At 41.1% G+C, this 72089-nt stretch overlaps 1 protein-coding gene across 4 annotated transcripts; it reads left to right on the forward strand.

The window, feature by feature from the left end:
- Positions 1–6123: 6123 nt before the first annotated feature.
- Positions 6124–44898, forward strand: LOC124227751 (uncharacterized). Of its 4 annotated transcripts, none has more exons than XR_006885536.1 (3): positions 6124–6681; positions 7892–10791; positions 44838–44898. XR_006885536.1 is itself a non-coding variant. In XM_046641642.1 (3 exons), the coding sequence occupies exons 1-3, from the start codon at positions 6267–6269 to the stop codon at positions 10717–10719; spliced, it is 807 nt and encodes a 268-aa protein (XP_046497598.1). In that variant the 5' UTR covers positions 6124–6266; the 3' UTR covers positions 10720–12751. The 4 variants fall into 4 exon arrangements, 2 of the variants coding, with proteins under 2 accessions (XP_046497598.1, XP_046497597.1); XR_006885535.1 differs by lacking the exon at positions 44838–44898 and adding an exon at positions 10900–12751; XM_046641642.1 differs by lacking the exon at positions 44838–44898 and having other exon boundaries at positions 7892–8206; positions 10643–12751.
- The last annotated feature ends 27191 nt before the right edge of the window (positions 44899–72089 follow it).

The following is a 72089-nucleotide window of genomic DNA, read 5'->3' on the forward strand; positions in this document are numbered from 1 at the left end:
GGTTACTTTTAATTTTGCAAGGAAAGAAACTTAAACCAATGAAAAGACATAAATATATCAGTGGAGCAGAAACTAGTTTTCTTTCATCAGTCTTCTTCAACAGGAATTTCTAGGCATGCACAGAAGTTTCGTAAAATTTAGTTCACTGGCTGTCAAGAAGTGAGATGTGTACATACTAATTTCAGTTCAGTGAAGATTTCAAAACATTGGAGAAAAAAGTTACGTGGTAATTTGATAAAGAATTTGGCTCTTTAGTAATGGTATTATTACACTGAATTATCTAAAAATAATACACAGTCAGGGATCATCTGCTAAAACCTGTGCTGGTGTCTGAGAGAAATGACGGATGGATCGATATGCTCGCTGAATTTCAGCCCAAGCCACAGTGGAATTTTACATAAATCAGAGAGCAATAGTCCAAGTGGATCTAAGGAGATCATTTTTAAAAACAAATGAAAATGGCCAGACTGGATCAGGTGAACAGAGAAAACCGCCGCTAAGTTCCTGCCCCTTCGCAGCGCCTCTGCCTTCCCAAGGAGTTAATTAAATTAAGATGCCTTCCGCATAATCTGGGTTCTGTTTCTTTCTGCTCCCTCGCTCCCCCAGCGTGAGTAATTTTTTTGTTCTGCTCGGGACTGCAGTTTGTTTAGCAGAGAAAGTAGCTGTCTGCGCCGTTAAGCTCCGGGAAAGGCCAGCCCTCTTTTGTTCTCTGCTAACAGGTAGGGAAACAGATCCAGCGCTCCCTCCACAAACACCTTCTTCTCCCTCCTTGTTCCTACAACCGCAATTCCTTTCTCTGTCGCTATTTCTCGGGAGTCCAAGGGTTTAAACCCTGTGGGAATTTGCCTTTTGCCCTCTTCTCCAGGACTGGAGGGTGGGAGGAAAATCAAAAGGCCTGCACAAAGTTGGAGAGTTACCTAGGATTGAACTATTATTTCCCTCTTGAAACGCGCTGGCTTGGCAAGCACTGTGCGTCCCGGCCCGTCCGCACTGCGCTGCCGCGGCTGCCCCCGGACTGGGGGACCAGGAATTCTATGGCAGGGTCCGAAACACAATGGGGTTTGTGGAGTTTTATTTCAGCGTCCGTCGATCAGCTGAATGCTTAGATTAAATGTTGCGAAACAAAACTAAAAACAGTACATAAAAGCGTGTGTCGTTGGGCGGTTAGCTGAGACTTGCGTGCCTGGGATCCGATACAGTGAGAAACACAATGCCTCGGGATTGCATCCCTACGATTTCTTTTCACTATTTCTGAACTTGTGGCACGCTGGATCGAGAATCTGAGCGCCCCCTGAAACCCCTGCACCCCTCCTTCCTTAGGGCGGCTGCAGCCCCTTCCCAGAGCGGACACTCACCTCCTGCGGAAAGGTCCGCCTGGGCAGCGCCTCTCAGACCCGGTCCAGGCAGTGAGGCGCACAGCTTGGAAAGGTCATTGGATCCACGCCGGGCAAACTTCTTTTTCCGCGCGGAGTCCCGGGAGCTGCGGACATGATCTGGAGGACGACGAGGAGCAAAACCAGAGCCTTCGTCCGAGTCTGTGGACGTGGATTGTGTAACGACCCGCAGTGCTTGCAGCCTGCGCTCAGCGATCGCCCGGGACCCCACGCCTCCGCAAGACTCTGGCCGCCGACTCCGGGTGAGGTCGGAGCCTGCAGCTTCGCAGGGCCATCACCCTCCAGCAGCGAGCGCGCCGAGCTCTGTCCCCGCCCGCGTCCCTCCCCAGGCTGCTCGCGGCCGGGAGTCCAGGGCTTTAGTAGCGGCCCCGCCTCCCCTTCGGGCGGGCGTCCTGCGGCGGAGCCTGGCCTTCTGCGCCTTGGCTCCGCCTCCGCGCCCGGCGCCCGCTAATGGTCCGCTCTGTTTACTCGTGTTTAGATAGCAACTGAGTCTTAAAGGCACAGGTTTGCTCGAGGTTTCCCTGCTACAGAGACAGAGCCAAAGTTGACTCAGTTCAAAACTCACACACAAACACAACGTCACCCCCTTCCTTCTTGGTGCCACTTTTCCTTATAGTGTTAGGACAACTGGTTCTCTGCCTCCCGAAGACTCCGCAGAGAAACCCAAAGGGCATTTTGTAGTTTCACTTGGCGCACTCGCTGGGTTAATTTCCACAGCTTAACACATTTAACGTAACCATCTTTTTCTTAGGGTAAAATCAATCAGTTCTAGATTGTATCCTCCAGCATATATTTTAAAAGACCCCTTTAGGGCCGGCCGGTGGCGCAGCGGTTAGATTCGCACATTCCGCTTCTTGGTAGCCCGGGGTTCTCGGGTTAGGATCCTGGGTGCAGACATGGCACCGCTTGGCACGCCATGCTGTGGTAGGCGTCCCACATATAAAGTAGAGGAAGATGGACACGGATATTAGCTCAGGGCCAGGCTTCCTCAGCAAAAAAGAGGACTGGCAGTAGTTAGCTGAGGGCTAATCTTCCTCCAAAAAAAAAAAAAAAGACACCTTTAAAAGACAGTTTTGTACATACTTTTGGTCCAATTATGACTATATGTGTCGTCTGCTTTCGCCTGCTGTTGTCAAGCCGGTTTGTTTATAGAGGTGACAATTGACTAGTTTCGTAATTACTGCAAAGACATCTGTGGACTGTCCCAGCAGAAATTTGTTCCAATATTTAAGCTTTAATGAGCCAATGTAGATTTCATAAGCAGTTAACCAACTTGGTTGAAGAGGTGGTTATCTGCAACCCATTGGCAAGCAATAAAGCATCCATCTGGAATGGGTGAAGAATAATCATTTTAAAAATTCAGGAAAATACGATTCTAGCTTCTCAAAACATGAACATCTTCATTCCTAGCAAAAGTAGAGTTCATTGTTCCGTTGCCAGGAAACTTAATTGAATCTGAAGTGTAGTGATACATTTTTCAGGTTCTTCTAAAAGTTTGGTCCTGTGTGAGCGTACTTGCAGAACGCACTTCAGCTACTCTGGAAGTAGGGTGACCGAATGACAGAAAGGAATAACACACGCTCATTTTAAACAGCCTTTTCCTAGAAGACATATTCGTGAGCAACCCTGAGCAAAACGCCCTTCGTCCCAGACGAGACGCCAGAGGGGATTTGGCTTGGCCCTCCGCCCCCCCAGCAAGTCCTCCCTTTGAGGGGCGCAGATCTTGCAGCCAAGAGGCTGTATAATTCAAAAGTATTCCGCCAAAAGGTGGCTTTGGATGTGCCGCCCCGAAGGACAATTAAAATAATCTCCATCGTGAACAAATATAAGTGGACAAATATAAGCAGAAGGCTAAAAACTGTCAAAAGGTTATTAACCAGTGATTGGGGAGCCAGGTAGAAGCTACGAGATATTATTTTATTAAGATAAAATTCCTTCTATTTTATTTATGCTGAAGTGTATAGAATTTTTCGTTCCTTTGGTAAAACATAATTCAGGGATAGCAGATCTTCTTTTCCTTTCCTTCTAATTTCAAATTCGCAAAGATTAAAGAGTGAGTTTGGAACGGAGACCAGAGTGTTTAATATCCTTCATTATTTAACTGCTTCAAAGTAGATTTGACAAGCATGGAAGTAGCAGAATGCCTAAGAGTTCAAGGGTTTTAAAAAGACATTTTCCCTAGTGGGATCTACAGGGGTGGTTTCATTTTAGCGCTCAGTCCTGAGCCCCAGCTACGGGGATGCTTGCGGTCCCCTCTCTCTAACCGCCTCATTCCTTCCGCAGCTTTTCTCAATTTGGAAGATTTGGAGGGAACTTTCTCTTCTTTCAGACCTCCAGGACACACAGTCCCGGGGTGGTGACCTGAAGAGTTGTTCCTACGCTTCGTATTTCCTTTTCATCAAAGTGGGGGCAACTCCCGAGCAGCGGGCTTCACACCTTCCCACCCTGTGTGTGCGCGTGTGTATATATGTTGTGTGCGGAACCGCCTGCTTTTCTCGCAGGGTGGACGGAATTTCCAACCACCTACGAGCTGAGCCCTCTTTCCGCAAACCTCCTGAGCCCAGGTTTTTCCATAAACGTGTTTACTTCGCCCACCCCAGCCTCCGAAGTTCCACAGTGGAGTCTGGGCCACGCTGGCCCGAGCGCTGCGGTCTTTGAAAGGTAGTGAAGAGTCGGCGAGCTCCAGGCTTTGGGGGAAGCCGCGTGGCCGGGCAGCCCCTCGGCAGAGAGTCCAAGCCTGGCTGCTGCAGAGGGCAGGTGCGTGCCCCACGGCCAAAGGGAGACCCAGGCTGAGCGCGGCGCGGTGTTGCATGCAGTGCTCTCACGGCGCCTCAGCGCCCGCCCGGGAGGGACCGTTGAGTTTCTCCACTCTCAGCCCAGGAAACTTCCCTTGCCTACGCTGGCGTCTAGAGCGCACGCATTGTGGGGGCCCACCTAGGAGCAGCACAGTCGGTCGGACACCCCGGGCGCCAACGGCCGGCATGGAAGACAGGCCACTGGGCCCACGGCGAGTTGCGGGGTCTGGGTGTGAGGAGAGGGAAGTCCCAGAGCCTACAGGACCCAGCTGCGCTCAGGGCAGTGAGTCTGTGCTCAGCTGTCCCACTCCCAGTGCGCCATCCGAGAGCTGCGCTGCTGGTTCACTCGGACATTTCCGCCGACTCGGTCATCTGCTTCCTCGCTGCTCTGGGCTTTCGACACCAAGGACGCTTCCAGGGAAATGGCTAACACACTGACGAGGGCGCGCGAGCAGTTGCTACCCAAACTCGAACCGCCGAAAGTTTATTACCCTGGAGGACCGGATGAAGATCTGGGAGAAGAAACGCGGAGGAGCTGGAGGAGGAGGGGGCCCGCAGCGTAGGCCCTTTCCCCGCCGGCCCACCCAGAGGGCTCTGCCAGTTAAGCAGCGAGCAGGTGTCAGACAGACTTTCCCTGGAGTTGAACCCGAGCCTCTCCCACTCTGTGCTGCGGATATCCTAAAATCTTTTACCCTGTAGGATACAAATGATGGAAATGCCATCTTTTCTCAGGAATCCCAGCTGCCGTTACCTCTGAGGACTCGAGTCCCTTCTCCCCAGCTTTCCCCTGCTTCTGCAGGACGGGGACATTTTGCATTTGAACTTCCCGCACTGTTTGCGGCTTCGCTGGAGCCCGGAGGAGTCGGGAGCCCAGCTATTCTCTGGGCGCGTGCACTCCAGCCCAGGAGTAGCGAGGAAGCCCACGAAAACCTAGGGGAGGATCGCGGGCACTGGGCTCAGAACTGACAGTGCTGAGGCAGGGGCCAAAAGACTAAGAATTTTGTCTTTTGAAAAAGTATGTTGGAGTCGACGCTCTACACAGGGATGGGCTAGGAAGAGAAAGCGCAGCCGCGGGCGGGAGCTCAGCGGCCCGCGGGAAGAGCCGCAGCGCCCCCTGGAGGCACCGACCGAGCACTGCGTGCGCGGGCGCGGGGGGCGGTCACTCCGGAGGCTGCTCCCAGGTGTGAGTGCACAGCCGCGAGCGACCCTGCCGGCCGCTGGGTTCCTTTCGCTTTAACCCCGGCCCCTTTGCTGCGGAGAAGAATCGTGTGTGTGGCAGGGGTGCTGGGGAGAGGGTCTGGGCCTGTTGTCAGGGCCAATAAGCAGCACCACCCCCACCGCTGAGGCCTTTGTACGCACCCCACGCTGTGGTCCCCCAGCGGCTCCTCTCCTGGAGGGTTTTTCTAAGACGCATTTTCCGACTCACGACGCGGCTCAGGGCGGCTCTGACTTCCGCAGGGTAGGGCAAAGACGCTAGTTCTGACCCCAGCGCAGGGAGTTCGCGGGCAGTCCGGTGCTGCTCCACTCAGATTCCAAGGCCTTGGACTTTGTCCCTGCGGGAGAAACGAGAGGTTTCTCAGGGGACCGCATTCGGAAGGGCTGTCCCACTCCCCACGACTTACCTCTCACCCCACCCCAGCATTTGACGCCCTGTCAGGAATGGATCCCTGCCCCGGCTGTGCTCTCCTTAAGCCTGAGAGCGGCAAGAGGCGCGTCGCGAGGCGCGCGGGTGGCGCGGGAGCCTCCCCGGGGCTGGGGAGCCTGAGGTCCACCCCTTGCCTCCAGCCGGCCAATCCCCCGGCCGAGCCACCTCCAGAGTTGGGCCCAGCCGGACAGCCTCAGGCGCCCGAGGCCGGCCTAGCCTGGTCGGCTCTTCCTTGAGGTCAGGGAGCGGGTGAGAAGGGCGTGTGGGGCCCAATGGCGCTCTCCCTGTGTCTGCGCCCCTCGCTCTGCTTCATTCCGCTGGAGGCCGCAGCGGGCGCCCCTCCAGCCACCAGCGTGCCGGGCACCGAGTCGCCGGGAAAGGGCAGATGCCAGTGGAGGCCGAACACCGGGTCGGAGGGTTAGCTACGTGGCTATGGCCAGGTTGGGCAAGCCCAGGGGCAGACCCTCTCGTGAGCCCGGGTCCGTCTGGGTTTGGCTTTCCCAAGAGAGGCCTTGGGCCGCTGCAGCAGCGAGGCCCAGAGCTGACTCGAGGCCGCCCGGCGATCCGTCAGCCCCTCGCGAGTCGCGGGATGCCGCGGCGGCGCTGGAGCGGGAGCGCTGCCCGTTCCTTCACGCCGCCCCGCGTCTCGAGGGGTCTCAGGATGGCGCCAGCAGCGACGGCGAGCTGGCTCTGGCAGGTGCCGGGCGCGGGCTCCCAGGGTGCGCCGGGACCCGCGCGCTTTCGCCTTCGGTGCCTCTGGAGAAGCAGATGTCCTGCGGTTTGCCTCGCCAGAGAGAGCCGGGTCAATTCCTGTGCTCCCCCATCAAAGGACAGCTTGGAATTCAAGGTGCGTTTCTAACGGAGCCCTTTCGTGTCGGTGACTAGGAAGACGGGGCTTTACAGAAGACATCAGCGGCGGGCTACGAGACCCAGGCGCCTCCCAGGAGGGAGGGTCCTGCGGATGGTGCCCCTCTGGCGCAGCTCCACCTGCCCAGCGTGGGACTGCCTCAGTGCCCGCGCTCCGAAAAGATCATCCTCAGAAAAGACTAGGGCAGAGTCTGCAAACCTATTTTTATTGGGCTTTCACTTTTAAAAAAATTACTTGCCAACGCTTAAACATCGGGAAAATTCAAACGAAAATCTTGATTTCCAATGAGCTCCTGTTCCTTCGCGGCAGTGAGCTAGCCGTAGCTGAGCAACTTTGCTCTCCCTCCTCTGCGGTCTGTTGTAAAAATGCCGGGCCTTGGATTGCCTTGGAGTTTCCAGTTCTCTTTGCGGAGGTCGTTTCTCTGGGAAGCTGAGATCGGTCCGGAGTTCCCTCTAAAGCAGAAGTTCTTAAAATGTATTCCAATGGCATTAGCAACGTCTGGAACTTGTTAGAAATGCAGATTCTCTGGCCCCACCTCCTGAGTCGGGAACTCTGGGAGAAGGGACCGGCGATCTGCGTTTGAACAAGCCCTCCAGGTGATTCTGATGCACGCTTAAGTTTGAGAACCATTGATCCAGATCAAATTGACTTTTGGGGCAATCGCGGGCGGGCGAGATTTATCTTTCCGGCTCTCTTCCTCCCTTCCTCCCTCCCTTCTTCTCTCCCTCTCCCTTCCCACCAGAGAATGCAGGCATAAACTTCTGGCCTAGGACAGCTAATTCATTCATTCACTCATTCATTCATTCACTCGCTCTCTCATTCATCTGACCTTCCAGAGGCACCTCCCAAGTCCTCGGAGAAGTGCTGAGGATCCCTAGGTGAGCCAGGCGCGACTCCCTTCAAGGAGTCAGGTCAGGATGTATCGGGAAGAGCTGGGGAGGGGAGGGGGTAGAGAAAACAGTACAGGTGCCTTCCCGTTTCATGGCCAGTTTTGTTCTTTGTTTTGTTTTGCTTTTGGTTATTAATATAATCCAATAATAGATCTGATCTGATTTCAGGAAATGTCCCTGTTAGGGACCAAACTGGAGTATCGCACCAGAAACTTCACAGTTTCTGACCTTTGGGAACCCTGGACTCTCTTCCTTGCCCAGGCTGATGTTCTTCTCTTCCTATTTTCACCACATTCTAGGGATTCTGTGTGGCTGCTGCATACACTTCCATGCAAACCTCGACACGTACTGCCCACACCCTCCCACTCCTCCCCGCACTGGGTCAGAGTGCGTGGCACCAGCGGTGAGGGAGTGTCACAATCATGTCACATTCGGCACCATCGTGTTTGGACTGAGGCTGGAAGCCTCTGTGCCCTTGGATTTCCCTGAGGCTGCACAGGATGCTCTTAGGACGGCGGAAAGTCACACGCTTGTTCCGCTCACCGACTGCGCTCGCTGGCTCTCACCGTCTCCCATCTTGCATCCCGCTGCCGCAGCCAACCGAGCTCCCCGAGGTCAGCTGTACCCGGGCATTGACGTCGTGATTCTCCACCTGCGGATTTATCACCTTGAGATTGAGTCAAATCTCCTTATCTTTCACTTGGGAGTACAAGAACAGTCTATTTTTCCCCCTCACAGTGTATCTAAAAATCCCAGTGAAACGCGCACTTTCTAGTTTTCTTATGCCAAATCAACCTCTCTTAATCTTTCACTTTGTACTTTCTCTCCAAAATCTTGACTTGAACATCTATCTGTCCTCGGCCAGTCAAAGAGCCGCCTCCACTGGACCATTTGCTTCTGCAAGATTTTCTGGTCGTGGGCAGTGAGAAGGGTAGAAGGCACTTTGCCGCACAGGCAGAGTGGCAGGTTCCTCAAAAGTTGGACTCAACTAGAAATCTCTTGTTGGTATCTATTTTCAGATTCAGAAAAAAGGTTTCATTTTAGTGAACAAGTGCAGGGAAGACACAAAGAAAAGCAAATTTTCATATTGACCATGGTCATAAATTGTATAAAAGCACTCAGCTCCACTTGAAAAAAGAGTTGCTATTTTAATATAAACTTTTCTTACGGGGATTTTCAAAATATAAAACATATAATGGTCAGGAACATGATAATCTCTTTACAACCTGTGATCATATTTTTTAACAGGATTTTGCTTTCCAGTGCAGATGGTTTGACGTAGTAACATTCAAAGCAGCCAGCACTCAGTTAGGAAATGCCAAGGCCAATACTTGAATGCAGATACACGTTTTAACAAAAGAAAATGTATATTCCTGTAGCTGTTTGCCTGTGAATATTCCCCAGAGGATTAATACACTATTCTTGAATCTAATCCAAGTTGGCAAACTCTCTAAAAAGTCTGTGAGGTGTCAACCCTAAGGCACATAGAATTCCTTGTCACCAAATATTTTTGAGTATCTACCATGTACCAGGTATTAGACTATTGTGTTAGTGTTTGAGACCTTAAACTTTCATCTTGACTTGAGTGTGGGGGCAAGGACAAGGAAGGTGGGATTTTAAGGTTGGTTTCCTCCGGTTTTGTTAAATTGTTAAAGTATTTGTACTTAATAGCAATCTTTAAATCTTTAAAATATTTATTGAACTCGCTCTTACATTTTTAGGTATTTTTACAAGTAAAGGAGAGAAAGTCAGTGTTTAAGCCAACTCATTTATTGGAAAATGAATGCCAGCACAGGCTTAACTTTTGGCTTTCCAACTGGAAGACCTTAATATCATGACAACATTTTATAATAGTGTTATTTCCATCATGCCAGGTGATAATTTCACCGTAGATTCCTTATGATTGGTGACCATAGCCCACTCAAGCCTGTTTTTACCTCCTGATTCCATAAGGAGCCATAACAAGAAAAAAAACCTTCTTTCTCTGGCACCCTTGCTGAAGGGAGGGGTAAAGGAAGTGCCAAGCAGCTAGGCTGATCCTCTTCTCATTGTTCCTTGGGAGAACTTGGAACAGGACCAGCTCAGATCCAGTTCACTTCAGAGAATCCATGTCTTACAAGGAGTGATGAGCTCTATTGTCTTTGCCTCTAATCCCAAAACACAGACAACTTCAATGGATCTGGAGACACACAGATATAAGGAGCCGAGAGGCCCCATTCTACTCTTAACTCATGCACTGTGTCACAGTGCCTAGGCACACTGCATATCTTAGCTACATACTCCATTTTTACAGGGTCTAACCCCTCTTCCCATGTCCTCTCCCTCTATACCTTCCCCAGCCCATGCCTGGCAAGTGGGCCTGCCTCCAGGAACCAGACTGGGCGGATGCTATGATGTCAGGACACCCGGCAGCAGTGTTTCTAACGTGTGTTAGACCATGGTTGCCTTTTCCTTTCCCTGGAAAAGTACACAAAGTGCAAGTTGTCTTCCAGGCTGTGAGGCACACATCCAAATGCCCTATGTGGTGGGCCCTCCCAGGCCCAGGAGAGTGTGGAGGAGAACACAAGTGTGTCATATGGGTGTGTTCACCAGTCCTGCCCCCCTCTGCCTCATCCTTGACCACATTCTCTTGACAGGCCATATGGCCTGGAACTGACCTGGAATGTATTAAGAGCATTGTCTTGTAAAACCCTTGCAAAGCAAGGGAGCAATGGCAGAGTGGGATTTAAGACTTATTAATTCATTTAACATGTATTTATTGAGGATCTTTAGTATGGTAGGCCATGTGGTAGGTACTAAGGATACACCAATGAATAAAGAGCTATGGTCTAGTGAGAAGACAGACAAGTAAATAGGCAATTATGATACAGTATGAATCAGAAAACCTGGATCCAAGATCTCTAGTTAATAATCTATTATCTTGGGCAAGTCATGCCGCTTGTTGGAGTCTTGGTTTCTGAATTTGCAAATTAAGGATATTCTGAGGGTTAAATGACATGGATGCATATTGATGCTTTAAGTAATTATGATTCTTTCTTACCTATTTACAGGAACTGACCTCCCACACCTCCAAGAACTTGGAGAGGAAACCAAGGGGAAGAAATTTGACTCCGTGCCTAGTATCTAGTGGTCTAGAGTACATACATTAAGTCACTGCAACAAATATTTCAAGAGAAAAAGTCTGTCATCTGCCTTGATGGTAAGACTTTTATCAAGAGAAAATATCTACATTTTCACTGTTTACTGAAAAGTAGGAATACTCTATTGTGCATTATATTCTGTTGTACTCTGTTGTTTTATTTTACAGCAATTAGAGAAGACATGGAGTAGATCTATGATGAATAGATTTTTTAAGTTTCAAAGCCATTATTTTGGATGTTATTCTCCAGTGAAACAACGATGGAATTAATTTTGGGATGTCATTGACATATGAGGTCTTAAGGGAAGGAAATCGTATCAGTTAGAATACAATTGAGCTGTATCAGAAAATCCAAAATAACAGTTTAAACAACAGAGAAGTTGATTTCTCTCACACATAAACATAGGCAAGCCAGAGTTAATATGGCGAATAGCTCCTTGATTATCAGGCACTTGGGCTTCTTCTAGTTGTTTGACCAACATCAAGAAATGACTTTCACCTTGTAGTCCAAGGTGGCAGCATTCTAACCAGCAGCAAGCCCCCTCCGTTCCAGCCCCCTCTCTTTAAGGAGACTCCACAGAAACCAGAACCTAGTGTCATAGCCATATGCAGCTGCAAGGAGGACTGGGTAATGTAGTCTTTACTCTGGATGGCCTTAGGCCCATCTAAATTCAGGCTTCTAAAGAAGAGAATGGGTATTAAGGGGTGACCAACAGTCTCTCTCATAGGAACTTGAATTGGTGAACACTATCCAGAACCAATGAATCTTTTATGTGTTGGCACCATAATCATTGTCATTGGTTCTGGATAGTGTTCACTGTTCCCTTTGCTGCTTTTATGGGTTTTAAGCACTATATGCAGTGGCAGGACTCTGTTTTGGAACCCCTCAGCATATTGCTACTACTTGCCTACTCTTAGTTGTGGCTGCTGGTATGTGACTTTCTGCTTAGATTGGGGAGGTGTGAGCAAAGAAGGTGGGTGAATCTGAGAGACAAGAGATGTCAGGAGCCTGCCTGGGGAAGATCTTCTTCTGGACTGTGGGGAATACCACTTGTACCATGTGGCAGCAATCCCTTCGTGAGATTGGTCCTAGGGTGTCAAGCAGGCCTCATGAGTGGGTCTTCTGGAGGAGTACTTCATTGTTTTCCTTGAAAGATGGGATGAGAAATACGACAGAACATATTAGAGGAATAGTGGAAGCCCTGGGTTCTTCCTGGGTCTTTCACCATGTAAAGCAGGCTTGGAGGGCAACTGCAGAAGCTGGAATCTACCTTGCTACAGCCTTGGCAGGCAAAGGCTGCAGCAAAAATGTGCAGCCCAGGTTGCCCTGAGGGGCAGAATCAAAACTATAAGCAGACTCCCTACATACAGCAGAGAAAGCCCTGCTCAGCTAGAGCCCAAGGACAATCTCCAAAGATAAGTGTGGAGAGACTTAATTACCATTTAAAGTTGTCCTGGCCTGACCTTTCTGTGCGGTAAACTTTGCTTCTGAACCTTATCTTGTGTTAGTACTTATAGGCTCGATTCTCCCCTCCAAGCCTATGAGGATACTCAGCTACAAACATGGCCTTTGAGGTGTAGAAGGAGGGGGGTGGGAAGGACCTGTGGATCCCCAGTCTCCCCTGGGATCCCCCTTCAGGATGCTGCTTGGCTTGGGACAAGTCTGAGCATGGAGGTTACATGCAGAGCATTAATGCCAATGTGTGGGGAGAAGGATTCTTTCTCTGCCGGAACATCTGGAGTGACACTGAGGACATACTTATACACATTTACACGAGCCCCGGGGGATTCCCATGCCTGAGAGAACTGGCTAGATAGTTCCTATTACACATTTATTTCCTTAAAGGAAGTATTTTATATTCTACCCTGTAATTCAATTCCTTTGGCTCTCCACCATGCTAAAAAGCAAAAGAACATATAGTCCAAACAATTTTTAAAATCAAGTTTTTTTCCCTCCAGATAGTAAATGTTCACAATTCGTGCAGCTTTTACACACATCTGTAAGCTATGACTTGTTTATACCAGCTCTTACAATATTTTAAAAATAAAGTATAATGTTTTTCAGTCTGTATACAATAGCATTTTCTTTTACCAACCCCCCACATACAAACGTATTTCTCTCTTTTAGGATGTAATTACATGTCTAAATAATAATGTATACAATTGATGTTTAGGAAGGGCATGTATGTTTTACAGCAAACATACCAAAAGGATGTAAGATGCTCATGTTGATTCTTTAAAATATAGTAACTAATAATCTGCAGAGTTAGGAAAGGCCACCAAAGTTGATTTGACCCTATTCTATGTGCTGGGGTTAGAGGATTGAGGATCATGGAATGAGAAAGCATTTTAGACACAACATAATCCATTCCTGTCATTTTACCTATGTGGTCACAGAAGCTCAGGAGGAAAGTAATTTTCTCAAGCTAGCTGACTTCTCCACAACCCTGATTGTGGAACTCCTGATTTCAAGAGAGGGCTCTTTCTGTTATACCTTGAAATCTCATCTAGACTGAAGTTGGAATTTCCCTCCAGGAAAAGATGTTGACTTGATCCCAGCCACTTGCTGTGCCATACCAAGAGCCTCTGATACCAGAACTCCAGCCTCAGCTACTCTTCAGGGCTTAGCTTTTCAAAGTGTGGTCAGAGGACCAGCAGCATTGGCCTCACCTGGGGGCTGGTTAGAAATGAAGCCAGACCTACTGAAAGAGAATCTTCCATTTTAACACGACTCCTAGGTGATTGACCTATAGATTAAATCTGGAAGAACTGCTCCAGGTCACAGTGCCTCTACTGCTAGATTGTTTTCTTAAAGACCCATGTAATGATTTTCCTCTGATGCATTAAGAACCTATAATGGCTTCCTACTGCTTACCTGTTCCTACATAAATGTTTTTAAAGTCCAATCTCAATCTATCTACTAAACCTAAAAGTACAGTTTGCCTTGGTCATACACTAGACTTTCTCTATAGGTGGATCTGGGAATCAAGATATTTAAAGATCTCCCCAGGTGATTAGCCTTCATGGGTCCTTAAATTTGCTGTTTGAGAAGGATTGATCCAAAATATTGCTTTGGAATAACTTAGAATAGGTAAATCTTGGAAACCAGCAAGCACTTCTCCATGCTACCTTGTTTTTCTCAGATGCCAAATCACAAAAGCTTTTTTTCTACTGACTGTATTTTCTCTCCTATTTCTTTCCCTTTCATTGGCTTCTCACTTGCTCCCAATTTGAGAAAATAAACTTGGCTTGATTTCCAAATTTTCTCTTCCACTTCTCTCTGTTAATCGTTATTATTAACAGAAGCCAACTATCCTAGAAATCCATTTGAACCATTCTGAGATCCAGTCACTGGGTTGATCCAGCTGCCATATCTGATATTCCAATGATTTCCAGGATTGATTTGGCTAATCTGGCTTGCTAAGTGCAAGTGTCCACTGATCTCATCATTCTATTACAGTCCTTCCTGAAGTTGTGCTGCTTTGGTCAAAGGGAACAACATTTCCAGAGTGAGTCAAGGCTAAATCAATTAATGAGTTCCACTTTTGGAGTAAAAGAAAGCACTTAACCACAGTTCCCAGCTCTGAACTTGCACTAACAGATTCCAGGAAAGGGGATTGTCGTGTACACTAGAGTGTAATCTAGTTCAGTGTCACTATTTTGTTCTGACAGGCTCCTTTCTTACAAGGCAATGAGTTAAGGTAGGGCCAGTCAACAAAGTTTTTCGAACTTATAAAAGGCTGTTACCAAAACCCAGGGCCTCTGCTGGCTGTTCACGGTTACCTCATCACAACAGTGATGTTATCTGCTGAGTATCTGGGCTTACCACTGACCACAGCAGAGGCATGGGCATTATTTGCTCAAATGATTTTCTTCTCCTTCCTTCTCCTGTTTTTTTTTTAAGTTAAATATGTGACAGATGGATCAGGTTCGGGCAGGGTCGGCGTGAAGGTGATTATTCCGCTGAGTACAATGTGTACTTTTTCAGCATTGTACTACTTCCATAAAGTCGACTTTATGATCTGTATGCTTGCGTTTTTGTTTTCTGACTTATGGTTCTCTATTCTACATTTGTTCTATTAATTTGATAGTATATGGTTTCAGCCAAACATTTGTTCCAAATTCTGCCAGAGTAAGGGGAAATTTCCAGACAAAACTCTGTCCAGGAACCTTCCTAAGCAATCAGAACTTCTTCAACCCATCCCCCAGCCAGCACTATCTTCTCAGGGGCCTTCAGGAGCTGAATGGGTCAATAGTTGGAACCCAGCTCAGCTCACTTCAAGATACCTAGTCTCTCTGTGAAAAGGCACATACACAGGCAATTCTGCAACCAGCTCAGAAGCAGAAACATGGGTCAGACAGAAGCAGTAGCTTAGGACCCAGATCTGAGCGTTGAGAAATGAAGCACAAAAACTTGTCGGGTCAGCTCCTTCTTTCTTGGGCTGAGCATTTTCCTTCAGGCGCTGTGCAGGTCCATTCACCCCAGAATGACATTCACATTCCACTCAAGTAGTCTGCTTTTGTAATTCCCTGGGGTTTTCTTGAGTATAGAGGTCACTGTCTCTGACAATTAAGCTTTAAAGTTAATTCCCAAGATAAATAGAGCAAATTGACACCACTTTGATTGTAATTTTTCTTGCTTCAAACTCTAAAGGACAACCGCGACCCAGCTGCCAGATTTGGTTCCTGGAAATTCAAGCAACACAGGCATTTTATTTTCTACCTTTCTAAATGAGGCAATTTACGGCTGTCAGCAACAACAAAATCCATGTAAACATCTTAATTCTGCATTTTTTGCTTGCATTTCTGGGAGAACAGAGAATCATTGTTTCCATTTTTTTTTAAAGCTATGTAAGTAGTGGTTTCTTTTTAAACTAGAACGATAGAGAACTGTAATCTTTTTAATTCAGACCTTGCAGCAGAAAAGCTAGCTTACTTGTAAGCTGTGTTATTCAGTAACACACTCTGCATGGAACAGGGAAAGTAAATAACTGAACGCATACTTTATAATTACACGCAGGGGGAATTCAAAGCTGCAGTGCTGGGCTGGAGTCTGGGGGCCTGGAGCAGCAGCTGCAGTTTCTGGCTTCTCCCTCACATGCTGAGGGCATGGCAGAGAACAGGAACCTAGAGGTCCCAGCAGGAACCCCAGGAAGGAGGGGAGTTGAGATGCACTGGGCAGAAAGTAAAGGATCTCTCACTCTGAGCCTCAGCTAGCAGGAAAATAATTAGGATTTTGTAGAAAAAAATGTGAGCCTACATAAGGACTCCAGAGATTTACTCTATCAGTTCCTAGACAGTGTTCAGGGCACCTGAAGAGTTTAATAATTTTGCTGAGGAAAAAAGATTCCATTGTCAAATAAGTTTGAGAAAGGTTGTATACTCCCCTATTGGAGAATCAAAACTCACATTAGCATAACCAAAGCTCTGAGATGTCAGTCTTACAGCAAAGACTTCTGTTTAATCTGGTCTTCCCCACTCCCATTTGGTTTCTAAAGTTCTTTCTGGCTCAAAGTTCTACAGCTTCTTGCTGAGCAATCACTTTCTGCTTCTCAAGTTAGTTCATGCAAGGACAGAGAAAATTGTGATAATTAATTTGATTTTAAAAATTGGATTAGAGCGCATGAAAAAATTATAGGAATTTAAATATTCTTGTTGTCAATGCAAACTAAGAGCCTGGCACAGTTTAATTATACCAAACTGATCTTATTGCCATGCAGGTACTCATGAGCTATGTGACACTGGGCATTCACATACCCTTGGTTTCTCCAGTTTCAATGTTTGAATTAAAAATCTTTTCCTGCCCTAACGCTTGTGTATGTGTGGGAATATTGATTAGAGATTCTTCTTCCAATAGTTCGTCCAGTGGTTAAACCCTTCCCTACTCGTTCCACCACAGAATCTGTTAATTAGAAAAGTAATACCAGTTATTGCAGAATCTCTGGAAAACCAAGAAGAGAAGAGAAGAGTGGTGTCTGGTTCATGAGCACTTACTACGGATCAGACACTGTTGTGAGAGCTTCACCTGTATTAGCAGCCCAAGGCCAAAGCATACCAAGGCACACGGCTCAGCAAGCCCAGGACCCTAGGAAGGCCACTTTAGTCAAAGGTGGAACATATATTAAATCTATCTAGCTATTCTTTTTTTTCCTTTTTCTCCCCAAAGCCCCCCTGGTACATAGTTGTATATTCTTTGTTGTGGACCCTTCTAGTTGTGGCATGTGGGACGCTGCCCCAGCGTGGTTTGAGGAGCAGTGCCATGTCTGCGGCCAGGATTCGAACCAACGAAACACTGGGTCGCCTGCAGCGGAGTGCGCGAACTTAACCACTCGGCCACGGGGCCAGCCCCTCTAGCTTTTCTTGAGGGACCAACCAACCAACCAATCGCCCAATGCCCCAACCGTTTGTTTTTTTTTTAAGGAAGATTAGCCCTGAGCTAACATCTGCTGCCAATCCTCCTCTTTTTACTGAGGAAGATTGGCCCTGAGCTAACATCTGTGCCCATCTTCCTCTATTTTATACGTGGGATGCCTGCCACAGCATGGCTTGACAAGCGGTGCGTAGGTCTGCACCCAGGATCTGAACCTGTGAACCCTGGGCCGCTGAAGCAGAACGTGTGAACTTAACCGCTGTGCCACTGGGCTGGCCCCTGCCCCCCAACCTTTTAAAGGGGGCGTGTAGGTGTATTTCAAAGCACAAGTATTGCAATTATCTTGCTTTTCAGAGTTCACAAATGTGGCATTTATGAGTTCAACCAGTATTCTACAGGTTATTCGCAGTGTGCTATAAACCCAGGCATTGATAACGCAGATCAAACATTTCTCCTGGTGAGATGATAGTCTTGTATTGCTTAACTTTAGACATCTTTCCAAGGCCCACTGGACTGTGTCTGGGGAGGGACAGTCAATATGTTTACAGACCATCACTGCGGCAGGGCACACGGATAATGTGAGGACAACTGGAGCCATGGGATGTCACAACAATTGTATACATGTTGTAGGATGCCAAACTGTTTTTAATATCCTCACTCATTTCTTCCACTCTATTCTTTCCAGCGCATACTGAAGTACTCTACAGGTAAGCCGTTATTAGTCAGGATTCTTATTTGCAAATGAGAAAAACCTTAAGTTTAAGTAATAAAGGGAGTTTATTAGTCCATGTGACTGAAAAGTCCATGGGTTGAACAGCTTCAGGCACACCTAGATTCAGGAACTCAAGCAATGTTATGAGGACCTCTTTCTCACTCCTTTTCATAATATATGGCCTCATTCTCCTCCTCTGTAGACAATTCCTAACATGAAGCCTGGGAAGATGGTCATTTGTTACATAATCCTTACAGTTACAACTCCAGAGAAAGCAAGTATGTCTTTCCTTGCATATCAATAGCCCAAACTCTGGGACAAAACTGCCTAGTTATGTAGTCTGTCTCTACCACCTAGCTTTGTGATCTTAGACAAATTACTCTATCTTTGTCTCCGTTCCTTTATCTGTAAAGGGGAGATAGCAACATTACCGTAGTGAATTGATATGAAGATTAAACAAGATGATACATCTGAAGCATTTAGAGCAGTCCCTGGCACATGGTAAGCATGCAATAATTTCTAGCAGTAGGAGAAGACCTTCAATAGAAGATTTGGCTCAGCTTGTGCCATATGCCTGTCTCTGGATAAATCTCTGTGGGAGGGGGAATGAAGTAATCTGATTGGCTAGACCTGAGTCACATTCCCACTCTTGTGCATGAGGGGGCAATACCACAATCTCATTGAATCATAGAGAAGTCAACTGTTGGGCAGACAAATAACGCATGTCCACTACAGGTTCAACACCTGGTCTAATCCTGATCAGGACAGGAAAGAAACAAGTAGCCTTAGCCCTGCCCTCCAGTGTGATTTGGAATGAAGTTGAATTGTCAGCATGATCTCACATTCAAAGGCTGAGCCCTGGGCCTAATGTACCCCTAAAGTGGAAGCATCATCTTTTACTCCCTCAGAACTGGGCCCATCTAGATGTTCTGATTCCAGCTTGATAGCTCCTCGGTTACCCAGCCTAAAGCTCCTAGCTCTGTATATAACTAGGACACACTGTGAACTTCATTTTGCTTGGCTGTGGCCCTTAGACAGCATGGTCTGGATTCTGGTCCTGTGACTCCTGTAGTTCTAACTGACACCCACACTACTACCCACTGCAACCTCTCAGCACCTTGCCTTACCTACTAGTTTGGACCAGCTGGTACTGACTACACCTAAGCTTGCTGTATCCTATTAGATACCCTGGGGTCCATTTCCTTGTGGTTTCACCTCTGCCCTCCACTCCTTCCGTGTTGCCCTAAATCCCAAAATGTGTTGGCCCCATTTTAACAAGATCAGGCTATGCCTTATTTCTCAATGGCCTTGCTTTTACAACTATATTTGTGTGCTGTCTCTTCTCTGCTGGTCATTCTTTCAGGGCTCTGGCTCCTATTCAAAAACCTCTTCCCATGTTCTCAGCGATATTACTGGGTAAGATAATTTTTAAAGTTTTCCCGAGTCTCCATAAATGGCATCTTGGGTAGAGTGGAAAGTTCCAGATTCTTTATATATGCATTAACAGACAACTAGTTCTGTAGCTGGCTAATAACTTACATTTCCGTGTCAGTGAATAGGTATTTATTTTACAATTAATGATTCTCCAAATATAAGAACTTCTAAAGAGCAGATAAAAGCAGCTGCAAATGTGATCTTGGAATAAATATCAAGAAAGGAAACAAGCAGCCCGCAGAGTTCCAGCTGCTCTCCCCACAGTGCTTATCAGCGTTCTTATGGTCAGGCACATTTTGAAGTTGGAAGGCACATTTCCAACAGCTCTTGCCCTTATACATGGTTCTTGAAATATTACAGACATTCTGGTTCCTGTCAAAATTGTAGTCACTGTCACCAAAATTATTCGTTTCCTCCTCACTCTCTGTTCTCCCTCTGGCCCCTCTTGGGCATCTGTGTCTTCCATCCTGATGCTCAAGATGACAAATCCTAATTGTGGGGAGGCTGTGACACTACATACTTTAATACGAGCTGAGTGGAGCCAAGGTTAGCCTGTGATTTATGCGCTCATTCTACTCACTGGGACAAGCAAGGCTTCCTTAATTCCATACCTTTAATCCTTGCCTCCTCCAAACCAATCACATTTTCGTCTTATTGTTGCAGCTGCACTGAGTTCCTTGAAACTAAACTGCAGTTTTCCAGGGATGGTAATTCCATCTTCCCGAGCTGATTCAAAGATTAAACAGAGTGTTTTAGAGATTGCGTTCTCAGGAAGCAGCGAGGGCAATCAAAAAGTGGTGTTTGAGCCAACAACAATACAAATTTCAGATGGAAAGAGGGACCAAAAAAATCTTTAAAATTAGATGCATTTGAATGAGTTTAGACTTTTGACATTGAAGGCTATGAGACTGCCTTCAATACCAAAAAATGCAAAGGATTTTGTATCACTATTGCCTCAAAACCTGAGTCCCTCAGATAAACGAGTGAGTGAAGCATACAGTACAGGAAACAGTTTTCTCTGCAGTTCTGCTGCCAATCTGCTCTATGATCTTGAGAGAGTTAGTGAATTTTTTGCAGAATATTCATGTTTCTCTCTTTAAATTTTTGATGTGTCTTTTCATGTCTTGTAATACCACAAATCTGGCTGCCTTAATTTAGCAGTTTTTAATTGAAAGACAAATGACTACTATCACTAAGACTGCCAGAAGAATTAGGATTATTGAACCAAAAGATTGATGAAAATTTTGTCTTAAGGATTGGCAGGCTGACGCACAGAGAAAATTGGCGATCGGAATCTCATGGATGACTTTGGAGAGCATGCACTCTGTCCAGCCAATCTGACTTTCTTGTGGCTACCCTGGAAAATGTTTGAACTTTAGCAATATCATTCTCATTGCAGGACAACCTTCCAGAAGGAATCTATCTAGCTTTGAATAATTAGTATGCGCAGTTTCTCTCCAGGTCTCCTCCTTTGTTCCTTCCCATCACATCAAAATCAGAGGATTTTGTCCTTTTCCTTCTGATTGGAATCATATTGTGTCCCATACCAGCAACAGTCTTGAGGCATTTTATGGGCACAGGGCCCATCCTTTGGGAAAAACTGTCCCAGATTCCACACCCCTAAGGGAAGAGAAAGTTGGGTTTATCCCCATTCCTCTGAACTCTCACAGTCTCTCATTGTCCCTACTATTTTCTGCAGACCTGACTTTTAATCCTGACTTTCCCTCTTTTTAGTTGTTTGACCTTGAGCAAATCAATCAAACTCTTCATTCCTCAGTTCTGGCTTTTGTAAGGACTGTTGCCTACATGGTATGACTTGAGGTTCTCATTCCCAAGTATAAACCCTACCTCTGTGGCCAAAATTCGGTTTACAGTGATTTATTCTTTTTTCTGTGCCCTTTTCTCATGGTCTTTTTTTTTTTTTTTTTTAATTTAAAGAATCCTGGCAAGAAACCCATTGATCCCTTAATAGACTGGTGCAAGGATGAAAATGGTGGCTTTCTGAGACATCTAGGCCTTTGAAAGAGGGAAAGTATGCATAAAAGAGAGCAAAGATCCCCCAAAACTAAATTGTACTGACTTCACAATTCTACCCAGGGCTGCCTGCTTACACAAACTTGTCATTTCTTTTTTGTGTGTATATAAAGTCTTTATATAACCAGTTAGGGTAAGAAGAAATTCAATTTAGCAGAGAAACAGAAGCAGATAATGTTTGTTTATTAACAAGGGAAGCAATCAGCCTTTGTTCACAAACTTATTAAACAGACAGGGCTTCTCCCTGCTGTCCAAATGGCAGTCTGAAGAAACAAGAGGTGGGAGGACTGCCAAGGGCGGGGAGCACTCTCCTTGAAGTTTTCAGGGGCAACAGCAGCATCCTTGTCTTCATGTTTCCCCGCTTTCTTAACATGAACTCTTTGGGCCCTCAAGCCTCCATGAACCTCTGAAGAAGCCCTTACAACTCTTTCAGAGTACCATGGACAGTTTTAGTGCTAGAGTTTTCCTTTTTTCTTATAATATGAATCTAAACAACTTCCAAAGGAAAAAAGATAAAAAGAACTGCTGGCTCAACATAAAACCATTGACATGCCTCCAGATTCTCTCCCATCATTGTCAATGTATACACATGTGTTTTTGCAAAGCTGTAATCTATGTGTACGGTTTTATGTTCTACTTTTTCATTTAATTTTATTCCTCATGTTCTGGTACTCCAGACTTAAAAATTTTAATGGCTATAAAGTATTCCATCTTGTTCGTAGACCTCAGGTTGCACGATCATTCATCCTCCTACTATGGGACTCTAGATAGTTTCAGCCCAGGGAGAATCTATCTTTGAGGAAATGTCCCTGGAGTTTCTTGGGCTGTTTTTGCAAGTAATGCTAGGTTTTAGGCTTGTTTGTTTGTTTTTATGATTTCTTCTGTCACAGTTCTCATTTTGTGTTTGTATGAGGATGTTATTTCTGGATGTGGTTGCTTTAAAAAATATATCATATTCATCGTCACCAGCTATCAGTGTATTTGTTCTGAAATGCAATCAATGCCTTCTCTAGAAAACAAACAATACAAGCATTTCCACCTGCTGATGGAAAATTTATTACACTTGTTCCACTTGGGCCTTGCTGAAGAATAGCATGAAAGGAAGAGAAATTGTATTGTAATTCCCACAAACTTAATCCCCAGACTTATTAACATAATATTTGCTTTTTTTCTGTTCTTTTTGTTATTTTAGACCTTCTTCTAACAGGGGTCATTGGTTGTAAGCTCATATAAATTTTGCTTCATTACAATTTGCGTTAGACATATTTAAGACCTTTCCATTTGATCACGGCTCCACATTTTTTTTTAATTTAAAAGTTCCAAACATCAAACATTTTGAAAACCCATGGATAGTACATATCCTAGTGCTCTAAATGAAATGACGTCAGCAAGCAGCCAGAGTTTGTCAATCCTCAGTGGAACCAATTTTAGCTAATTTCAAAGAAGAAAAATAGTTTCCATATTTCATAGAAAGGGCTCCACTAATAAACATAGTAGAGGAACAGTTACTTTTCTTCAAGCTTCAAGGACGGATGAGTATGTGTACATGAAGAAAAGAAGCAAACAGCATGCACTTGATAAGCCATAGTTTATAGAGATCAAAGAGTAAGGACCAAGAATCACAATAGTTTGTAACTGATACCTTATAAATACTATAACTCTAAAATTTCAACTAAGTAATATATTCTAACAACAGCCCTCACTCAGCAACCAGCAATGCCTTATACATAGCAGAAGCTCAATAAATGAATTCCTGAATCACTTTTTATTCATTTCCTGATTCGTTAGTTCACTCATTCATTCATTCATTCATATTGAGCTCTTACTATGTACTAGGTTCTGAGCTATGTGCTTGGGAATAACAAGTTGAACAAAACCTAGTCTCTGTCCTATCTATCTAATGTGGGAGTTAGAAAAGTACCAGTGATGAAGTATTTGAATGTAGGTATTAGAAAATAGAATATGACTAATTGCGGCTCAAACGTTACAAACGTTTACATTATCTGGCTTAACAAGAAGGTTGGAGGAAGGTGGTTCCAGGGATGTTTCCATGAACCCAGGGACCCAGGTTATTTTTATGTTTCCATTCTACAATCCTTAGACATTGCATTTTCCTCCCCATAATTATCATTATTGGTTGCAAGATGCCTGTCACAGTGTCTGGCTTTACAGTCTACATTCAGAGCAAAAAGAAAGGAGAAAGGGCAGCACCAGCAAGTTCTCTTCTTTTGTCTGACTTGTTCTTTTTTTTTTTAAATCAGGAAGCAAAATCCATCCCAGAATTACCCTGGCAAACTCCCCCTTATGCCTGGTTGGCCAGACCACTAGTTGCTAGGGAGACTTTCCAACCTCTAGGGTGGGAGAGAGAAAGGGAGAAAAGGTCTGGGAAGGGCTTCTGGATACCCAGCTAACAATGTTTGCCACAAGGAACCCAGTGCAGTATGAAATGCCTCTAGGCCCTCATAGCCTGTAGCAACTTGAAGATTCAGGATTCAACATATTCCTTCATTATATAAAGATTTATTTGAGGGTTTTCTCTGGGCCAGATCCTGAACACACAGCAGTGGATAGGACAGACACACTCCTGCCCTTGAAGAACTTAAAGTCTAGAAGGAAAAATAAATGGTAAACAAATAACTACAGTAAATAAGATGAGTTTATCATTATCACATACTAATGACCCCATCAGGATTTAACACTAAATCCAATCTCACTAGGCCCCACTGATCTAAGAAGGACCTTACTAACTTGGTATAGATGGGACTCTTTTAACTTGATACACCCACCTATTCACTCAACTGACCAACTCATTTTAAGGGTGTATTTCAAATACAAGTATTACAATTAGGCTTTTTTGCACTTTCACAGGTATGCCCTTGGTCAGTGCTTTTGTATTCGACTGTTACCTCCCAGCTATTTACATTGTATTAGGAACCCAGGCACTGACAAGGCAGATGAACACGTTGTTAGGGGAGGTTGTAGCTTTTTGCAGTTTCAAGGCCCCTGTCATTCCAAGGACTAGAGGATGTCGCCAGGCAATGAGCATGGCTGCAGGCCAGCACAGGAGCCTGGGGACTTGCTCAGTGTATAGTGGTAACTTTTGGACAAACAGGAGCTGCTGCGAAAATCAGAAAGCAGAGCCCCAGCCCTGGGAAAAACCGTCAATGGACTTCACCAGGCCCAAACAACGGCTGGGCCACTTGTGGCAACATAAAAAGCCGACATCCCAACTGTGAGTAATGTGCTCTTGGCAGCTGTTAAAAGGGGCCTAAAACCCCACTAGCTCCCAGACCCAGCCGGACGGGCCAGGTGCAGCCTGACAGGAGAGCTGTGTTGACTCTAAAGGCCAAAGATGTTATTTTGAGGTTTCACTGTTTATGTCTCATTACTGCTAATTTCCATGAGTTTGCAGGCCTCTTTCTGACAACCCCATCTCTGGTGGAGAAATCCATCTACACATGAAGTCTATTCACTAACCTGCCCCCACTCCCAAGTTTTTGTTTGATGAGAATCATTTCTGGGAATACAACAATCTTCATGTGGAAGCTTCGTAAGCAATTTGAGTTTGGGTTTGCCGGTCCCTGTCCTCCGAAGTCTCTCACTGGATGTGAGCCAGGCTGGCTGGGCACACATTTAAACAAGGTTTACCTGCTACTTCCCCTCCCCTCAGCATGCTTGTAACTATTAAGACAGTGGCCTGTGCAAATACATAATATATTAGCTTTCTCTTACGCAGTTAGAAAATTCAGTGGTAAAGGATCAGATTAATAAGACCAAAAACCCCACAAAACATGAACGTGTAGGATAAAATTTGACAAGAAATGTGCAGGAAACAAGGACTCTCCTCCACTGGGGCACTTTTAGTCTATTCCCCCTGCTCTGCCATTTGATTGTGTGGGCCCTCGTCCCACATGGCCCCTTCCTGGCCCTTGGTCCTACCTTCCTCTGCTCCTGACAAAGACATTTTTTTGTTATTTTATTATGGAAAATTCCAAAGATATACAAAGGAAATCGAATAGTATAATGAACCCTCATGTGCCCATCACATGCTGCTATTTCTACATCATCTGTATCTCTACTCTTCCGCCCCACTCCATTCTTATTTTTCTCACAGATTTTTTTCTCCTCAGTTTTACTGAGAAATAATTCACATATATCACTGTGTAAGTTTAAAGTACACAGCATGATGGTTTAATTTACGTATTTTCTAAAATGATTACCACAATAGATTCAGCTAACATCTATCTTCTCACATAGATAGAATAAAGAAAAGAAAGAAGAAAGGAAACAAATTTTCTTCTTGTGACGAGTACTCTTAGGATTGATTCTCTTAACTTTCCTGTAATCATCGTGTTTGACATAATATCCCTAGAATTTATTTATCTTATGTCTGGAAGTTTGTACCTGTTGACCACCTTCCTGCAATATCCTTTCCCCTACTCTCCACCTCTGGTAACCAGAGTCTGATCTCTTTTTCTATGAGTTTGGGTTTCTTTAGATTCCACATATAACTGAGATCATACAGTATTTTGTCTTTCTCTGTCTGACTTATTTCACTTAGCACAATGCCTTCAAGGTCCATCTATGTTGTCATAAATAGTAGGATTTCATTGTTTTTTATGGCTGAATAATATTCCATTTTATTTATACCACAACTTCTTTGGCTGAATAATATTCCATTATATTTATACCACAACTTCTTTATCCATTTATCTATCCACAGACACTTAGGTTGTTTCCTTGGCTATTGTCAATAATGCTGTTGTAAACATGGGGTGCAGATATCTTTTTGAGTTAGTGTTTTCATTTTCTTTGGATATATTCCTAGAAGTTGGATTATTGGATTGTGTGGTAGATCTATTTTTAATTTTTTGAGGAACTTCTATACTGTTTTCCATAGTGGCTGTACCAATTTACAATCCCACCAACAGTGTACAAGTGTTCACTTTTCTCCATATCCCCACTATCATTTGTTATCTCTTGTCTTTTTGATGGTGGCCATTCTAACAGTGCAAGGTAATATGTCACTGTGGTTTTAATTTGCATTTTCCTAATGACAAGTGATGCTGAGCACCTTTTTGTGTACCTGTTGGCCTTTCATATATCTTCTTTGGAGAAATGTTTGTTTAGGTCCTTTGCCCATTTTTTAAATTGAGTTATTTGTTTTTTTTGCTATTGAATTGTATGAGTTCTTTACAAATTTTGGATATTAATACCTTATTAGATATATGGTTTGCAAATATTTTTTCCCATTCTGTAGGTTGTCTTTTCACTTTGTGGATGGTTTCTTTTACTGTGCAGAAATGTTTTAGTTTGATGTAGTCCCATTTGTTTATTTTTGATTTTGTTGTTTGTGCTGTAGGTGTCATATCCAAAAATTCATTCCCAAGACCCATGTCAAGGAGCTTCTTTCCTATTTTTTCTTCTAGGAGTTTCATGGTTTCAGGTCTTACATTTAAGCCTTTAATCCATTTTAAGTTAATTTTTGTGAGTGGTATAAGATATAGGTCCAGTTTCATTCTTTAACACGTGAATATCCAATTATCCCAGCACCATTTATTGAAGAGACTGTCCTGTCTCCGTTGAGTATTCTTGGCTCCCTTGTGAAATATTAATTGGCTATATATGCTTGGGTTTATTTCTGGGCTCCTAATTCTGTTCTATTGGTCTCTTTGCCTGTTTTTATGCCAGTATTGTTATGATTATTATAGCTTTATAGTATAGCTTGAAATCAGGAAGTGTGATGCCTCCTGCTTTGTTCTTCTTTCTCAGGATTTCTTTGGCTATTTGAGGTCTTGTGGTTCCATATAAGTTTTAGGAGTGTTGTTTTCTACTTCTGTGAAAAATGCCATTGGAATCTTGATAGGTATTGCATTGAATCTTTTATTAACATTTTAACAATATTAATTCTTCCAATCCGTGAACATGAGATACCTTTCCATTTATTTGTCTTCTTCAATTTCTTTCACCAGCATCTTGTAGTTTTCAGAGTGGAGATCCTTCACCTACTTAGTTCACTTTATTCCTAAGTATTTTATTGTTTTTGATGCTGTTGTAAGTGGGATCAATTTCTTTATTTCTTTTTCAGAAAATTCATTTTTAGTGTATTGAAACACTAATGGTTTTTATATATTAATTTTGTATCCTGCAACTTTACTGAATTTATTGATTAGATCTAACAGTTTTTTTGGTTTTTAGGATTTTCTACATATAAAATCATGTCATCTGTGAATAGAGATAATTTTACTTCTTCCTTTCCAACTCTGATACTTTTTATTTCTTTTTCTTGGCTGATTGTTGTAGCTAGCACCTCTCGTACTACGTTGAATAGAAGTGGTGAGGTTGGGCACCCTTGCCTTGTTCCTAACCTTAGAAGAAAAGATTTCACCCTTTCACCATTGAGTATGATGTTAGTTGTGAGCTTGTCATATGTGGCCTTTATTATGTTGTGATATGTTCCTTCTATGCCTAATTTGTTGAGTTTTTATCATGAATAGATGTTGAATTTTGTCAAATGCTTTTTCTGCATCTATTGAGATAATCATCTGATTCTTTTCTTAAATTCTATTAATGTGATGTAGCACATTGGTTTGCATATGTTGAACTATTCTTACATCCAGGGATAAATCCCACTTGATCATTATGAATGATCCTTTTAAAGTGCTGCTGAATTTGGTTTGTTAATATTTTATTGAGAATTTTTGCATCTATATTCATCAGGATATTGGCCTATAGTTTTCTTTTCTACTAGTGTCCTTTTCTGGTTTTGGTGTCAGGACAATGCTGGCCTCACAAAAGGAGTTTGGGAGTATTCCCTCCTCTTCAATTTTTTGTTAGCGTTTGAGAAAGATTGGTGTAATTCTTCTTTAAATGTTTGGTAAAATTCATCAGTGAAGTACCTGGTCCTGGGCTTTTCTTCGCTGAGAGATTTTTGATTACTGATTCAATCTCCATATGGTAATTTGTCTATTCAGATTTTCTATTTTAGTCTCGGTAAGTTGTATGCTTCTAAGAATTTTTCCATTTCTTCTAGTTTGTACAGTTTGCTGGTGTATAGTTATTCATAGCAGCCTCTTATGATCCTTTGAATTTCCGTACTATCAGTTGTAATGTCTCCTTTTTCATTTATAATTTTGTTGATTTGGGTCCTTTCTCTTTTTTCCTTAGTTAGTCTAGCTAAGGGTTTGTCAATTTTGTTTATCTTTTCAAAGAAATAGCTCTTAGTTTGGTTAATCTTTTCTATTGTTTGATCTCTATTCATTTATTTCAGCTCTAATCTTTACTATTTCCTTTCTTCTGTTAACTTTGGGCTCAGTTTGTTCTTGTTTTTCTAGTTCCTTAAGGCGTAGAGTCAGGTTGTTTATTTGGGATCTTTCTGGCTTCTTAATGTGGGCGTACATTGCTATGAACTTCCCTCTTAGTACTGCTTTTGTTGCTTTCCACAAATTCTGGTATGCTGTGTTTCCATTTTTGTTTGTCTCAAGAAACTTTTTTATTTCCCCTTTAATTTCCTCTTTGATCCATTGGTTGTTCAAGAGAGTGTTGTTTAATTATCATGTGTTCATGAATTTTCCAGTTTTCCTTTTGTTATTGATTTCTAGTTTCATGCCATTGTGGTCAGAGGAGATTATTGGTATGATCTCAATCTTCTTGAGTTTGCTAAGACTTGTTTTGTGGTCTAACATATGGTCTACGTTAGAAAATTTTCCATATCCAATTGAGAGGAATGTGTATTCTGCTGTTGTTGGATAGAATGTTCTGTATGTGTCTGTTAGGTCCATTTGGCCTGTAGTGTTGTTCAAGTCTGCTATTTCTTTATTGATTCTCTGTATGATCTATCCATTCTTGAGAATGGGATATTAAAGTCCCCAACAATTATTATATTATTGTTTATTTCTCATGTTAGCTCTGTTAGTTTTTGCTTTATATGTTTAGGTGCTTCAATGTTGGGCACATAAATATTTACAATTATTATATCTTCTTGATGTATTGACCCTTTTATCATTATATAATGACCTTCTTTGGGTTTTTTTGGTGTGGAAGATTGGCCGTGAGCTAGCATCTGTTACCAATCTTCCTCTTTTTGCTTGAGGAAGATTGTTGCAGAGCTAACATCTGTGCCCATCTTCCTCTATTTTGTATGTGGGACACTGCCACAGCATGGCTTGATGAGTGGGTGTGTAGGTTTGCACCTGGGATCCAAATCCACAGACCTCGGGCTGCAGAAGCAGAGTGCATGAACCTAACCACTACACCAGCTGGCCAGCCCCTGATTTTCTTTCCTTTTCTTTTTTTTTTACCATTTCTAGTTTAAAATCTATTTTGTCTGATATAAGTATAGTTACCCCTACTTTTTTCGGGTTATCCTTTGCTTGAAATGTCTTTGTCCATCCCTTGACTCTCACTCTATGTGGCTATCTTAAGGCTAAAGTGAGTCTCTTGTAGGCGGCATATTGTTGGATCTTGTTTTTTTTTTTATCCATTGAGCCATTCTATGTCTTTTAATTGGAGAATTTAATCTGTTTACATTTGAAGTAATTATTGATAGGTAAGGATGTACTACTGCTATTTTGTTAATTGTTTTCTAGATGTTTTGTAGATTTGTTGTTCCTTATTTCTTATCCTGCTGTCTTTTTTTGTGTTTTGATGTCTTTTGGTATCAGTATGCTTTGACTTCTTTATTACTATAGGATTTTCCCCTGTGGTTACCATGAGGCTTACATAAAATATCTTAAACTTATAACGCTCTCTTTTAAACTGATAATGACTTAACTTCAGTAGAATCTGTAAACTTTACACTTTTACTTCTGCTCACATTTTAGGTTATTGCTGTTACAATTTACATGTTTTTTAATATTGTGTAACTGATAACAGATTATTGTAATTACGGTTATTTTTACTGCATTCATTTTTTTATGAATTATGCACCATTGTTGCCATATTGCAGAATCTAACTATGACTATATATTTACCATCACCAGGGAGATTTACACTACTTTTTCATGTTTTTATGTTGTTAATTAGCATTCTTTTACTTCCACTCAGAGAACTCTCTTCAGCATATCTCATAAGGTAGGTCTGGTGGTAATGAACTCCCTCAGCTTTTATTTGTTTGGGAAAGCACTACCCCTCTTTTGTTTCTGAAGGACAGCTTCACTAGGTATAGGATTCTTGGTTGACAGTTATTTCCTTTCAATATTTTGAATGTGTCATACCATTCTCTCTTGGCCTAAAAAGTTTCTGTTGAGAAATCTGCCACTAGTCTTATGGGGATTCACTTGTATATAACTTCTCTGTTTTCTCTTGCTGCTCTTAAAATTCTTTCTTTGTCTTTGACTTTTGACAATTTAATTATAGTGTGTCTCAGTGTAGCCCCATTTGGGCTAAACCTATTTGGGGTCCTTTGAGCCTCATAGATTTGGTTGTCCATGTTCCCCAGGTTTGGCAAGTTTTCAGCCTATTGCTTTACATACACTTTCTGTCTCTTTCTCTTTCTCTTCTTCTTCTGGAATTCCCATAATGTGAATATTGTTTCTTTTCATTGTGTCCCATAATTCCCAGAGGTTTTCTTCATTCTTTTTTTTTTTTTTTCTCCTCTGACTAGGTAATTTCCAATGTCTTATCCTTCAGGTTGCTAATTCTTTCTTCTGCATGGTTGAGTCTACTTTTAAAACTCTCTATTGAAGTCTTCAGTTCAGTTATTACATTTTTCAACTCTAAGATTTCTGTCTGTTTTTGTGGGGTTTTTTCATGGCTGCTATTTCCCTGTCAAACTTCTTGTTTTGTTCATGCATTATTTTCCAGGAGCTATCCTTAGCCTTGGTTATGTGTTAATCCCCCCGCCTATGTGTAGTGGGGAAACACTCCACTCCCAGTACAGGCTTTGCTCGGAGGGTGAAGAGCTCTGTTCACCTGCCACTCAGTTTGAGCAACGCTGGGCTGCACAACTTCCAGGAGTTGCTGCCAGCCCTTCTGGTCAGATGGGTGGGGCTGTGATTCAACTCCCTGCCTGGGTATGGACAAACCAGGCTCTAGGTCCAGCAAAACTCCTCCTTTGAGGATCCAAATCAGGCAGATCTGCACCTTGCCACGTTCCCTGATCAGAGTTCGCCCCTGATTTGAGTCTGCAGATGAGCAAAGCTGCTTGTTAGGATTACTACTTGGGTGTTGTAGGTATGAACTTCGTTTGCCAAGATCTATGTGCTGGTTGTTGCAAGTCCCTCCCCCCATCTCCATCATAGTCATATTTGCATTATTCAAGCCTCAGAGATTCTCCTGCAATTCCTATGGTGTGAGATCAGAGTAGGGGCTCCTGCAAAGTGACCCACAATGCTGGGAGTGGGGGGAGCAGAATTGTTTGTCTCCCCTGGGTTCTCTTTTCCCACTGGAAGAACTGGAGGCTCAAGGGAGACCTCTCTGCTTGGTGCTGTACTAGCCTGGAGGAAGAGCAATGCAGTCAATGTATAGCTGCTTCTTTTACCCTTCTAATGCAGTCTGTCTTGATCTCAGTGGTGCACAGTGGTGTTTCAGCTTCATCCTCATGTTCTAGGATTCCAGATTCTAGGATTCTAGGATTCAGTGGTGCCTTGTTCCTGAATAGCTGTTAGTTGTTCTTGTAAGGGGGAGCAAAATCAGGAAAAACCTATGTCACCATCTTGGTGATGTCAGAACTGTCTCACAGCTTTTTAAGGTAAAATTTACATGCATTGAAATGCACAGCTCTTAGCTGTACAAGTTTCACAAGTGGCTACACCACCCATGTAACTTGCACTATACAACTTACATCAGTTCTTACACAATATAGAATTTCCATGTTCCCAGAAAGTTCTCTCATGTAACTTCCCAGTCAATTCCCCCAGGCAACCATTGTTCTGATTTTTTTTTAAACTCAGATTTTTTTTGGCCTGTTTTAGAACTGACAAAGATTTTTCTGATCTGTGTCTTATCTCTGAACTCTACTCTCAGTTTTCTAAGACAAGAGCCAGCTTATCTGTTGAGACAATACACCCTCATCTACTGGTAGGTGCTGATGGATAGACTTGTCACCCCTCTTAAGTCAAATATTGGCATTTCACAGAAATCTTTAGAGATATAGACAATAGATCCAAAGGGTCCTGCTTCCAAGGTGAGGACTTGTGGCCAGCTGGGGTGGGAGAGATGTACCAGGGACCCCTCAACTCTTATCCCCTAGGGCCTGTTGTATATGCTGCTAGCCAGGGGAGAATATAGGATTTGTACACTAATACACAGGCACATCTTCTTGAGAAATCTTTGCTCATGCACTCTCTACTTCCTTTCACCATTACCGGGGTTTAGTCTCACTGTTTTAGGCCCATCTGCCTGAGCCAATCTTCCCTGATCCTTTCTTCTGTTTGGCTGTAACACTGCCACTGCCTCTTATTCTGAGGCCTATTCTCACGTGGCTGAAAGCAGCACCAGGCTCCCCTCCCCAAGTTCCAGTTGCCAAATTCTCTGCTGAGCCGTGAGTTTGAATATTGGAGACTACCACCCAAAACAAAGATTTGGATTTTTTTTTCCACAGTTGATATTAAGTTGTCTTCTCTGAGGTAAGACAGCTACCTTTTAATGCAGTTCCTGTTTTGATAGTTAACACTGTGCCTCAACAGAGAGGAAAGAATATTTAGTGAGCATCTATTATGTATCAGGCTCTCAGTCAGCTTCTAGGATAAGTTAGCAGCAAGATGTACCCCAAGTAGCTGGCTTTTGCAAGTCATTCAACAGGACTTTGACCCTTCAGATAAACTAGAGTTTGGCTTAACTAGGGGAGACTTGATAACTTTGCTACCATTATAGTTATAGTATGTTGAGTACCCACTATGGGCCAGGTGCTTCATATACTTTATCTCTACTAGTGCTTTTGAGGGCAGCCATTTTAGAGGAAAAGGAGAAGGGAACAAACATTCCTGTATATCAATTTTACACCTGACATCCCAACCTATGAAGTAAGTGCTATTCCTATCCCCTTTACAGATGGTGAAACTGAAGATTAAATGAGTTCATACAAGTAAGGTCCTTAGAATAGGACCTGCCCCATAGAAAGCACTGCACAAATATTTACTGTTATTATTATTAGGGAACTAATTTATTCAAGGTTTTATAGGTAGGAAGGAGCAAGGAAGGAGTCTTGAGCTGGTGGTCATGTCCCTACCACATTCTTCCAGGGGTGGTTTCTGAGTCCTCAGACCCAGAAGACATGGCCCTAAACTTGGGCTCAGTTCCAGGTATCTGGCAAAGAGTTGGTGGGATCTGGAATCTACATTGGGATAAAAGAGATTTCTGCCAAGATGGATGAGAAGTCTGCTTCTGGATTCTGCTCCCGGGAATGCAATCTGCATTGCTGTCCTCTTTAAAAAGGATATGTTGGTACATCTTCCAGTTGCTCAGAGTTCTAGTCAATTAGATGGCTGTTAAATCACAGATTTATCCACGGCATTGTCCATAGGAAATCAATTAATCTAAATATTTGTTAGGTGCCTATTATGTGTTGAGGTAATTAAACAGATTCTCTGAAATGTGCATACTTCAGCAGGTCTCTTAAATAATTCTCACCATGACCTAGATGCCATGGCTTCCATCTATTTTCCGACTTCATCTTGTTTCCCTCTCTGGTTTGCTCACTATGTTCTGCCACACTAGCTGTCTTCCTATTCCATCGAAACATCAAGATTATGTCCATCTTAGGACCTGTGCAGCTGCTCTTCTCAGCCGGGAATGCTCCTTCCCCAGACCTGTTCGTAGCTGGCTCCTTCCCATTGCTCAGTTCTCACCTCCAAAATCCCCATCCTCAGAGAGGCCTAACTAACCTAGAACCACTCCCATCTCCCCTCTACTTTTTTTTTTTTTAATTACTTTGCCCTATTTGTTTCCCACCTAGTAGTAATCCCAAACTGAAATGATCTTACAATTATTTAGGAAGCTACACAAGGGCCAGAGACTTTGGTCTGCTTATTCAATGCTGTATCCTTGGATCTAGAACAGCGATCTCAGTTAATATTTGTTGCATACCTGATACTTAATAATAATGCATTCCATTTGGACAATGCTTTGCTGCCACTCATAGTCATGTGGTCCTCCCAATAACCAGAGGAGACAGAAAGGGAAACTGAGTCTCAGTTCTGGAGACACTCTAGACATGGTACTGGTTCCCTATTTGCCTTTTAAAATGGTTTCCATCCTTCCCTGCATGCTCAGCCCTAGGCTGGAAGCTGAGGGTTTGACACTTTTTCTTTTTCTTTAATTATTTTATTGAGGTCGTAATGATTTATAACATTCTATAATTTCAGGTGTGCATTATCATATATCAGTTTCTGTATAGACTGCATCATGCTCACCACCAACAGTCTAGTTTTTATCCGACACCATACATTTGTGCCCTTTTACTCGTTTCACCCACCCCCACCCCCTTGACCTTTGGTAGCCATTAATCTGTTCTCCTTATCTATGTGTTTGTTTATCTTCCACACATGAGTGAAATCATACAGTATTTGTCTTTCTCTGTCTGGCTTATTTCATTTAACATAATACCCTCAAGGTCCATCCATGTTGTTGCAAATGGGACAATTTGTCTTTTTTATGGCTGAATAGTATTCCATTGTATACATACCACATCTTCATTATCCATTCATTGGTTGGCAGGCACTTGGGTTGCTTCCGCATCTTGGCTATTGTGAGTAATGCTGCAATGGACATAGAACACTCCCTTTATCCTGAGGAAACTTGCTCTCTGGAGCTTGTGCAGATTTATGCTGCAGCAGGAGAAAAGAAAGGACATTTGAAACAGTGAAGGAAGATTCCTTGCAGAGCTTCCAGTGGGAGGTGTTAAAGCTGCTGCTCCTCTGTAGGTCTTTGAAACGGGAAAAATTTTCTTTTGTCTTTAACAGTTTCTGGAAAAGCTATCCTAAAGTAGAAGGAGGGGGTAAAATGGCCCTTTAATCCTTGATTTCTGTCACTAGTATAAGAAGTATGAGATATCACGTTGGCATTGGGAAGGGGGGTGTGTGTGTGTTTGCGGGTGGAGGTGGGTGCGACAGGGAGGGAACTGCTCCTTGGAGAAGAACTGGATGTGTATGTGCGTGGGGGTCAGGGGACATTTTCTCTCAGAGTGGTAGGTGTCCTGTGTGACAGAATGATGAATATGCCTTGTCTGTGCACATTTTTTATAAGACTTAGTTTTTAAAATCACACACACACACATACACACACAATCAGTGTTGATTATTGCATTTCAAAAGGATTCCTCAAATGACAAAATAATTATTTTAATATCCAAATAACTTTTGATTACATTAGATACTATGTCAGGCACTTTTACATGTGGTCTCTTATTCAAGCCTCACAACCACCCTTAGAGGAGGGGGTTTTCTCTGTACTATTCAGAGAGGAAACTGAAGCTCAGAGAGAGGGTTTAAGACCTTGCCTAAAGTTACACAGTAAGTGACAGAAATAAATTTGGACCTAAATCCAGCGCTTTTTATAAAATGTAATCCTAAATAGGAAATTGTCCTACAACATCAAAAATATGATTCCATTTAATGAAAGATTTATTTATCTTCAATTTTTCAAGACTTTTTCCTCCAATCAACCACTATTTATTGTCCTTGTGTCATATATCCATCTTTCAGGCACATATTCAGTGTCTCAGTTAGCTCTTATATGCCCCCGAGTATGTGATGCTTGCTCAATCATTCTGTTTTGAGGACCCATGTTTAGAAATCTATCCCACTGAAAGAGAAGTAAGGACAATTTGAAGGGATTAAAACAACCTGGCACAATTAATATGTCAATAGCAAGATGAAGTGCAAAGTTGAGTAATTTGGGCCTGTGTGAACAAACAAGTGAAATAATTCAAGCTCCTTACTTTGTGAGCAGTGTGTGTATGTGTGTGTGTGTATGCACACAAGCCTACCTTATGGATTTTTTAAAATTGGCATTAACTGAGTAATCAATCACCAAAATGAATTTCACCTTAATTTATTGGATTATCACAAGAATATTTAGATAGAAAGAAACTGAAGAAGCATAAAATTTCAATGCAGTTCTAGCCAGATAAATCCAGCCTTCGTATTTTTGAGATACAGAAATAGAGGCTGAAAGAGGCTCAGGGTCTCTCAGTAAAGAGAGACCCCAGGTAACAGCCTGAGGCTTCCAGCAGTGATTGCCGTGGAGGACTTTGTTCCCATCCTTGGATTTCTGTTTGCTCCTAAGGAGAGATATTCATTTGTGCCTGATGTGGAAGATTCTTTTCCTCAGGCTCAGTCACATTGTGATCTGGACAGGGATTTAGTTTAATGCCTGAGTGGGCAAATGTGGTGCAAGAGGCTTGACACTGAAATACCTATGTGAAAATCTCCTTACCTGGCATCTCCTTGGCGGCACTCAGATGCATGTGGACATCTCGTCCCAAGGAGTCTGGATGAAGACCAGAAGTCTTGCACGGCAAGTGTGGGTGTTGAATCAACACACCAGGCGATGACTCTCCAGGGACTCTTCTTTGAAGATTATGCAACTCCAGCTAAAAGATGGGCTTTTCTTACCAGCTTTATACACTGGATTGACTTTTTTAGAAACAAATAGCAGTGTTTCTACTCTCTCTCTGAATTTTTATTTCTTTGTTTCTGGCTAAGTAGTGTTTAGGGAAGGGAGAGAGATTTCTATTGGGCATGACAATGTTTTTCCAATTTTAGATTTAATTGGCAAGATACTTTCAGTTTGTGAAATATGAAAGAAGCATAAATCAAGTAAATATAGTATTGTACAATTTTAAAAAAAGCTCTTATTTGTTTTTTAAAATACAAGAGATTCTTCCATTTAATCGTTATTTTTTGCACTTACTTGCCACCAAATTTTTTAATTAATTGAGTTTAAAAGATTGTCAAAACTCTTTCTTAGGATCTCACAGCCTGAGTTATCTGACTGAAGTTTTTACCATTTATTATGTTGCAAGTGGGTTGAGGTTCTTCTTTTCCCTTGGTCTCACAGTTCCAGGGAGAACACTTTATGAAAGTAACATTCCTGGTCTCTCTCTACCCTTCTAGCTCTAGTTTGTGTTTGGATATAGGAGCTGGGCATGTGTAGGTCAGCCCCTTTGGGCTTTACTTTCCTCTTTGCTCAGCAGCCTGCAGTAAGCATGTTCCCTGGTCTGTTCTCCACGTACTACTGGTAGCAGGGCACGTTCCATCCTGTCAAGAAAGCTTTTGGTTTTCTAGTTCTTCCTGTGACCAGGCAAATAAATTTAATTTGGGGGCAAAGTGTGAGTAAGTTCACCGCAGTTACAGATCCAAAGCCACATTCTCTAATCCAGCCTTACCAATAATCAAGATAAAAGTTTTAATCTTCAACTAACTCTTGTGTGTATCTCTCAGTTGGTTTCATACTCAGAAGGGGAGAAAGGAGCTTAGCTCTCTAAAACCTCAACAGGTATGATGTTGTAGAGGCAAATTCTTAGTTAATGTTTTTCTATAACTCATCTTTTTTGGACTGGGAGTAATTTTGTTGTTAATATTTCAAGGTTAGATAGCACTACTATAAACAAATATGAATCATTTAGGATTAAACTTTGTTCTTTATTTTTTGTTTATTTTACTAGTTTTCATTAAAAAAAAAATACATGCCCATTAAATACAATTTGGAAAACAGGAAAAAGTAGAATCAATACTCTTAGAAGACCACCACTCAAAATATACTGACACCAACGTTATAGTATGTTTTCTTTAAGAATATTTTCTATGAATAACCCTTGTAGCTGCCTTAATTATTTTGTGAGGGAAGCTGCTGATATATCATTGATCACTCCAAGGGCAAAATCTTGACTTAACGATTGGTTGTGGTCTGCCTAATTTGTGTCTAACTAGAGAGCTTTTTAACTTAGAACTTCAAGATGACAACAAAGTAATTTGTTGAGAATGATCAAACCCACTCTTTGTAAAGAGAACTTTGTAAAGTTACTTACAAGGTTATATGCAGAAAACCACAAAAAATGAACAATGGCTTCTAACTCCAGTCCCTAGTTCTTCCTCACAAAGAATGGGTGATGACCTTTTCCAGTCTATGCTCACTCTAGCAGTCTGCAAAAGTGCTGGCTGCCTGCTGCCTTACTGTGTGTGTATGAGCATCACCAAGAAGCTCTGTGATGCTTCAACTCTGTCTCCTTTGCTGAGTGCGCTTGCCGACCACTAAGCTCTCCTGATGGGCTATGCTCTCCTTGGGGCTGCAAGCTCTCTGTCCAGTTCTCTGTCAGTTCTCTTGAGCACTGTAACCATAGGAGGACATCTTAAATGACTTTTGGTAGAAAGATTTATTTCCTCTGAAGTTTGAGTTGAAGGATACTCTCATAGGCAGGACATAGACTTCAGGAACACTTTCTGTATTATATCATTTAACATTGTAATCTCCTACAACCCAGCAGCAATTAAGGGGAACTAACGATTAATCATTCAATAATGTGGGATGCATGAGGATAGGGCTTTACATAAAAACACAGGTGTAAATTATGCACTACTTACATCCAATAAAAGACAAGTTTTCCTGAAAAGTATTCCTCAGAAAAGAGAGAGCCTCCATATGTTTGAGTCCTTACAAAATCTATCATATTATAGAAAGCTCTTTCTTAGTTATTTTTGAATAACAGCATATTATTTGGGGAAGACATGTTAATTTAAAACAAAACTTCAGTCAATGCTACTTTTCCATTTTATTGAGGTCACCAGCTGAAATCTTTAAAAGTTATTAAAAAAAGTTAGTACGAAGTCAATAATTCATTCCTGAGTGTGGTGATTAATTTTATTTGTGGACTTGACTAGCTATGAGATGCCCAGATTAGGCACTGTTTCTGGGTGTGTCTGTGAGGGTGTTTCTGGATGAGATTAGCATTTGAATCAGTAGACTCAGCAATGTAGATTGCTCTCCCCAATGTAGGTGAGCATCATGCAATCCATCGAGTAGAGCAAGAAGAGGAGAGAGAAAGAATTGCCCCCCCCGCCCCACCCCCCACACCCAGCCTCTCTCCTTGAGCTGGAACATCTCATCTCCTCTGCTCCTGCCCTCAGACTGGGATTTACGTCACAGGCTTCCCTGGTTCTCAGGCCTTCGTACTCTGACTGGATTACATCATGGCTTTTCCAGGTCTCCAGTTTGCAGTCCCACAGCAGATCATGGTATTTTTCAGCCTCGGTCATCACCTGAGGCAATTCCTTATAATAAATCTCCTTTTATATCCTATTGGTTCTGTTCCTATGGGGAACCCTGACTAATACGTTGAGGTCATGACTGCACAATTGTAAGTGCTGGTTATATTTATAAGTAAGCCTTTTAAAGGTTACTTAAAGCACAAGCAGTTATATTAATGGATATTGCAAATACATACGTATGTGGAAAATTTTAAAAATCAAATATCCTACAACTCAACAATAAAATGACAAATAACCCAGTTGGAAATTGGCAAAGGACCTGAACAGGTATTTCTCCAGGGAATACATACAAATGGTCAATAAGCACATGAAAAGATGCTTGGCATGATTAATCATCAGGGAAACACAAATCAAAGCCACAATGAGATATTCACACCAGTAGGATGGCTAGAATCAAAAAGTCAGATAACAACAAATGTCGGCGAGGATGTGGAGAATTGGAACCTTCGCATGCTGCTAATGGGAATGTAAAACAGTACCACTGCTTGGGAGAACAGTCTGGCAGTTCCTCAAATCATTAAACACAGAGTTTCCATATGACCCAGAAATTCTACTCCTAGGTCCATGACCAAGAGAAATCAAAACATATGTCCACACTGAAACTTGTACACGTTTATAGAGGTGTAATTCATAATAGCCAGAAGGTGGAAACAATCCAAATGTCCATTAACTGATGAATGGATAAACAAGATGTTATATATCCATACAATGGAATATTATACGACCATAAAAAGAAACGAGGTAATGATGCATGCTAGAGCGTGGGTGAGCCTTAAAACTATTACGCTAAGTGAAAGATGCCAGTCACAAAGGACCACGTATTAGATGATTCTATTTATATGAAAGTCCAGAACAGAGAAATCTATAGAATAGAGAGTAAATTAGTGGTTGCTTAGGTCTGGGGGAGGTGGTGGTGATAGCTAAAGGTTATGGATTTCTTTTCAAGGTGATGAAAATGTTCTATATTAGTGAATATACTAAAAAACACTGGATGGCACACTTTTTATTGGGGAGCGGTAGGGTATGAGAATTCTAACTCAACAAAAAGCAAATGAGTAAAAGAAATTCCACATCGTCTATCAATAAAACATACTTATCTACTGAAAAAAAAGTCAACTGTCCTAATATTTTTCGAATTGGCTGTTTATACCTTGTAATAAAATTCCCAGGGCCAAGAGCCAATCTAGAATAAAAAAGTAGCATGTCACAAAGAAGACAAAACAAAACAAAGTAACACAAACATACAAACCTTGTAGGTCACTGTTATCAGATGCTAGGGAACCAACTCATTATTTTGAATACTAATAAATAAAGAGAAAGAATCAAGCATTTATCCCACCTTTCCTATAGATTACACCTTAGGATAATCAAAAGTTGATGAAAGTTTCTCCTTATAGAAGTATTCCAGTTAATAAATGAGGGAGGAATGGTAGATTATGATCATTTTGCATCCCTAATGAGACAGTGGATCCACGCATTGATGATCAATGGCTATAATATCATAAAAAGAAAGACGAAGCATGCTGTGCCTCCTGGCAAAAGTGCTCAGTGCCGTCTAGGAAATAGTCTTGCCATTGAACAAATACAGCATGAATGTGACAAAGCCTCTAGAGCCAACCACTAGATTCTAGAGTAAAGGGAACCAGAGAAGCATGTGATGTGATGCTGTAGGGATGCAGTGAGCAAAAGTCCAGATGTGGGAACTCTAAAGGACACATCAGTGACTATACTGCATGAAAAGGAAAAAAGAGCCAGAGAAAGAGGGACACCTGTAGATTAAGAGAGAATTAAAAAACCTGTCAACTAAATGGAATGTCTGCACTTAGTCTGGATCCTGATTTAAACAACTTTATGAGACAATCAGGGAAATTTAACCACACTACATATTTAATGATGTGAAGGAATTATTAACTTTTTTAGGTGCTGCAATGGTGTCGTCGTTATATTTTAAAAGGAACCTTTATCTTAGGAATACGTGTTGAAATGTTTTTCAATAAAATGATGTGATATCTGAAATTTGCTTAAAAATCATCCAGGTAGGAGGGTATGGGGGAGTATAAACAAAACATTGGCTATGAGTTGCTAATTGTTGAGATTTCTATACACTTCAGTTTATGCTTGAAATTTTCTGTAATAAAAAATTTTTTAAAAAAGAAAAAAGTACTGTGTTGCAAACAATTTAGACAGAAGTGAAGGTGAGATGATCTGGAAAATTGGTAGATATCCCTTTAGAGATGATGAAGACACCAATTTCAAACATGCGCCTAAAAAGTTTGAATAAAATTATGAGGGTGGAAACATGAGAGTGGAAACAAAATTTTCTTATCAATATATTTTCTATACATATGATTTTTGGGTATTTTAAACTAAGTTAATAAATTGAATATTATTAGAAGATATTTAAATATCTCATCTTTATTGCTAAAAGTTAACATATTCCAGTTTTCTGACCCTTGCTCCTAAAAACTCAGTTGTTTTAAAATATTCATTAGGATAATTTGGGATTGTGTAGTAGTCAAAATTGCCTTATATTCGGGCATATGTAATATATGCTATTATGCATTTTCCTTCAGTGCCTTCAATGTTGCAACCTAGCCGTTTCCCCATGGTTTTATGAAGTTGTGATGAATATAATTTTAATGACTGCATAATACAGTGGATATACTAGAGTTTATTGTTATTATTTATTGTTAGATATTTGATTGTACCTTGCTTTTCACTATTATAATTAATGTTGAGATAAAGTATTTTTGTATGAAAGCAATTTCTGTCATCATATTATTTCCTTACAATAGAGTTCCTGAGGTAGAATTAGAAGACAAAGGATACGAGTATTTTAAGATTTTTGATGCTTGCTTCTCAATTGTTTTTTGACAAGATTTTCTTTTTTTTTTTTTTAAACCAAATAACACTTTTACCCTCAAAACATTAAAGGGCCAATTTCACCATCAGCACTAAGAAGTTTTATTTATTTATTTCATTTTGCCTATTGAAATAGATGAAAAAGTATATCTCATTGCTTTTTCAATGTATCTGATTACTTAATAAGGTAGAATATCCCCTTGTTTGTTTTATTCCAATTTTGTTAATTGTCATTTGGTATCATTTACCTATTTACCTACTGGTGAATGTAGTGTTTTTTGTTTTTATCTTTTTCTTTTTTTTGCTGAGGAAGATTAGCCCTGAGCTAACATCTGTTGCCAATCTTCCTCTTTTTGCTTGAGGAGAATTGTCACTGAGCTAACATCTGTGCCAGTCTTCCTCTACTTTATGTGGGATGCCACCACAGTTGGCCTGATGAGCAGTGCTAGATCCACACCTGGGATCCGAAACTGTGAACCCCAAGCCACTGAAGTGGAGCGCATGAACTTAACCACTATGTCACTGGGCCAGCCCCAATCTTCCTCTTTTTTTGCTTGAGGAAGATTAGTCCTGAGCTAACATCTGTGCCAGTCTTCCTCCACTTTATATGTGGGTCACCACCACAGCATGGTTGACAAGTGGTGTAGGTCCATGCCTAGGATATGAACCTGTGAACTCAGGCTGCCAAAGTGGAGTGCATGGAACTTAACTACTACACCATGGAGCTCACTCAAATGTAGTGTTTTTCTTACTGATAGGCATAGATATTCTACCCCATAAAGATAAATATGAATTATTTATAAAAATAAATATTTAACTAATATTAATTAAGCATCTACTACTAGGCTAAGCTCAGGAGATACAGTGATGAAAAAAGTGATCATGGTCTCTGCTCTCATGGAGCTTATATTTATGAGGGAGACAAATATTAAATAATTTTATATATCCATGTAATTAATTTTGGTAAGTGCTATGAAGAAAAAGTACAGAATGCAATGAGAAAGCATAACATAATAAAATAATTTAGATAAGGAATTAGGAAAAGCTCTCTCAGTGAGAAAGTAACAGTAAAGGTGAGTCCTGAAGGATGAGGAGGAGTTAGGCCATACATAGGGGAAAGCGTTACAGACAGAGGGAACCATATGTGCAAATGTCCTGAGGCAGGAAAGAGCTTAGAGTATTAAAGTCACTGAAGGAAAAATGGTATGACTGGAACACAAACAGCAATGGAGATGATGAAAGAGATTGTGCTGGAGAGGTGGGTAGAGTCCTTGTCACACAGGGCCTTTTAGGCTATGTTAGAGAGTTTGGATTAAGTGAAAGGCAGGATAACAGTAATTTAAGAGCCTAGGTTTTGGGGTTAGACTGACAGAGTTCAAATCCTAATTCTACTTCATTCTAGTTCCATTATTTTGAGCAAATTATTTAATGTCTCTAAGCCTCAATTTCCTTATCTGTAAAACAGGATGGTAATTACAGCATTGTGAAAATTAATTGAGATAACTTATGTAGGGTTCTTTGCACAGTGCCTGATACATTGGCTATTATTAAGTGCAATGGGAAGCTATTGAAATGTTTTGTGTAGAATAATGACACAATTCCATTTATTATGTTTTTAAATGATCCCTGATTGCCACACAGAGGGCTCAGTAAGATTAGCTAGAAGACAAGGGGTGGACCAGGATGGTGACAGTGGGAGGCTGGATGAAATATTGTAAAAGAGGAATTTGGAGGTATTTGTGATAAATTGGACAAGAGTGGTAAGGGAAGAGGCAGGAGTCAAGGATGACTCCTAGGTTTCAGGACCTCCTGTGTGAACTATTATGCAGATGGGAGTGACTGAGATTTACTGAGAGAGGAACACTGGATGAAGGGACAATTTGGGAGTGTGATGTTTTGGACGTGTTAAGTTATAGATTTCTGAGACATCCAAGCAGAGATTTGTGTGTGCTGGGTACTGGATATACAGGTGTAGAGCACAAGAGAGGTCTGAGCTGGAGATGCCAATTTAGGAGTCACCAGGATATAGATGATATTTCAAATCATGAAAATGGATTAGGTCACCTAGGGAGAAGGAAAGCTCAAAAAGAAGACAGGGCTTAGAGTCATGCCTTAAGGAACCCTGACTTCTAGAGGTCAAGAAAAGAGAAATGGCTGACAGAGGAGGGTGAGATGGAGAAGGAGGAGAAAGCCCAGGAGAGGATGACATCATGGAAGTCAAGGGAATAGAGTTTCAAGAACCAGGGAGTGCTCAACTGGGTGGAATGCTTCGGCAGTTTTCCTGGCACAGCCCCAGGCACTTCCTTGGAAGAGCAAAATCATCCTGTGAGTTGAAGGGTGAGTGGAGTAAGGAAGAGGAGAGCACATGTGAAGTCAATCCTTTTGAGAAGGCCTAGGGTTGACCCTTTGTCCTCTTTACTGCCCATTCTTTCCCAGCTTGCCTATTAATGATTTATTTGACTCACAGCAGTTTCACATTTCTGTGTAGAGATCAGCCCTACTTTGAAAAGCTGAGGATTTCAGACAACTGAGAAGCTCTCACGGAACACATAAAGCTGCCCTGCCCTCCCCAGCTGCCTCCATCCCAGGCCGCAGGGGCCTCCGTCATCCCGAGGGAGCCAGCATGGAATGAGGCTGCCATAAGGGAGCAGGTGGGCACAGCCCACACATCCCAGCAGTGACCAGATCTGGCCTGTGAGCTACCTGGGAATGGAATTTCAGCCTGGGAACCCCTGCTGCTCCTGCTGAGAAGGCATGATAGGCGGAGGCAGGCATGACGTGCAACGGAGGGCCTGGCCAAGCCTCCCCAACCACGCTCTCTCCTCTCTTTTTCTCTCCTTTTCTCCTCTCTCTCGCAAACCTATGTAATCTCTAAGCATATTTCTGTAAAGCCATTGATTAACTGAAAATGTGAAGTAACGCTGTTTGAATGGGGTAGGAGAGGAAGCTTAGAGAAGAGCCATAGTTAATAAAAGCTTACAGAGAATAATAAAAGCATAGGGGCTTTATTTACGTATTATCTCACCTAATCCTCACAATAATCCTATGATGTAGGGATCATTATCCCCATTTTACAAATAAATAAACAGAAGCTTAGGGAGTTACGAAGCTTTCCTAAAATCACATGGTGATAAAATGGTGGAGCTGAGGATTCTATTCTAGGTTTCTCTCTTGGAGTCCAAACTTTCCATGATCATGCTACACCCTCTCATGACAACGAGGTCGAGAGAAAAATGTTCCATCTATTTGTAACTAGCATACATTGGAGCCTGTGTTTGAATCAGCTACACATTAGAGGGTTATAAAACACTTTTATCCCCTGTGTTCTCTTTACAATGCATTTTTTTGAATACTGAAGGAAGACCGTGTCATGTTTAAGGTCTTTGGATCCTAGGAAGCCTTTCCGGGGGTTGGTTTTATGCATTTGTGTAGTTTCCCTCTTCTTGGGTCTACTTCCTGTGTACTTTGCTACTGTGCAGAAAGGTTAAGTCACTGCTTAGTGAATGATAATGTAATCTTTCACTCATAATACACATTTCTTAGTGCTTTTTATGAGAATTGGCAGTGTTTGGTTAAATCACATAAAACATTTTAGAAAAAGAGAGAGGAGACTTTATGGAGCACTGGGTTTGTGCCATACCTGTCCAACTTTTTCCTACCTCGTTTTCTTTTCTTTTTTTGGACTTGTTTTCCGTTGCACCTCTACATTCATTTCTTTATGTTAATTGAGGTAACTGATTTATAACATTGTGTAGATTTTAGGTGTACATCATTGTATTTTGCCTTTCATATAGACTACATCATGTTCACCACCAAAAGTCCAGCTTCCGTCTGTCACCATACATATGTGCCCTTTTACTCCTTTCACCCTTTCCCCACCTCCTTCCCCTCTGATAACCACCAAACTATTCTCTGTATTTATGTGTTTGTTTGTTTATCTTCCACATATGAGTGAAGTCATGTATTTGTCTTTCTCCATATGACTTACTTCACGTAGCACAATACCCTCTAGGTCCATCCATGTTGTTGCATGTGGCAAGATTTCATAATTTTTTATGGCCAAGTAGTATTCCATATATATATATATATACCACTTCTCTTTTCATCCATTCATCCATTTATGGGCACTTAGATTGTTTCCAATTCTTGGTTATTGTGAATAATGCTGTAGTAAATATAGGGGTGCATATATCTTTTTGAATTAGTGTTTTTGTGTTCTTTGGATAAATACCAAGCAGTGGAATAGCCAGACCACATGGTATTTCTATTTTCAATTTTTTGAGCTCTCCATATTGTTTTCCACAGTGGCTGTTCCAATTTACATTCCCACCAGCAGTGTATAAGTGTTCCCTTTTCTATACAGCTTTGTCAACACTTGTTATTTCTTGTCTTTTTAATAATAGCCATTCTGACAGGCATGAGGTGATATCTCATCGTGGTTTTAATTTGCATTTAGTGATGTTGGACATTTTTTCGTGTGCCTTTTGGCCATCTGTATATCTTCTCTGGAGAAAGTCTGTTCAGATATTTGCAGGAGAGGGGAGCCCTTTCTAAACACAGGTCATATACCAAAGGCAATTACTATTTTTTAATCTGCAAAAGATCCACTTGTCATGGTGAGATTCCCATGCCTCTCTCCAACACCATGATCCCAGGATGGTCGTATTTTGTGGCCCATCAAGCCTTTTCTGAAAACAGTAGCCAAAACCAGTTCTTTCCTACATAAACTTGCCACAGTATTCCCTGGCTGAAACCAACCGTGATACCTTGGCTTCAGCTGATTTGACCAGAGATTGGTGTCCCAGCCAAATCGTGTGTAAGCTGGATACGTGGGATGTTAACTGCCTTGGACAGAGTTTGCTGTGAAACTCTGCCTGGCTGGCAGAGTCTGTTGGATAGGGATAAACCGATTATGAGTTCACACAAAGAAGAGTGGTCAGTTGGGCTCTGTGTTGTTCTAGTTCTCCACCAGGCCTGGCATATGGCCACAGCTTGTAAGTCCAGGGACCCAAAATATAGGCAGGGACATGAAGGATGCCCTACATCCTTCTGATGGACCCCATTCCCACAAGCCAACCTGACAATCTGAGTGCTTCTTCTTCCAGCAAACTTGAAGAATGTCTTTAACATCAATCCTCAGAAATAATTTAATCAAGTCCCTTCCTAAAGATAAGTAAGACCAAGACCCAGAAGACAAAATGACCACATAGTAGTTAATTAGTAGCACTTGTGAGAGAGGAGCTCATGTTTCCTATGTAGTACTTCAAGCTACAATGCTGCTGTATGTTTTGATACTCTGTGGTGATCATATAAGCATCCTTTAAAAGTGAGAAATTAATATTTACCTTTATATTCATTCATCCAGTGTACATTTATTTAATACCTGCTAGGTGGCTAGAACTGAGCTAGGAATTGAGGAGTGAGAAAGAGAAAATATAGGGCTCACCCTCTAGCCATTTATGCTCTAACTGAGGAACCACATACATTAAACTATTATAGTTAAGTGATAATGTGAGTCTATAGAATGACAAAGTGAGAGCTGTATTTACTACAAGGGATAAAAAGACATTTCTTTTTGTTGTTGTTGTTTTCTGTTTTATAATTTTTAATTAAAACTATTTTATTTAAAAACTTTTTAAATTTTTTGCTTTTTGGGGGTTAACAGTGGTTGACTGATGAAGCATGGAGAAGGATTGTGAAGTTACCACACTCAGCGGAAAGAATGGCTGATGGGATGGATTGGTAACGCCTGCTCAGCAGGTACTGGGAGCACATGTACTGTGTTGTCAGGTTTCTTGTGAAGGCGGATCAGTTTTACTTAAATGTGGTCACACAACATTACTGATGCAAGAAACAACCTGAGCAAAGACTTGAGAATGAGTGTGTGTGTTTGAAGGGTTGTGGGAAGACTGGCCTAAGCGAATCAAGAATGGGGGCAGATAATAGAATGACAAGTCAAAGTGTTTGATTTTACCCTGTGATAAGACCAGTGTTTGTGAAACCATGTGAAATGAAGTCACCAACTGAACTCCACAATTCATTAGGGACAGGGTGTGTTGGCAGGGTAAAGTCAGGGGTGGGGATCGAGTAGGGCAGGGCAGGTGAGATTCTGGCTGCCCCTCATCCTCCCTTACTTCCACAGCACAACACTAGTTTATCCATTTTTTTTTTTTTTAGGAAGATTAGCCCTGAGCTAACATCAGCCGCCAGTCCTCCTCTTTTTTGCTGAGGAAGATTGGCCCTGAGAGAACATCCACGCCCATCTTCCTCTACTTTATATGTGGGATGCCTGCCACAGCATGGCTTGATAAGTGATGCATAGGTCCACACCCGGGATCTGAACTGGCAAACCAGGGCCACTGAGACGGAGCATGCAAACTTAACTGCTATGTCCCCAGGCTGGCCCCTGGTTTATCCATTTTTTATATTGGGATTTTGTGTAAGAAAATTTTTGCCTGAAAGAAATTGTTTCTTGCTTTAATAAAACAAGCTTGAAAAATCACTGCTATAAGCAAGGAGGGTCTCTGGAGGTTTTTTGCCCTGTGAATTTGATGCTTTAGGAAGATCAATGGGGTACTAGTTTGTAGACTGGATGCTAGAGGGGTATTAGAGTACCGTTGCATTTTTCAGTGTGAGGAGACAAAGGTCTGAATTAGGATTAGGGCAGTTGTACCAGTGCAATAGACAATTAAGAAGAACTATTTCAGAGGCAAAGCCAGGGAGGAAAAAGTAGTCTGCATCCAAGGAAATGATACATAAAATGAAATTGTGTTAATCTCGTTAATTTGGACTCTATCACATTAATTTATCTTCTAGACTATAAATTTTATGAGGGCAGGGATTATGTCTGTCTTGTCTCAGGATGGTGCCTGGAACATAGTAGGTGTTTAATAAATTTCTATTCCCTAATTTAAAAAAAAAATCATATGTAAACATTAGGATGATTTCTACTGCAAATAGGAGAACTCTTGACCTCAAATTGGCTTAAACAATAAGGATGTTTATTAGACCAGGTCAGAGGTAGAGTAGGTTCCAGGCTCAGTGCAATCAGCAGCCGACTGATGTCCTTAAGGACCCAGGTTTTTTCCCTCTCTCCGTTCAGCACCCTTGGCATTAGCTTCATCTTAAGACCAATGCTCCTCATGCTGTAGGATGGCTGCCTGTAGTGATCAAGCCACATACTTCCCAGTTTAAGGACAGCAGAAGGGAAAGAGGAACTTTCTCCCAAACATAGACAGTAAATCCTTAGTTCCTATCCCCCTTCTCACTTAGTAATCACCAGAAGAATGCCTTATATTGATTGGCTTTGAGCTCGATCCTGTCTAACTCTGGGGCTGGTGCTAGGATCACTTCCTCTGAGTTCTAGGGGAGGGACATGAACAAAATTGGAGTCTACTAAAAAGAAATAAGGGAGAATGGGTACTGAACTGAGTACACTTGTTACTCAATGTGTGGTTTGAGGACTAGCAGCCTCAGCATCTGGGAACTTGTTAGAAATGTAAAATCTTAGGGCTCACCTCAGGTCCACTGAACCCAGCATCTATATTTTAACAAAACTCCCCAGGTGATTCATATGCAAGTAACATTTGAGAAGTATTGCCCCATACCATACACTTTAATCCCTTCTAGAGCATTCGCCCGGCATATAGGGTAGACGAACTTCTACGTGTTCTTCAAACCCAGGTGTGAAGAATTAACTTCAGTGCTGTCACTGCCGAGCTCCCACGGCATTTTGTTCTTACCTCTATCATATATCTTCATCCCATTGTATTATAATTAGTTGTTTAAATTATCTTAGAATCCCCAGCACCTCGCTTAGTACTTGGTACTAAAAGGTACTGAATGAGTTCCCATCCATTTATTTATTTGTTTAACAGATTTGTATTGAACACCTACAACACCTGGCACTATTCTGGGGAAACAACAATGAACAAAACAAAGTCCCTTACTTCATGGAACTTAAGTTCGAGTTAGAAGAGAGAGGTATTTTAAAATATATTGTTTGTTACATATACTTGTAGAGTAAATTAATTAACAAATATTATTGAGCACTACCATGTGTTGTCTGTTGGTTGTCATACTATGCACGCTGCTGTGATGCTGAAAGCTATCCCACTGGTATTTCAAATACCAGCAGGGTTACCCATGGTGGACAGGTTTCAGAGGAGCTTCCAGAAGAGACAGACTAGGAAGAAGGACCTGGCCACCTATTTCCAAAAACATTGGCTATGAAAATCCTATGAATAGTAGGGCAGCATTGTCTGATATAGCACCAGAAGGTGAGAGGATGGAGCAAAAGACAGGGCAGGGTTCCACTCTGCTGCACATGGAGTCGCTAGGAGTCTAAATCAACTCGAGGGCACTAACAATGAACTGTATGAGGCACTGCTGCAGGCACTGGGATGACATCAGTGAATAAAAACAGATACAAATCCTTATCTTTGGTTGTGCTTACATTCCAGTGGAGATTGATGAGAGATTGATACATAGTAAATAGATACTAAATTAGGTAGTATGTTAGACAGTGATAATTGCTATGAAACCAATGGAGCAGGTGAGGCGGAAAATCAAGAATGCTGGGGTCATGGCATTGCAATTTTAAATGAAGTAATCAAGGTGGGCCTCACTGAGGAGGTGGCAATTTACATTCTAGTGGGAGGAGTGGAGAATTCTGACGTGGCTGAGAGAACAGTGATATACAGGCAAAAGCAAGGACATTGCAGTTGTGGGTCAATTTTTGGGGGGAAAGGGCAAGATTTTGAGTTAGTTTGGGCTTATTGAATTGGGGCTTTTGGTGAGATATTCAAAGGAATATATCTTATAGACAATGAAAAATGTGAGCCTGGAGTCTGCTGGTAAGATCAGGGTGGATGTTTTAGATTTAGGCATCATTACTATGGTGCTTAAATCTAAAAGTGAAAGCATGATATAGAACTGGTTCACCAAGGAAAGAATCCAGATGGAAAAAAAAATCAGGAGCTCATGGCTCAGCCTTGGTTAATGCCCCTAATCATGGGCGAAAGGAAGAAGATTTTTTTTCCCTTACCCAGAAACATCACTAAGTGATTGATTGAGGTCACTAGTAAAATAAACAAACAAACGAATTTTACATATTATCCTTCCTCTATACTGATCACAGATAAAAGAGTATACTTGGGAGGGAAATATATGAAGTACGGACTGGTAAAATTTTAATACTTCTTTGAAAGGCTGTGATAAGCAAAAAATTCGTCATAGCCACCTGTGCCTAGACAAGCTCAGTCAGATGGGCCAGGATGAAATGTTTGTCCAGTCTGCTCTGCCCTGCCCTTGCAGCTTCTTCATGGTGTAGGCCTGGGATTAGGCAGGCCAGTCCTGGATGAAGCCACTGGGCCAAGTGCAGGTGCCTTGACGTTCAACCTATGCCATGGAACTGACCTTTCATTGGTGGTGGCCTCAGGGATGCCATCAGGGATGAAATTCAAGTTTGGTTGTTATTTTCTTTATACTCAGGAAGGGCCATTCTAACTTCTCCAATAGTATCTGTCCTTTCTGTCCCTCCCAGTGCCTTTCTCTCTTGCCTAATCATTGTCTGTATACTTTCCCCTGATTCTCCTGAGCCAATTCTGCCTTTATTTCATCAACTTTCTCAAACATATTCTCTGAGAGCTGTAGTAAAGAAAAACACACTAAAATGGGAATTCCCAATATTAGTATGTTAATAGAACATAAGACCTTTACTAGGATTCATTTGTTCATCTAGTCAACAAATATTTATTGAGCAACTATTATGTGACAAGCACTGTGCTAGGTCCTGGAAATACAGGAGTAAATAGGTGACAGTTCTGAATGTTCAAGAAATACATGGTCTAATTGGGAAAAAACTTAGGCGGCCAAATGGGTAAAGCTTACATAGTAAGAAAGTGCTACAATGGGGATAAATTTAGGGGTATGTAGTCTGTGGGGAGAAGGGTAGAAAGCAGGAGGAGAGTTCTAAGCAGAAGGTACGACATGTACAAGCCCTGGAAACAAGCCTGAAGGACCAAAAAAAGGTGAGTGTGCTGACTGGAGACAATGGCAAGAGATGGGCTTGGAGCAGTCAGCAAAGACCAGACCATGAGGGCCTTGGAAACCGTGTTAAGAAACTTGGACTTCATCCTGAGGGTCATGAGGAATGAGCAAATAGTTTTAAGCTGGGACTGTCATAATCAGATGTGCATCTTAAAAAGATCACATTAGTTGCAGTGTGGAGAACAGACTGAAGGCACAGGGATAAGTCAGGAGGGAAGTATAATCACCCTGGCAGGAGTTGACGGTGACCTGAACTATAGTAATGTCAGAGGGAAGGAAGATAAAGGAACAGAGTCAAGAGCTACGTAGGAGGAATTTGTGATTGATTGAATGAGGTCAGAGAAGGAGAGGACTCAAGGATGATTCCTAAGTTTCTGACTGGGATGGAAGTACTCCTTAATGGCAGAATTGCAGGCATCCATGACCCAGGTCTGTAGCACAGCTACGTTTTGGATGGGGTGCATTCTTGTCACACTTAAAATCACTTCATGTAAACAGCTGCCTACTCCAAATATTTACCTTTAAGGATGACTCTGGCACTCATTTTTACTTACTGGCCTAGGGAGCTCTTCTGTTGTGCTAGGACTGGAGTGTTTGTGTCCTGCGTGCTTCCAAAGTGTAACAAAGGACCACAGAGAGTATTTCCTAGAATTAGTCAAGTTATTGGCAATTTTCACCTAAATGATGACTTGAGTCCAACCCCCATCTCTCGCATTATGAAGTTTCACCTTTATGCAGTCTCTTTTCTCCTTGGATCCCATTCTTCCCACCTCCTGTTTATAGTGGAAGCAGTTGACAGCTGAAAGCCTTTTAACAGCATGCCACACTGAATTGAATCAGCTTTCTTTTACTATGGTTTATATCTGAGCAATATGTATTACACACATATACAAATGACTTTATTTAAAAAAGTATGCATGGCTTACAAAATTTTTAACAAAATTCCAGGCAACCTAAATAGCAACTCATGATGTAAATAAACATATATATTAAGAGTGCTGTGGCACAGATATTTAGATCTTATACATCTAAAGGAATCTACCTAGAAATCATTAATTATCATTAAATATGTTTTATAAGTTCTCATTATAATTTGTAATGTGACAAAGGATAGCTAATGTTGCACATAAAGAGTATTCAAACCATACATGAGAATACCTGACAAAGCAATGAGATATAAAAAAGAAAATAAATGCAACTGGTCTGCCTTAAGTGCTTTTTAAAAGACTTTCAGGAAAACTCCTGTGAGTGAATTAAGTCTCTGTTTCTCCTGGGGCTGCCAGCACCTTCTTTGGCCAATACAGCAGCTGCACCATGCAACGCTGAGCTGCAAAAGACTCAGCACGTAGCTGTGGTTGCAGCCTCAGCCCTGGCAGGCTGACCTGCAGAGGCTCTGAGCTGGCACCTTTAAGAATTGTTAAGAAGTCAACTTTTTTGCTTGTGCAACAGTGTATAAGCCCATGTGCTTTCAGCAGTCCCTGTTAACTGAATAAAAAACATTTGCCGGTTGGACAGCATGGCCATCTTTCAAATTAAGCTTCTCAGTTACTGGCATTGATAACTATGCTCAAGGCTAAGATAATAAAATGTGATCATTCTTTAGTTCAAGGACAAACACAATGAGGAGATGAGTGGCGATTAGAAGGTGCATCTTTACCAAAATAATGCTTTATCTGTATATCTATGTTTTTAGATAATGGATTGTGTGAACCCTGGCCTAAACTCCTAAAGAGTTTCAAGTCTCTGGAATCAGAAAAAGACCAGTTTTATAGGTGTTTTCTTTTCTTCTTCGAGGGACTCTAGTTGCTGAATTATGTGTTGTACCAAGGTCCGTGGAGAAAGAGGGTAGGTTTGTGAATTAGAAAGGTCCCATGAAAACTTCTATTTATGTGACCCCTGGTGGCTGGTGAGAGTGATTGGTGTACCTAAATAATCTTTCTTAAAGGCTAATTTCTTTATAATAACAGAATAGGAGATTGATGCATAGGGACTGGTTGGTGTTTTGGAAGATTCTATCGTTGTTTGCTGTCACATAGGCAAGGTAGATAGAAAAGTAAATAAATGGCTCTACATTCATTAATTCATCCCCCAAATAGTATAACTAAAGGCTGCTGTGGCTATTTGGCTGCCCAATTTTGACTGCCTGTCTTAGGTTACAAAGGAGCTAAATAAAAAAGGAAAGGAGGGAAGGAATTCTTGGGTTGGGGATTTGAACAGAGGAATTATACCTCTGCCAGTGCAGAGACAATGACAAGGAGGAGCCGGTAGAGAAATGGGTATGAATCAGAATCATCTTGGCTTCTCTGTTCCTTGTCAGGTCAACTTGTCCCATTTTACTCCAGTGCTGATGAGAGCAGTGGAGTGGGAGCCACAATATCTGGGTTCTTTGTCCCAACACAACCACAGACTCACGGGGAGACTTTGCACAAATTGATTCTCCCTAAGCCTAAATTTCCTCACTGGGAAAATGAAAGTGTTGGGCCAGAAAGTGTCAGTTTCTGGATCTTCCTGAACTGGTTACTCTGCCCTTTACTCTTCCCAACACTGCTAGGGAAGGCTATGGTCTTCATTTCCACAGATACTGCTAGTTCAAAGCTTGCAGAAATTAGAATAAGTAGAAATCATTAACTGTGCCTGCTTCTCCCACAGATTTGGAATAGGCCATGTAGATCATCTAAGTCAGTGTTCTTAAAATGTGATCTGGGACCAGCAACATTGGCATCATCTGGGAACCTGTTAGAAATGCCCATTCTTGAGACTCTCTCCAGACCCACTGAATCAGAGATTGTGGGGGTGGAGTCTAGCAATCTGTGGTTAACCAGCCCTTCAGGTGATTCTGATGCACGCTAATGTTTCAATGAAACATAATGTACACATTGAGTGTAAAAAGCATTGTACTGTTGCTCTGTTATGCTTTGCTGATCCTGCCATACTCTAATAGCTTGGTATTTTTATCTTTGAAAACACGTCCAAGGGCACTGGTGATAAGATGAGATTTGAAATGAGCTAAGTCAACTCCGTATGTCAAAAGGTCGTCACATTTAAACATTTCTATATATTTCTTGACAATTACAGAGTGGTTTAAAGTATAGCCCCAGGCCAGGGCAAAGAGAATTCTGGGAAATGTAGTTTATGTATTTACTACAGGAGTGCTTTGTAAAGGCGGGGGCGGGTCGGGAACTGTCTCCCTAGATAGGCATGAAGTTTTAGTTTTCCAGGGCACCCCAGACTTGGTGAAAGAGAGCCATTTCTGTTGTTGCTGGCAGCAGCCCCAGGTAAAAGCCCACTGCATTTTATCTTCGCATATTTGTTTGTTCTGCTTGTTGAACACTGGCTTTCATTCCCTCTTGTTCTGTAATTGAAAACTGACTTTATAATTAGGTCTGAAAAGAAATGGTTCCCAGGCAATTCCTTAGGAAACTGGTAAAGACAGTTGCATCCCCTTTGGCTTGTTTGGGTGTAACTTGTCTGAGAGGGCTGCAGAGTTGCTCTGTATGAAGTTCTATTGGGCTGACCTCTCTGTGTATTTGTAGCAGGAGGGGATGAGGGCTGAGTTCTGCTCTTGGGAACCTTATGTGGATGAGCAGAAGATGCTGGCAGACTTTTCTCTTTCATCTTTGGACAGTAAACTCTTAATTGGTTCACGCATTTAAGCCCACTTGGCTCAAGTTTAGCTGTTTGGCTCCGAGGAAAAGGTTTAAAGGTTTGACTAGCTAAATTACAGGGGCTTTAAAGGACCACCTATAGAGCAGATCCAGAATGATTGTTGGTATGTTAATTCAAAGTTTCCCTTTTTGGGTATCATCCAACGGAGACTCAAGACATGCTAGTTAAGTTGCATACTTAAAAATTGGGGTTCAAATCCAAATTCTCAATAGAGAAAATTATGACTGCATTTGTGAATTCCTCTTCGCTTCAACATCCGGCTGTGGGACAATCGGGAGGTCTAGGGGGAGGAAGCAAGTCCAACCTGGCAGGACCTTGGACCCCCAACTGCTGGATTCCCACCTCCCACCAGAGCAACTCCACTTTATCTGTTTTGGTTGTTTACATTTCCACTGAAGATTTCCTTTGGAGAAAATGTTTCACTGCTTTAAAAAGTTCAAAAACCACTGGTTTAGGCTAGAAGTATCCAGCCCAACCCTTGCCCTGTAAATCGAGTTAATCCACCTGTTGACCTACAAAGCAAGCCTCAAAATCTGGAGGCACTGGGGACCACCCTTTGTCAGTCCCCAGGCTCTCTACTTGCTTCAGCCCACCAGCTTAGACTGAAACCCACCTCTAGCTCCAGATTCAGTCATTGCTCTGATCCTCCACCAGCATGTGGATACTCAATTCTCCTGTCCTGTTAAAGGCTTCTCCTGTGTGGCCTCACTCTGGTCTCCAGCTTCTGGCATCTAGTCAAATTGCCAAGTACCTGCCTCAAAGACAGGGAGGCCAGAGGAGGCCTCTTGAGCCGTACATTCTCCATAGCTGCTTGGCTTTGTGGTAATTTTCCAGACCTACATAATATGGTGTTCTTCTTAGTGTCCTTGTCCAGAATGGAGTCACCTCTGCTAACTGCTCCTTGCCCTGCATTCATCTCTACTATTACATTTTCAGAGAAGCCAATTTCTAGCCTTCTACCAGAATTGAATCATTGGGTCCTTAGAATGTTTTATTACCACCAGTTTTGTGGTTGTCCCATTTTAAATAAGGAAATGGCAACCACTTGGGTGTCCTGCTTTTACTTGTTACCACCCACTATGACTGGCCCAGGGAAACAGTACAGGAGGAAGCATCACTTCAATGTCGGAAGCCATATTTTAACACCTCAAACTGGATGGCACTAAGGATGGTTCCTCAGTGCTACTGATGGATTACCTAAGAAACCGGAAGTCTTAGAAGGGTCTGGGTTTACCATTCAGAGCAAAAAGTTAGGCTTTGAAATCAGGAAAACTTGAGTTCTTATCCTGACTCCATCACTTTCCAGCTGGGTGACCTAGAGCACTCCTTCTTAGCCTCTAATTGCTCATCTGTAACTTGGGAGTGGTAATATCTATCTCATAGGATCATTGTAAAAATTAAGTGACAAGGTTTGTAAGTGTGTGGGGGGGGTGTGTATCCTAGTATCACTTAGCATATAAGAGCATTAAACAAATATTTATTTTCTTCTCTCTTCCCTGAGCCCCTTCCACAGCACATAGTAGGTTCTCAAAAGTGCTACAACCATTGTTCAGCAGGTCTTAAGTTAGATCTGGAGGATTGTGTTCTGTGGTCCCCATTCTCTGTCTATAGGCCAATTTGAGTTGGTTTCCCATTATGGTGATCAGTGGGTTCACTGGTAACTTTATTTTGTCTTACTAGTCCTTCAGGTTCATAACATTTTCCTATTGATAGTATTGATAGCTTCAGCTCTGTAGAATAGCAGATAATGATTTTTTAACTTTAAGTATAGTCATCAGTTACAAAGACTCCTTGCTTAAAAAACCTTATTGGCATCTCATTGCTTTTCCATTAAAGTCCAAAGTTTGACATGGCCTGTTGTACCTGCATTTTCTGGCCCTACCTCCTCTCAGCTTCATCTTGCTCTCTGCCTTCTATCACGTTCCTCAACTGTGCAGTGTCCCCTTTAGCTGAAGGGCGTCTGTACATGACACCTCTCTGCCTGGAATGCTATTCCTTGCCTGCTCCCTCCATCTCTTCTGACCCATGCAAACTTCATTTTCCGGGCCTCCTTTCCAAGTGGCTTCTAGCTGTATTTGGCCAGTGGAAAGCCCTGGCAGGTTCCAGCATCTGCAGACAGTTGTTTCCTCTGTGTTCCCAGCTCCACCACTAGCCCCGATTCCCGGGCTCTGCACTATGTCTCCTCAAGCCCTGAGGTGGCTGCAGCTTCCTGCTATTGCTAATCTCTGAGTTACTTCACCATCCTGTTTGCTCTTCACATCCTCATAACTGGTCTCCTAAATTAAATCCCCTCTATAATCTGTGTATGACTCCACTCATATGAGGAATTTAAAATTATGGACTAAGAACAGTTTAGTGGATACCAGGGGAAAGGTGGGTTGGGGGGTGGGCACAAAGGGTGAAGTGGTGCACCTACAAAATGACTGACAAACATTAATGTACAACTGAAATTTCACAAGATTGTAACTCAATAAAAATAAATAAATAAATTAATTAATTAATTAAATCCCCTCTAGTGAACTGCCTGGTATGGGCTTTGTTTTCTTATCTGAATCCTGATGATAAAATACCCATTCATTCTTTGAATCTCAGCTCAACTTTCACTTTCTTGAGGAAGCCTTTCCTGACCTCCCCTTCCACATTGAGCAGCAATTAGATCAAATCTCTCCTTATACAATTTCATAACACTGTGTACCTCTCGTATGTAGAACTTATCCTAGTTGTAACTTCACATTTATCTGTGACTGTTTGATTAATTTATCTCTGCTGTTAGAATATAAGCTTTATGAGGGCAGAGACCATGTTCTTTTTGGAGGTCATCATTATTTTCTCAGTACCTGAGACAGTATCTGGCACATATCATATGCTCATATCATATGTGATGCTGAGAACCATTGTTAAAAGAATTATTTTTGCCTGAAACCAGAAAGAATACTGCAATACCATCTACCAAGTTCCCTGTGTGGTTTGGCATGGCTTTGTAAAAGAAACTAAATAAATCTCAAACAATTGAACTACCCTATTAACAATGAGAAATGTGTTGGACAAATCGCTTATAACTCAGTTGTAACTGATCACATCATTGTGGAGAATGGCCTTAGGGACTTTAACAAGCTTCTCATAGTATACCAGAGCCTGATCTTGCCAAGGCTGTAAAATCGCTGAGTGATTAACAGAACCAAGACCAGGCTTGCCTCCTTGCCCCAGCACAGATGTGCTCTGATTTCAGGAGGACACCATTCATGTTTAACGGTGACTAAAGGAGGCTTCAGACCAAGAACTTACCAGTGACTAGTAACTGAAGCCAAACTTTCCCTTCTCTTAAAAGAGTAAAGATAGTGCTATCTTCAATATTTGTGGTGCTTCTTTGAATTTACATTTTAAGTTTTTTAATTTATTATAAAAGCAATGCATTTATTTGTAATAACCAAAAATTGGAAACAATTAAAACGTCCTTCTGTTGGGTGAATGGTTAGACAAACTGTTGTATACCATGGAATACAACTCAACTATAAAAAGGGAACAAACTATTGGTGTACACAACAACTTGGATGAATTTCAAGGGAATTACGCTGAATGAAAAAGAGCTAATATCAAAAGTTTCCATACCGTATAATTTAATTTATATAACAGTCTCAAAATGATAAAATTATAGAGATGGAGAACAGATAAGTGATTCCCAGGGGTTGGGAGTGAGGAGATGTGATTACAAAGAGGTAGCATGAGGGATTTGTGGTGATAGAACAGTTCTCTATATTGATCGTGGTGGTAGTTACACGAATCCACACGTGATAAAATTGCACAGAACTATAAGCACATACCCACAAGTGACTGCATATAAAACTGGTGAAATCTGAATAAGATCTGTGGAATATACCAACGTCAATTTCCTGACTTTGATATTATATTATAGTTAGGTTAGATTTTACCACTGGGTGAAGCTGGGTGAAATGTACATGAAATTTATCTACTATTTTTGCAACTTCCTATGAATCTATAATTACTTCAAAATAGAGTTTCTTTAAAAAAAAAGCAATACAAAGGACTTCTAGTAAAACAACAGATTCCATATATATGTTTACCTTCACTTCCTTCTGAAATTCCCACTAAATGGATAGTAAAGGAATTTAAAAAAGCATAAACCTAAAGGTATACACACACATACATACACACACTAGAGTGTAAGAGACCATAGAAATCAAGAAATGACTATAACAATTTGGAAACTGGAAAACAAATGGACAAGAGAGAACTGCTAACAGAGAAAGCTGACACCTAAGTAGTTGCAAAGAAGAAAGTCAATGAAGAGCAAGCAGGTTCTTTCCACTGAACCTCTGAAAATTTCAGGAATAGAAGATATCAGGCCTCTAAAGGCAGGGGGCAAGGAGGGCCTGAGAAACAGTGAAGATTAGTTGAAAATTTGTAGAAGAGGCATTAGCCCTCCAGATGGCCTCCTTAGACCTAAAAGTTATCTGACAGCATCTTCCTCCCACCTTCCCACAGAAGGCAGGAGGTCCACCGATGAGGAGGTTAACTCACAGAGGCGTTAGTCCCGGGGATGCCAGGCACAGCTGCGGTGAGATGAAATGCATGCTGAAAACAAGAATCCAAGGTAGAGACTGCATATTAGACAGTAAGACAGCTCCCCAAACATGGCGGTTGAACTTGTGCATCCCATGTAGGAGACTGGAGAGTTCCTCTCTGGGGAAATTCAAGAGCTCAATCAGAAAGTTCTAGAGCTACTGACATTTGAGCATCACTCAACAAAGAATGACTAGGTCTCTGCCCACTCACCATACAGTGAGCACACAAGCCAACAAACCCTGCCAGTACATAATCAGCTTTTGAGAGTCTCATTCCTAAATATGGAGGACATATAGCCAAGGGTTACCAGACATTTGAGGAAAGCTACTAACAAGAAAGACAAACGTTAAAGCAAATAAATAGAAAAAAACAAACACAGAGGCAGTAGGGACAATGCAGAAGGGCAGAAAAATAATTAAACAAAAAGGTAAATAATACCTTCGAAAAGATAAGAGAAGATAGTGGAACAGGAAAAAAGAACAGGTGGCTACGATAAAGGAATATCGAGAAATGATAAAATTTAAATTTCTTTACCAAAAACATGTTCGGTAGAAAGATTAGAAGATGAGTTGAAATCTGTCAGCAGGTAGAATAAAAGAGTCGAAGAGCTATAGTTAGTAGTACTGTATTGTGTATCTGAAAGTTACTAGGAGAATAAATCTTAAAAGTCTTCATCACAAGGAAAAAAATTTTGTAACAACATATGATGACGGATATTAACTAGACTTATTGTGGTGACCATTTTGCAATATATACAAATATTTGAATCACTATGTTATATACCTGAAACTAATATCATTTTGTATGTCGATTATATCTAAATAAAAATAAATAAGAAAAATAAATTTATAGGAAAAAAGCGACAAAGAAATAGAAATTGGAGAGAGAGAAGAAAACTGGAGGGTCACACATGGCCCAGTTTCTTCAACAAATAAATGATATAGAAGAAAGGGGAGGTGGTGGAGGAAATGTTATAAATTAAGAGAGTTAATAACCAAATGCAGTGTGGGCTTTGATATCCTGCCTTGAATTTCAAGTCAATTATGAAAAGGCATTTTAAAAAATAACCAGAGAAATAAGAACATGAACTGGGTATTATATGACATTAAGAAATCATTGACATTGTTGATGTGATGATGGTGTGTGTAGTTACATAAAAAAAGTCTATCTACTTGAGAAATATACTGACATATTTACAGGTAAAGTGAAATAATATCTTGGATTTGACTTAAAATATGCTTTTTTAAAAAAAATAAAATGTTAATTATTTAAAGTGGGTGATGGGCATATGGGGGTTTGCTTTCCTGTTCTCTCTACTTTTGTGCAGTTTTATAATTTCTGTAATAAAAAGGCTTTTTAAATAGAAAAGAAAATTAGAGGATCAGATGAAAGTCAAACATCTGACTAATAGGAATTTAAGAAAGTGAGAGCAGAAAAAATAGAGAAAAAGAAATGATCAAATAAATAATTCAAGAAAATCTGCCAGAACTGAAGAACATGAATTTCCAAACAAAAAGAGTTCCTTGATTCAAGACTGGGAGAGGGAACATATAAGATGAATCTGGAACATCTGTTGTGACAGGAAACAAGGAAGCCCTTACAGATGATAGGGATACGTCAAAAGGAACTTTGTCTCAGTGGCCAAACCTGGGACTATTTGAGCATCAAAATGAATAATGACAGGGGTTGGCTTGGTGGCATAGAGGTTAAGTTCGCACTTTCTGCTTTGGCGGCCCAGGCAAGTTCGGATCCTGGGCACGGCCCTATGCACTGCTTGTCAAGCCATGCTGTGGCAGGCATCCCACATATAAAATAGAGGAAGATGGGCATGGATGTTAGCTCAGGGCCAGTCTTCCTCAAAAATAAGTAAATAAATAAAATAAATAAATATAGATATGGATTATAACCCATAGAATAAAATAAGAATTCATGATCTATACTGATATAACTAAATAATTGAATAAATAAATAGTGAGAAGGGAAAGTTCTTTTATATAGTAGAATTATAATTAATAAATGTAGAAGGAATGGTGGAAATGAAAAATCACTTTTTTCACTGATGAATTATTTATTTAAACAAGATAAAAACATCTCCACATTGTTTCCTTTTATACAGAAAGTGGAACATTTCAAATATATTAGATTTTCTCTTCTTGAACAGAATTCATTTCAATCTGGTTCTAGGAACTGCTTCTCATTTTAGGATTTACATTTTAGTAACACATATGCATCCATTACAGCCAAAAGACCATAATTGAATTTTGGATAGTCATTCATTATCATTGTGACCATACCAGCATATGGTAAAAACCCTCTGGCTCTTCCCACCTATCCTTTTTGAGCCAGTTCTGGACTTCTTTGTACTAGCCTCTTTCGTCGACTTTATTATTATCTCCCTTAGTCAGAAATTTTTTGTCTCCATTATCTTTTTCATAAACTTTGATTACTCTGTGAACTACTGGAATGTCTCATCCTTCAACTTTAAAAACAACTATTTCACCAGCTCTAAAAGGGTGTCCCCAGAATTTGTTAGGAACAGTCTTCCCTGTGAAAGGCTGGCTCCATACAAGTATTGGCCAATACTGGTTTTGACTAATCATAGTTGCTTTCATAAGAATTTGATACAAATATCCCAAGCTGAACATAAAAAAGAAAAAAGAATTAGACAGAATGAGGACAGTCTAAGGGAACTCTGGGACAACATCAAGCGTGCTAACATTCACATTATAGGTGTCCCGGAAGGAGAAGAGAGAGTCAAAGGGGCAGAAAATTTATTTGAAGTATTAATAGCTGAAAATTTTCCTAACTTAAAGAAGGAAACAGACATTCAAGTACAGGAAGCACAGAGAGCTCCAAACAAGATAAGCCCAAAGAGGCCCACACCAAGACACATTATAGTTAAAATGTCCAAAATTAAATGTAAAGAAAGAATTCTAAAAGTGGCAAGAGAAAGGCAACAAGTGGCATACAAAGGAAAGCCCATCAGGCTATCAGCGGACTTCTCAGCCAAAACCCTACAGGGGAGAAGAGAATAGCATGACATATTTAAAATGCTAAAAGGAAAAAACCTACAGCCAAGAAGAATCTATCCATCAAGGTTGTCATTCAGAATGGAAGGAGAGATAAAGAGCTTCCCAGACAAACAAAAATTAAAAGAGTTTATCACTAAGAAACCAGTTCTACAAGAAATGCTGAAGGGACTTATTTAAGTGTGAAAGTGACGACCACAAATAAGGATAAAAAAATTATCAACCCCCCCTCAAGAAAACCAAGCAATAAAATCATTGGTAAAGGTAAAAATATAGTAAAGATAGCAGACCAACCACCTGTGAAGATAATATGACGGTTAAAAGACAAAAGTACTAGAATTACCTATTTCAATGATAAGAGATAAGAGAGGAATGGATAGACACACACAAAACAAGAGATTAGATATGATTTCAAAAACAAAAAGCAGAAGGAGAGGAGCAAAAAAGTAGAGTTTTTGGAAAGAGGTCAAGCTAAAGAGTCTATCAACTCAATATAGACTGTTATATACATAGAATAGTATATAAGATACCCATGGTAATCACAAATCAGAAACCTGTAATAAGTAAGAAAATAAGTAAAACAAAAGAAATCAAACGTATTACTAAAGAAAGCCATCAAACCACAAGGGAAGAGAGCAAGAGAAAAAGAAAGGAAAAGAGAAGAACTACTAAAACACCCAGAAAAAACAGTAACAAAATGGCAATAAACACATATTTATCAATAGCTACTTTAAATGTCAATGGACTAAATGCTCCAATCAAAAGGCATAGGGTGGCCAATTGGATAAAAAAACAAGACCCATATATATGCTGCATACAAGAGACACACTTCAGACCTAAAGATGCTCACAAGCTGAAAGTGAAAGGATGGAACAAGATGTTCCATGCAAACGGCAAAGAAAAGAAAGTGGGGGTAGCAATACTTTTATCAGACAAAATAGACTTTAAAACAAAAGAATGGCTATAATTAACAAGACAGGAAACAACAGGTGTTGGAGAGGATGTGGAGAGAAGGGAACCCTTGTACACTGCTGGTGGGAGTGCAAACTGGTGCAGCCACTATGGAAAGCAGTATGGAGTATCCTCACAAAATTTTAAAAAGATCTACCATATGATCCATCTATTCTACTGCTGGGTATTTATCCAAAGAACTTGAAAACACAAATGCATAAAGATACATGCACCCCTATGTTCACTGCAGCATTACTCACAATAGCCAAGACTTGGAAGCAACCTAGGTGCCCATGAAGGGACGAATGGATAAAGAAGATAAAGAAGATGTGGTATATATATGTAATGCAATACCATTCTGCCATAAGAAATGATGAAATCCGGCTGTTTGTGACAACATGGTTGGAACTTGAGGGTATTATGCTAAGCTAAATAGGTCAGAGGGAGAAAGTCAAATACTGTATGATCTCACTCATAAGTAGAAGATAAAAACAACAAAAAACACATAGCAACAGAGATTGGATTGGTGGTTACCACACGGGAAGGGGAGAGCGGGGAGGGCAAATGGGGGCTTTAGGTACTGCAATAAAAAAAATAATTTAAAAAATAGGTAAAAGTTTGAGGAAAAAAAAAAGAATTTGATACATATAAATTTACCAAGGAATACTATGCCTTTTATGATACTACTCTTTCCACAAATAGTTTACTAACACATTATATTACATTTTTACAAATTAGCTAGCAAGAAACAGCAAATTGATTTATCTTGCTTATGTTTTTAATGACACGTTATAAAATGAATACATAATTAAATCATAATTATATCAATTTAATATTTTTTAGTAATCATATATAGTACTTTGCTGAAAATGTTTCTCAGTGGTTTTTATAATACTTTTAGAATATGAATTAACACAGTAATATGAATTGAAAAATGAAGTCAAGCTTTTTTGAAAGTGAAAAGTGCTGATGGGTTTGACAAAAAGAACTAGCTCTTTATTTAGTAGATATTTTCCATAACTTGAACATGCTATATTTGGAGCTCCCAGTTTTGACAAAAATATATTTAAAGCACGTGTTAAGAACATTTTACCCCCCAAAAAAACTGAATTGGCTAAAGTGTAATGAAATTACGATTGATTTTTTTTGGAGTTTTCCTAACCCTAAGTCTAAAGGATTAAACACAATGCCTCTGGGTGGAAGAGCAGCGAGTGAGCGTGAACGGTTATTTAATGAGCCTTGGTAAAGTGTTTTTGGTAGATTTTCCAGAAATATAGGAAATGAGTGACTCTAGTGACTGGGTAACCAGCTCTTTTGTAAATTAGGAGATTTCCAATTCGATGCTTTCACCAGTCTGAAGGAGAACTTAGTCCAGTAGATAGATCATTAAACATAATTTTTGATGAAATATCATTTTATGATTTTCAAAATATAACTTAGAAGGAATTCAAAACTTGATTGACAATGCAATAACAAAATTCCTTCTGTTACTACCAACTTTTAAAATGTGACAAGATTTCTCAGTGTTTACATTTATTAAAAAAAACAAAATAAGAAATAGAAGTGACATAAAACCCTGTTTTATTCCATCAATGTCATATTAATTCATGGATCATGAACTAATTGAAAAAATAAAGTTCCATTAATCTCCCAAGAAACACATTCCTATTAAAAATTGTTTTTCATGTTTAGTGATTTTTAATAAAATATTGCATTATATTATATTAATAGGAATTATAATATAATGATAACGATAAATCAGAAGAACAATTTTAACACCTGGAGAATTATGGTCACAGAAAACAAGATAAAATTTACAAATTCAATTTATGTTAATATTTTCATTACAGAGATGTATGATAAGGTAATTAATAAAAGTCTTTTAAACAGAAAATAAAAGACTACAATAGGATAAAATTCTGTGTGAGAATTAGGAGGAAAGGACAGATGTAAAATTTTCAATGTTAAAGAAGAGCTCGTTCAGGCTTTTGTCTTTGTTTTAATGCATGATATATAATAGCAACCAATCACTGTGCTATTTATATTATTTTAGATACATTTAAATTTGATGTGACTGTTTTATTTTAGAATGTTTATATTTACAATATTTCAAAAATTACATCTATTTCAACCACATAAACTTATAATAAAAAATTCCTTAAGGATATTGTGAGCAAAAAACAAACAAAACAACCTTGAATACCACTGTTCTAGGTGATTCTGATATGGATAACCATAGACTGGGTCTTAGGTCAGCTCCAACCATTTCTGAAATATTCCATGATGACCCATTCTAATTAGCTTCTCTTTGTTTGCCTTTATACACTGCGGGAGCAGATCTCCAAGTTCACCTATTATAGGTTCAAAATGTATCAATTCTTTAATTATATAGACCCAATGACAATTAACCCATCCACAGTCAGGGAAGGGGTGCTTGTACAAATACACTAATTTAGAACACCCATCTTTCTAAAAGAATTCTCTATCAATAGACATCTTTGCAATAAGTTTGGCTATGGTTTACTAACACCAGTTTGGGCGGGTCAGTCCACCTGGACCTCTGGGCCCAGTCTCTTCATCAGTAAAATTAGAGAATCAACTAGTTCTCTTAGGTTTCCTCCAGTTCTATAATTATTCTGTTTTATTACTGTGTCTTAAAAGTGTCTGGAGAGGCTGCCCGGTATCGCAACGATTAAGTTCGCATGTTCCGCTTCATCTGCCTGGATTCGCCTGTTCAGATCCCAGGTGCGGACATGGCACGGCTTGGCAAGCCATGCTATGGTAGGTATCCCACAGATGTTAGCTCAGGGCTAATCTTCCTCACAAAAGAAAAAGAAGTGTCTGGAAAACATTTAAAAAATAATACACAGTGCGGCCAGTCAGGTGGCGTAGTGGTTAAGTTCCTGCATTCTGCTTTGGCAGCCTGGGGTTCCCGGTTTGGATCTGGGGCACGGACCTAGGCACCGCTTATCAAGCCATGCTGTGGCAGGCGTCCCACATATAAAGTAGAGGAAGATGGGCACAGAAGTTAGCTCAGGGCCAATCTTCCTCAGAAATAATAATAATAATAATACATAGTAATTATTCCAATATCTTTTCAAGTTATTTTTCCACAAAACATGGAATGACTGAATTTATTAACATGGTATTAGTGCTAAATTTTAAAAAGTGAACTTAAGAATGAAAAGTCTAAAAAACCAGTTGAAAGCGCTGTTCTAACATCTTAAGCTCTGAAATTTGAAAAGTAGACTGTACAGTCTCCTGAGCTAGAACAGAAACAGTATGGAGGCTATCAGCCTGGCTGTTATTTTAAATTCTAGACCCGCAGTTGATAGAATTATAATCGCGCTATAAGTGCTGACCTAATACTGCTTTGTTATCGACATGCCCTTTTGTATTTAACTATGGGCAGCATGGTCATTACATAGCCTATACAAACTTTAAAAGAACTGTTTACTTTGAATCTCTAGTTATAACATATGGTAATACATGTTGTTTCAGAAACCTTTTGGAATAAATGCCATAGTCCTAAATCACAGTTATCTATCTAAGCAGAGTCATTCTAGCAAACAGAGTTTATGAAATGTGTAACAAATTCTTAGATAACATTACAAGGCTATGTTAGTGTTTTAATAGCATAGCCAGGATCTGTTTGTTCTGGGCAGACTAAAAGTTCTTTTATCTGTTCTGTGAGGAGTTGGCAGTTTACTCAAGGGCATTTCTAACTTTTCAAAATGCAAATTTTCAAGCGTATCGCCTACATTAAAAAATACATGTGTTTTTCTCTTTTAATCTGCGCAACAGTTCTCTGCAACAGGCAGGGGTGCTGATGCTAGTCACATTTTAGAAGAAGCTGAAACAGAGAGAGCGTAAGACTTTCTCTTCTTCATAGCTTCTTAGAGACAATCGAGCAATGGACTTGACTGAGTCCTACTGGGAGGAAGTCATTGTCCCAGGCCTGGAAGCTATATATCCTGGCCTCAAGAGACTTTCCTTTAGATCCAGGAGACCAACATTTTTTTTTTTTAAGATTTTATTTTCTTCCTTTTTCTCCCCAAATCCCCCCAGTACATAGTTCTATATTCTTTGTTGTGGGTCTTTCTAGTTGTGGCATGTGGGACACCGCCTCAGTGTGGCTTGATGAACAGTGCCATGTCCACGCCCAGGATTCAAACCAATGAAACACTGGGCCGCCTGCAGCAGAGTGCGCGAACTTAACCACTCGGCCATGGGGCCAGCCCCCAGGAGACCAACATTTTGAGGAGCTCAGCATGGAGAGAGTGTTCCCGTTGTCCTTCCCAACAGAAATGCCTCTCTGTTTCTCTTGCCTATGCTTTTGGTCTATTGTTGACATTCGTGGGCACTACTTTTCTAATGGCAGCCAGAGATCAGTGATGTCTTATTCCTGCGCAGACTCCAAATCTGAACTGTAGGAGCATTTCTCCCTAGTATGATCATATTATTGATCCTTTGAGATTAATTTATTATGTTTCCTGCAGTAAGGAAACAAAAGAGAAAAAAAAGAGAGAGAGAGGAACTTCTTCCTCTTGGTCCTTGACCCACTCCTCCAAGCAGCCTAGGTGGTGGTGCTGCTTTTTTTCCCTGGGGGAATTGAATTAAAAGCCTTGTCCTCACCCAACCCCCCAAACCCTAGGCTTCTAGAGGTGTTGGAGTTGGGTTGTCCAAGACGCAGAAGGACCCCAGGGGTTGGAGGGGGCTAAGTAGACCAGCTTCTCCCATGTTGGGCCCCAGAAGGGACTGGACTTCTGATGGGGATGGGGAACGGCAGTGCTGGAGACTAGAGTGAACTCAAAGAGCTATTGCCTTTGGTGCCACAATGGAAGTTTCCTATAGTTCTGCTTGGCAAGGAGGGTAGTAGAGAGAATAGAGCCACTTGCCTTTGAACAGACCCTGCAGACTTGGTCAATAAGTATCTGCCATTGTGGTGGCCTAAGAAATAGAGGCTCTTCCATTATTTTCTGGGCACCATTTATCCTACCCCACCCCTACTCTTGGACTATCCAAAGGAAGAGGAGAAAATTCATATCCATGATATTAAAGATGATACGTACTATTCAATGAGCATTTATCATATGTCTGGCACAGTGCTTATGTAGCAGGGCAATGTATGAAAAGTTTCATGTGGCAGAATAACTTGATTACAAAATTAACTATATCTTGTGTTCAAGGCTGTAGGCTCATCAGCAAAGAATGAGAGGAATTTTTCTATATTTCTTCCAATGGAAGAACCTTGGCATTGTATTCTGAAGCCTAGATTTCTTTTACCTTCTGGGAAGAGTCAAATGGCCTTTATTTATGAAGGTCTAAATCATAAGTGGACACCTAGAGGTTTGAGCTTCTGTGTTTTATTTGGCTTGAAAAATGTTCTAAGAGAATTCAAATTAAATGCCTACATTTAAAAAACAGGAGACTTTGAATTAAAAAATCTGAATTTCCAGCGCCTCTTGAAAATCAGAAGTTTAGTAACATTCTACCTGACTCTATGATGACAGGCAGTTGGAGCTGAGTTGGAGCTCCAACAGACAAAGATACTCTTCCGAGTTTTCCATAATCCCCAGTATGCCTGAATATCTTCTGTGGTACCCACTTCATTGAAGAATATACCTGCCTGGCTCCTATGGACATTGGAATTTTTGATCTCTTGTCTAGGTCTACTGAGGGAAAAAGAACTGGATAGTTCCAGATCAATGAGAGAGACTGGCCCAATACCAGAAGTGACTTCCTCAATTTGGACAAGAGGACAGGATCTAGGGCCTATTCATAAGTGCACAATGGGTATAAAGCCTTCTAAGTGTTTATTCTGAAAAATGTGTAGATCAAACACTCATTGAGCAATGGATAGTTGCCATGTATTGTTTTAAAATAAAAATTGGATCATACTATTTAAAGCTGATATTTTTAATTTATTGAATTATAGTAGTCCCTGCTTATCCACAGTTTCACTTTCCATGGTTTCAGTTACCTGAGGTCACTGCAGTCTGAAAATATTAAATGGAAAATTCTGGACATAAACAATTCACAGGTTTTAAATTGCATGCCATTCTGAGTAATGTGGTGAAATCTCATGCTGTCTCACTCCATCTCACCTGGGATGTGAATCATCCCTTTGTCCAGCATATCCATGCTGTATCCACTACCCACCTGTTATTCACTTAAAGCCATCTGGGTTATCAGATTGACTATCATGGTATCACAGTACTTGTGTTAAAGTAACCCTTATTTTTTTTTTTTTAAAGATTTTATTTTTTCCTTTTTCTCCCCAAAGCCCCCCAGTACATAGTTGTATATTTCTCGTTGTGGGTTCTTCTAGTTGTGGTATGTGGGACGCTGCCTCAACGTGGTTTGATGAGCAGTGCCGTGTCCGCGCCCAGGATTCGAACCAACGAAACACTGGGTCGCCTGCAGCGGAGCGCGCGAACTTAACCACTCAACCACGGGGCCAGCCCCAAAGTAACCCTTATTTTATTTAATCATGACCCCAAAGCTCAAGAGTGGTGATGCTGGCAATTCACATATGCCAAAGAGAAGCCATAAAGTGCTTCCTTTAAGTGAAAAGGTGAAAGTTCTAGACTTAATAAGGAAAGAACAAAAATTGTATGCTGAGGTTGCTAAGATCTATGGTAAGAACAAAACTTCTATCTGTGAAATTGTAAGGGAGGAAAAAGAAATTTGTGCCAGTTTTGCTGTCACACCTCGAATATGTATGTAGAGTCATGCATCGATTAATGATGGGGATACATTCTGAGAAATGTGTTGTTAGGTGATTTTGTCTTGAGAACATCATAGAGCATACTTAAACAAACCTAGATGGTATAGCCTGCTATACACCTAGGCTATGTAGCACTAATCTTACGGACGACCCTTGTATAGGCGGTCTGTCATTGACAGAAGTGTTATGTGGCACATGACTATATAGGAAAAGACATAGTATATATAGAGTTCAATGCTATCCGTGGTTTCAGGCATCCACTGTGGGTCTTGGAATGTATCCCTTGTAAATAGAGGGGGACTACTGTATGTAAAAGAATCATAAACATCTTGATGGATAGTACAGGAACACTTCTGAATTAGATGGGAAACAATTTGTCTATTAGTTTCTGTGTCTGCTGTAACAAATTACCATCAACTTGGTGGCTTAACACAACCGAATTTTATTCTTTTACAGTTCTTGAGGCCAGAAGTCCAAAATCAAGGTATGGGCAGGGCTGCACTCACTCTGAGGGCTCTGGGGAGAACCCTCCCTTGCCTCTTCCAGCTCCTGGTGGCTGCAGGCATGACTTAGCTGTAGCTGCACAACTCCAGTCTCTATCTCTGTCTTCTCATGGCCTTCTCCGTGTGTCTCAAATCTCCCTCTGCCATTCTTTTATAAGGACACCTGTCATTGAATTTAAGGCCCACACAGATAATTCAGGATGATCTCATCTCGAGATCTTTAACTT

Source organism: Equus quagga, chromosome 16 (assembly GCF_021613505.1).
Source record: "Equus quagga isolate Etosha38 chromosome 16, UCLA_HA_Equagga_1.0, whole genome shotgun sequence".
In the NCBI taxonomy this organism is placed as follows: Eukaryota; Metazoa; Chordata; class Mammalia; order Perissodactyla; family Equidae; genus Equus; species Equus quagga.

Bases quoted from the DNA above. Each gene is read 5' to 3' on its own strand.
- LOC124227751 (XM_046641641.1), top strand. From the start codon at position 6,267: ATGGCCAGGTTGGGCAAGCCCAGGGGCAGACCCTCTCGTGAGCCCGGG. The intron at 6,682-7,891 runs GTGCGTTTCTAA...ACCACATTCTAG, and splicing joins AGGACAGCTTGGAATTCAAG to GGATTCTGTGTGGCTGCTGC.